Source organism: Mya arenaria, chromosome 9 (assembly GCF_026914265.1).
Source record: "Mya arenaria isolate MELC-2E11 chromosome 9, ASM2691426v1".
Lineage (NCBI taxonomy): Eukaryota > Metazoa > Mollusca > Bivalvia > Myida > Myidae > Mya > Mya arenaria.
The window spans coordinates 67,088,116-67,160,204 of record NC_069130.1 but is presented as its reverse complement, the minus strand read 5'-3'; the positions used below and the strand labels follow the sequence as shown (position 1 = coordinate 67,160,204).

The 72,089-nt window shown below is 33.2% G+C and overlaps 1 protein-coding gene and 1 long non-coding RNA gene across 4 annotated transcripts; one reads left to right on the top strand and one right to left on the bottom strand.

The window, feature by feature from the left end:
• Window positions 1–36,461: 36,461 nt before the first annotated feature.
• On the top strand, window positions 36,462–49,934 carry LOC128203647 (uncharacterized). Of its 3 annotated transcripts, none has more exons than XR_008255998.1 (7): window positions 36,462–36,714; window positions 41,425–41,511; window positions 42,253–42,396; window positions 44,541–44,651; window positions 45,671–45,748; window positions 46,751–46,853; window positions 47,652–49,934. It is a non-coding gene; the product is annotated as an uncharacterized LOC128203647 (long non-coding RNA). The 3 variants fall into 3 exon arrangements; XR_008255997.1 differs by having other exon boundaries at window positions 36,462–36,948; XR_008255999.1 differs by lacking the exon at window positions 36,462–36,714 and adding an exon at window positions 41,186–41,223.
• Window positions 49,935–63,197: 13,263 nt separating this feature from the next.
• On the bottom strand, window positions 63,198–69,369 carry LOC128203267 (uncharacterized). The gene is made up of 3 exons (XM_052904600.1): window positions 69,195–69,369; window positions 68,389–68,488; window positions 63,198–66,627 (listed from the first exon to the last, which is right to left on the bottom strand). Exon 3 carries the CDS (start codon window positions 66,609–66,611, stop codon window positions 63,699–63,701), a length of 2,913 nt encoding a protein of 970 aa, XP_052760560.1. The 5' UTR covers window positions 66,612–66,627; window positions 68,389–68,488; window positions 69,195–69,369; the 3' UTR covers window positions 63,198–63,698.
• Window positions 69,370–72,089: the final 2,720 nt, after the last annotated feature.

Genomic DNA, 72,089 nt, shown 5'->3' with positions numbered 1-72,089 from the left:
TTTTGCAGATATAGCTTGACAATCCAGAACAATCGGTTACAAAATAAAAAGGTGATATGATTGCAGCAATGTAAAAATGAAAGCAATCCAAAACTGTATAATGTTTTCGCGAACATATTTTTGAAGACTTTGAAGTGTACAAGATTGTACAATATTTAAAAATATAGTCAATTTAAATACTCACTCATTAGTCGCAGACATTTTATGCAAACGAATGAAGCTAGCCCGAGCAACCGATGTAATTCATCCAAAACATCCGTGATAACGATAAAGTAAGCATTTTTCAACGACAACTTTTCTTTAACTTGAAACTATATGGCGTTCAGTCAGTATCAAAGAAAAGGCTTGAATAACTTGAAATTTTATACCTTTAGCAAATGTTTACACAATTTAACTTTGCTTCTGTCATCGTGTTTGTATGAATCAAAATACCTTTGGAACATGTATATGACGATTAAAGCATACAATTCATACGTAAGGGGCTTTTTATGTGCTAATTTTTTAAATGTTTGTAAATTAATGAATTGGTATAAGTACAGCAGATTTGATAGTAAATCTGACACCATATCGGTATGTATCTGTAAACACAGATTTCTATATATCAAAAGCAAGGCTTAGTCTGTAGTTTATAAAGATGCATGTTGTAGTTGTGAATACCGTGGTACAACATTGCTTTCCAAGATGATGTCTAACATGGCCGCTAAAACTTATGCGAAGCTTTAACTATTGCCTACATTTTCATAATGACTATAAAATGCAATTAATACAGTCAGAACAACATAATAAGAATTTATGCATACAATTACGCTAATTGCATGAGTGCTCAAGTTCTGAATAAGACCAGACTATCAAGGGAGGTGGACTATATACAGGGCTTATTTACAGCAAAATTTTCGAGTGGCAAATTTAACGATATCTGGCTGGACTACACTCTGGAAGCTACAGAAAATAGTTTTAAAGGACACAGGCGGAATCATTGGTCTAAGATTTAAAGAAGGTGCTTTGGCACATTGGTTTCTCTCAGCACTATTCGCATCCAGATACTTAACTATGTGCCGCAATGATTTCTGTCATCAAATTGAAAAGAATAGACCACATCATGCAGACACCAAGGCGAAAAAAAACTAAAATAGAAACGTGAGCACAATTGTATCAGTGTTTGACAGTTAGTTTGTTTAAGATAAAACGTTTACTCGAAGCAGCGTGTTGTCGGAAATCAATAGCATATATGAACCCTAAGGCTTAATTGTTCTTGTAGTATTGCCAGGAAGACTCATTCTCAAAGAACTTATGCAAAAAACGATTGATTGGGATAAACCTCTCTCGGACACCAAAACGACGCAATAGGAAAACTTGAAAGTATATACCGAGAGTTTACAGAACATAGAAATACCTTGGATGTACTTACTTGTTTCTCTGAGTGTTACAAGGAGAAAGGAGCTGCTACATGTTAACTCTTATGCAGTGAAACTTATGCTGCAGCTGTCTACTTGTTAGCGATGTCAGATGACGGTACATGGTCTCATTATTTTGTTCTTGGAAAACCCAAGGTTGCTCCAAAAGGTGGACATAACAATTCCCTGATTGAAACTTTGTGCGGTAGTTTTGGCTGTAGTATTTGATATTGTTTCTGTAAATGTGTTCGTCCACTTTGATATTGTCTCATTTTTCACTGACAGCAAGGTTGTTCTCGGATACATTCAAAACAAGACTCGTTGACATATGTTGGCAATAGCGTTGACAGGATTCTGCGGAGTTGTTTTTATAGCAAAACTGATAGTAACCCAGTAGACTGTGCTACTACAAACTTTGAGACTTCAGGAATTATAGTTGATAGTTTATGGCTTCGTGGTCCAGTTAAAAACAATGCTAAACAGGAAGATGTACCGGAATGCTTTCCTTTGATAAATCTTGATGTTAACAAAGAGGTTCGTGCTAAAGGGAACACCTTCGTCACTACCACTTAGTTCTGGATGTAGCAGAATAGTCGTTGTTATTGCTCTCTTGAAAAATGTAGCTTGTTCTTATCCAAGTCGTATGTCACCTAGTGCTCAAACTCGTGACTTCAAGATAGACACAGAAACGTTCATTTAACAGCAAGTACAGAACAATGTAAATAAGGAAAGGTTATATTGCTTCATAAACATTTGACAAATTCAGAAGGATAGTTCTATTATTATGGTTTTTGAAGGTGGGTGTTAGGTTGAGAAAAAATAACCTGTCGAACCTTGAAAAACATCCAGTGATTCTTCCAATAAAATATCATATTTCAAAGTTAAAGTGTATTATTTTCATAATCAAGTCAATCATCAAGGGAGAAATATAACAGAAAGAGCGCTACGGTCTGCCAGTCTCAGGGTTGTAGGTTCCAAGAAGTTGGTTTCTTCCATAACATCTTGTTACCGTCAGATCGCCTTTCTCCCGGTCCACCCTGTCCTTATATTGTTGTAGATGCGTTCGGACCTTGGGAAGTTGTGATTCGTCGGACGAGAGGAGCCCATGTTTGTAGTAAACGTTGGGTTAATATGTTCACATACCTTGTGATGAGAAGTTGCATATAGAGGTTGTCGAGTCCATGAGTGCTTCTTCTTTCATAAATGCAATGCGTAGATTGATTGCAATCAGAGGTAGAGGAACATGTTTTGTTTATGGACAATAAATTAGTACGATTTTCCTAATTCCTTCTTCCTTCTTCCTTATTCAAAATAAATAATTCTTGATATTCATAAAAAAGATTTCTTTGTTATATGTTTCGTATTTTCATAACAATTAAACAACTTTGTGAATAAAATAATGCACAAAAAAAGAAATAAATCGAATAAGGAATAAGGAACTAGTTCCCTATTCCTAATTCAAACCCGAAGAAGGAATAAAAACTTTTCAAGTAATGCATTTTTGTCAAATAACTATGCATTGTCTATTTCAGAGAGTTTTAGTGCTTAAAGTGCTTTTAAAACGCTCCAAAATCCGAATAAGGAACGAAAAATACTCAATTTCAAAGTGCTCTTGTAAAGACAATGCATTTCTTTAAACTTTTTAATAGACCACTCCTGCACAGTTATTTTATCAAAAAGTGATAAAACGAGTAAGTGATTTTCTTTACGTTTTCAAGATTTATGTTCCTTATTTTGAGTTTGGTACGTTTTTAAAGCCTTTTAAGTACTAAAACTGTCTTAATAAGAAATTGTATTTCGTTAAACTTATTATGTAGACCACTTCTGCATATTTATTATTATTTATATAAAATATGTTTTACTTTAAAAGTTGAAAATTCACCGTTTTTGACCCTTATTTGAGTTTGAATAAGAAATAAGGAACTAGTTCCTAATTCCTTATTCGACTTAGTGTGCGTTATGAAGTACTTGGAACACTCCATCCCGATCAATAAGACAACGCATTTATTTAAATTATTTGATAAGATCAATGTGCAATTGATATTTCGTCAACAAATACCATATGAAGCACTTAGAAATTGAGTATTTATTCGTAAATCCTGTTCTTTATTCGTTTTTGAGCGTTTTTATAGCACTTTAAGTGCTAAAACTCTCTTGAATGGACAGTGCATTTCTTAAAAAAATATAAAGACATCTTCTGCAAAGTGTTATTGTCGAAAAGTGATAAAACGAGTAAGTTAACTTTTTGACGTTTTCAAAATTTCTGTTTCTTATTCGGAGGTTGATACATGATTAAAGCACTTTAAGTACTAACACTCTCTTGAATAGACACTGCATTTCTTTAAACTTTTTTATGAAGACCACTTCTGCATAGTTATTTGATCAAAAAATGTCTTTCTTAAAAAGTTGAAAATTCACCGTTTCTGTTTTTCATTCCTTATTCAACTGACTGTGCGGTTTAAGTACTTGAAACACTCTATCTCTTTAAATAAGTTAATGCATTTATTCAAATTGTTTAATAAGATCATTTTTAATATTTCGTCAAAAAACGAATAAATTTAAGCACATTGAAATCGGGTATTTTTCGTAAATTCTGTTACTTATTCGGATTTTGGAGCGTTTTCAAAGGGAACAAGTTCTATATTCCTTATTCGTTTTTTTTCGTGCATTATTTTATTTACAAAGCTGTTTAATTGTTATGAAAATACGAAACACATAACAAAGAAGTGATTTGATGCATATCTACAATTATTTATTTTGAATAAGGAATAAGAAACTAGTTACCTATTCCTTATTCGAAAAAGGAATAAGGAATAAGGTGTAAGGAACTAACTTATCGTCCATGTTTTGTTTGAGCAGTGGAGAGGTTGTCTTTATAAATTGATTATTTCTGTGTCGAAGATGTTATTTTCAAGAAGTTTCTTTCTGAAAAAGATTGTCTGCGGTTGTTCAATTTTTCACAACCGCCCCCCCCCCTCCACTTTCCACTTGGGAGGCGTCTGGGAATTGATGATAATAATTATCAGGACTATTTTAAATGCCATGTTTTTATGTGTTTCTGCTTAAAGCTGGTGACTTGTTATCTTGAAAGATAAAGACGTTCATAGAAACAATTGGCCTCTTTGTGTTGTTTTGAGGGTGTTTCCAAGTAGTGCTCACAAGGTAAGAAAGATAGAAGTTAAGACTTTCAAAGAAGGCAGGTGTCAGACATATCTACGCCCTATTGCTGACTTTATTAAGCTGGTCTCAGAGTAATGATTATACTGTGGCAACCCTTCAAGATATTTCTTTGAAAGAATCATGACATTTACACCTGTTTTAATATGAGACTGTATTGTGGAAATATTGATAAAAGACCATTGATCATATTTGTGCAAAGATCTTGAAAGGTTTGTAAAGACAATTTTTAATTAATATTTTAATACTTTCTTACTAATACTTTATTTTTATACTTTCAGCTAATTTATACAGTGCTATTTTAGTAAATATCAGATGGAGGGGGGTATTGTGGACCATAATCTCGGATACATTCAACAGATATTTTATGCTATAGACGTTTAAGAATTCCGTCTGGACTAGTTCCGAAATATAACCAATCGTGTGCTGAATTAGGGTAAGGTTTAAGGTTATTATGTATGCATATCCATACCAAACTTATCCAGTTTTGTGATATTTACCGATTTTATTTTACCCCATAATGTTTAAACTTCATAAAGTATATATATATTGATTTTCAAAAAATGAGGGACAATTTTGTTTTGTCTTCGAGGTGATACAAAAATAATCTATGTGACATTTTCCGACAAGTTTGTGATTTGTTACCTATTATAAGTATATTTGTTATTAAACCATCGCATGTTGTTGTCTTACACAATGTTTCGGACCATTAATGTTACTACACACGTGTCAATTTTTATATGGATATACATACAAAAACATATTTATTTGCGTGACATTTTTCGACTTTAATGCGCTTTCCTCTGCATATTACGACCAGAAATGGTTTTTGTTGTTTAGTCATCCATTTGATTGGTATTACTCCCTGTGATTGCAATTTGTTTGACAATCGAGTTATGTTTTGCTCGTGTCATTGAAGTTACTACTACCATCGTTCAAAATGAAACACGTACTATTCTAACCACCCTCTTTGTCAGTGTTGCCTCTGTCGTCTCTGTTACCACTACCAACGCCGCTGTTAAAGCTATCGTCATAATCGTTACCTCGTCTTCTCGCAGTTCATATCCGTCGGTTAAATAATTGAACAAGTAAACTATTTATTTCATAAATTGCATACATTAAAATTTCTGGTATAGTGTAATCAAGTCGCGCTGCTCTTTCTTTTTGTCAGTATTAAATATCATATTCTTTTATCTCATCCAAATCTTCATCTGTTTCAACATCTATCAAATGTTCATTTATGTCCGCCGCTTTATTAGTATTTAATAAAGTGCCTTACCAATTCTTTGGTCGATATGTTGTTATGGTTGTATAGGCATTGTGTTAAACCATCAAAGTCGATAACCTGACATCATTATAATATTTTAAAGTAAGAAATATCTAAAAAAAATCATATCCTAAAAGAAATGGATATCTTACAGCCTCAGGTGACAATAATGCGTGAACTCGTGTGTATAAAATGAATTGGGAAGACATAATATGTCAACTATCAAATTGTTATTTTAAAAGTGTTAAATATGTGGGTAAAATCACAAAACTCATAAAACAATATTGTTGAAAAAAAGGATAAATGCCGAAAGTTATCCGAGGACAAAAACATCACAAAGAGCTCGAAAAATGTCACAACGCTGCCTATATGTCGAACCTAAGTCGAAACTCAAATTTAACATTGGTCTGGAAATCATAACTTGAAAACAATCGATGTCAGAACAAAAGTTGCTTTAATTTAAGCAATAAAAAGGTTAAATCAATCACCAGCAAAACCAATTAGTCAACAGGATAATTTTAAAGACATTGAATCATGACGTCGAATCAGTTTTAAAAGCTATAATCAATTTTATAAACTTATCAATCAGTCCTTCACATTGTCTGTAAATGTACGAATTGAGCATAATCAACTGTTCTAATTTATCAAAACACGCTTGATAACCAGAAATCAAATATGGTTCACCGGTCCATAGCATGAAACTATATAGTGTACATTCAATAACAAAGAAAGAGATGTGCGCAGTACTCTTGATGACGATCAATTAAATATAATTCATAATAGTCCAGTGACCCTGTGGCTGAAAATGCAAATAAAGGAGAGAAAAATGCACTGAAATAATTCTTGCACATTTGTGTTGTTTGATATCTGCTGTGTGCGGAAAAAAGTGCAAAATACTATTAAGTCACTTCATAATAACTCTATTTAAAGGAGAAAAAAGTGCACTAAATTAATTTTGGCACATTTGTGTTGTTTGATATCTGCTGTGTGTGGACAAAAGTGAAAAATGCTATTTTTGGGGTAAAAAAGTTAAAAATTGTAAACATAAGTATGAATTTCTGGAATTTGTTTGTATCTAATGTGGATTTAGCAATAAAACCCCCAAAATACTCTATTTAATGGATATTAAACGGCATCGTAACATACCTAATATTTAGTCACATCATAATGTTGTTAAACGTGATTTTGCACGTTATTTTTTTTTGTTATTTGTCTTTATCAAAATATCATCTAGCAATAGAATCATCAGAATAACTATATTTGTTAGATAGTAAACAACACCATATCATATCTGATGTTTAGACTCATCATATTTTGTTAAATGGGATTTTTGTGGTAAAAAGTTAAAAAATGTAAACAAAAGTATGAATTTCTGGGATTTGTCTCTATCAAAATTGGATCTAGCGATAGAAATATCAGAATAACTATACTAATTAGATACTGCACAACACCATAACATATCTAATGTGTAGACTCAGCATAATTTATATTGTTAATTGTGATTTTGGGGTAAAATGGTAAAAAAGTAAAGTATGAATTTCAGGGATTTGTCTATATCAAAATTAGATATACATATATAGATAACAGACAAAAATATATGTATTAGATAGTTTACAGCAACATAATATATCTAATGTATAGATTCATCATCTGTTGTGAGAAAGGACGTAAAAAGTTAAAATATGTAAGCAAATGTATACATTTCTGGTAATTTTCTACATTGAAGTTCATTTTAGCAATAAACTGTATCTAATAAATAGTATACGCATCATAACATACCTTATATATTGACATTGATTAAATATGAGTTTGGGGAAAAATGTTTGAAAACAAAATAAAGTGGGAATTTCTTGAGTATGCCAAGAACTGGACGAAATTATACTGAAAGGGTACCTAAGTACTGTATACCACTGTATTAAACTGCTCTACAACAAACTTGAGTTGCAGATTATCATAATATGAGAAAGGTGATTATTTGGTTAAAGTGTCATATACTAACTATAAATTAGCGTGGAATTGTTTGAATTTGCCAAAAGTCATAATGGAATTTAGCGTTGACATATCAGGTCAGTTAAAATTATAAACAGAAGCTAAAATTTCTGGAATAATTATTATTATTGTTGTTGTTGTTGTTGTTGTTGTTGTTGGTGTTGTTATTATTATCATTATAGACTAATAAACTTTTATATGACATTTAATCACGAGGACTTAGTTATTGCGCAGATGCTCATGTGGAATGAGCATATATTAATGTGAAGTCTGAACATGTTGGAGGTTTGACAAGTGGTCGGGGTATGAATAAGACTTTAAATGCTGTTGGGATTCTGCCGTGACCTTCATGCTGTGACAAAACAAAGATAAGAGTTTGTTACACTGAACTTGCAAGAAACATAATGTGAAGCAGATACGTAGAGTATAGCCAGTGTAGTTGCATTATATCAGGGTAATGCTAATGAAGCAAAACAGATTTGTGAAAATGTGGTAGATAGAGTGGTTGGCAAAACTATGAAAGAACTCACGTTTAGAAAGAAAGACACCGTTGTGCTTATGAATGACAATGCTTGGGTCAAAAGGATGATGAAGTACTATGTGTTAAGTATAACAGTTTGGGGGTATTTCTACAATATGTATGCGTAAAGCTACAGAAACAAGCTCAGTAGTAAAAAGTTTAAACATTAACCTGGTTTAATGGCACTGGGTAAACGCCAAAGACATAGAACAAGTTCAAACGGGAAAGGAAACACTGTTTAGAACCCGTTCAAAAGGGTTTGGGAAGAAGTGAGTCACAAAGTACTATATCCAATGACAACTGAAACAGCACCAGTTCAGGCTCATATTATGAAAGTCGTACAGTGCGCTTGTCAAACTGTCTGCCATACAGTAGCATACAGCTGCAAGAGGGTTGGATTAGATTGTGTTAGGCCTGCTTCGCATGCAAATGTTGTGGGAATGCCATCGGCGTTTTAGGTTGTGCATAGCTTATGTTACAATAAGCCACTTACATTGCTACTCTAATAATTTAAACACAAAGATCAACAATGTGTGTAAAAATTAACCAATTATGTTACAAAATATTTACAAATTCACTTTTAGAATAAAACATAAATGTAAAAAATACATATCTGAGGCTTATATTCATTGTTTGTGATCAAATTACAGAAATCAACATTTTCGTTTTTGCTTTCATTACTTTTTATCTAATTACAACATGTCCTGTTTGATCTGATAACATACAGGTTTCCAATGTTATTTTCCACGAAATGCAGCTCATGTAAGTTTTGATAAAAAGTCATTTTTGTGATATAATTGTTCAGTCGTTGATCCAGGTCGTTACTAGGCAAATAACAGAACTTCGCAAATATATTTCTTCTTTTCTCATTTCTTATTTGGTTAATATTTCACATAATATTCAGCCATATGAGCTGTTTCTATAGTTTAAAGTAAATAATTTTTCCATACTTGGCAATTGAACATGTAATTAATAGATTTAAAATAGTCCATGTTTTGTTATGTTTCACCCTAAAAATCGCACTGCTTACAACACGATGATTTCATACTTTAGGTATGTTATACTTTAATATCATAATATAAAAATCAGTAATTCTGGTAATTTTGTTGAAAATTTTATCTAATGATTTAAACTTTCACACAATACGATCTTTCTATACTTAAGATTTACTATAATGTAATATTACACCATTTAAATAAGTGAACGCAATAGTTCTCGAAAAATGGAATGAACGAAGCTTGTAGTCGGTTGATGTGGTCAAGATTGATTAGATAAAATAGTTTTTTGTTATGTATAAATGCAATAAAGCTTTCTTCATAAGGTCATAGAATGGATAGCATTTGGTACTGTTTTCCTATACCTGAAACAACCGTGTAGGATGTCATCAATCCAACAAAAAGTTACTTATCCCAATGTGTTTTCATTATTGTCTGTTTCGTAGCTGATAAATAGTAATGTTCCGTATGCTCGAATATAACCATTTTTTTGAAGAGTGGTGTCCCCTTGACAAATACACACCTTTTTGTAAACAAATCTGTTTTGGTGATTTAAAAATGAAAAATAGAATGGAGTACTTTTCTTTTTTTAAAATAAAAAGGACACTTAGTAACAAGGTAACAATACAATTAAAATATTGCTTTGAAAACAGTAAAATAATGACTTTGTAAAGCATTTCGTTAGACCATTAGATCGAAGTCACTGATGCGAATCGATGTTGTAAAACAACTTACATAACAATTGGTTATCGATAAAGTTAGTTCAGTCTAGCAATATTATACTATAAGTATAAGAGAGGGTGAAAGCAGCGTGAGTGAATTCGATAATAGCACAAATAGTATCAAACATTGTCGACAAAACGACGCAAAAAGAAAGGAAAGAAATAAAGAAGCAGACACGGGAATACTGGTGAGATAGACGAAGCTTCAGAAATGACGGGAAAAAACCCCCCAAAAAAGTCCACAGAAACACAAGAAATAGAAACTGTTTTAGAAGACGACGATTATGGAAATCTTACGGATTCACAACCGATCTGTCTATTAATAAAAGTCAAGAAGAGCTGAAACATAAAACTGAAAGATTGAATGAAGTTGTATGGAAAAAAACAGGCGTTTAAAGATATTATTAAAGAGAGAGTGAGTGAGGAAAAATCGGAACTCACCAAAGCGTTCGACGACAAGATAGATAGATTAGAGTCCATATTATTTGATATCGAAAATGAAATGACAATCTTCGAAAACAACTTCAATCTGACAAGAAAAATCAAATAGTTGTTGGCTTATTGCTGGAATAAGAGTGAGGTTGTGCACACAAACTGCTTTAAACCACTAGTAAATTTACATCTTACCGTTCCAAGGCGGTACCTAACAATCCTTGATAAACATACCTGGATGGGTATCAAGTAGACAACACGCGTGAGGAAAAGTATTGGGAGACACTATCTGTGACGCTCAGTGTACTCATACAGAAACTGGAGGCTATCGATTGACTATCAAGAGCAGTATGCTTTTAAATTCATGTGATTTAAACTACTTTATATATTGAATACCTTTTGATGTTTTAATATAATGTTATTAATAATTTGATTTCATATTGGCCTAGTTATTTGTCCATGGTTAGCTGACCGAGGACAAATAACTGAGCCAATATAAAATCACTTAATTAATAAGTATTTTATTATTTAACTATTACTATTTTGGTTAAAGACATTCTCATAACTTACCTTAAGTCCACATTGAAGCCGTATTTATCCCTTATTCATTCATGGTGTCTGCACATACTTATGAATAAAGCATTGTACATTGTAAGGAAGCATGTCTTTTCGTCTTAATTTCGTTAATCGTTTGCCAAAACGTCAAATGTTTCACCTTAGTCGTCCAATTTGTCGCTGTACAAACTCATGATGCTATCAAAACAGTAGGAAAACTGAAACAAAATGGCTATCTTTAAAAATATTTTCCAGCATATTTCTCATATAAGGCGAGTTTCTACAGCCAATGAAAATGGCTAATTTTTCAAATTCTATATTAGGCAAGTTTTGTAGCCAATCTTATCAGAGGAAACTCATATTATCCGAGTTTCGTTGATATTGGCCGAGTTTGGTCGATATTGAGCGAGTTCTGGCATATATTGCCTTCAATTGCCTAGTATTGGTATCACACTTGTCTCGGTATCTCGTCAGAAAAGTGATACTTATATTTGATTAGTAATATACAATACAATGAATGTGCAAAAGAATTGTACGCGTACACTACTTAAACAGCGTATTCAAAAATGCATGTTAGCATGTAAATATATACAAGAATAGAAATTAAAAAATAACCTAACTGTTTAATATAAATATTTCGATACTTATGTTTCTACCCATTATTGCTTAACAAATATGTATTTTGCAATGTGACTAGCACAGCTTTAACTTTCCCTTTTGAAAGGTCATGCTTAACTTAAATGAATATATAATATGCTTATTTACTGACTGCAATTGGCTTTCCAAATATACCACATTACAAATGCATGTGGAGGAAAAGTGCACGAATAATTTGCTAACCTTGAGCAGAAACACGCTGAAGGAAAATCAATAAATAAAAGAATAAAAATGAGAGAATAACAGGTATAGAAAAAATCTTAAACGAGAAAGTGAGATGTGAAACACAAAAAATACGACATGAAACCCGTTAAAGAAGAGTTAAAGAAGATAAAAAAAACATGCATGTGAAGGCCTTTTGACAAGCAAAGAATGTGAACTAGCCCTAAAAGATATGCAAAACAATAAAAGTCCGGGTTCTGATGCATTAACTGAAGAATTTTATCAAATTTTTTGGAAAGATATACAACAATACCTTATTAAATTACTTAAGTCTTCATTCACTACAGGACAATTAACACAACTTCAGAAACAGGGGCTAAAAACATTCTTACCGAAACTGAATAAGGACCTTGATGAATTTACTAATTGGAGATCCATTACTTTACTAAAGGTAGATTATGAAATAGCAACTAAACCCATAAAAAGTCGACTATTAAAAGTTTTACCATCAATTATTAGTCATAAACAATCTGGGTTTGTTACGGAAAGATATATAGGAGAATAATACGATGGTAATTTTTGAAATCATAGAATATTAACAAGAAAACAAAAAAAACAGGACTCTTATTTTTGGCCGACTTTGCAAAAGCTTTTGACAGATTAAACCACAGTTTTATCATTGAATGCATAAAATCATTGAAGTTGGACCAGATATTTTAAAATGGGTAACCCTATTCTACAACAACATTCAGAGTCTGATAAATAATAATGGACATATATAGCAGTCATTTGTTACTAGAAAAAGGCGTTTGACAGGGCTGCCCATTGTCGGCGACATTGTTTATAATTTGCTTTCAAACATTATTTAACTATATTGTACTAAACTATGACATAAAAGGAATTCAAAGTAATGCCAAAATTATAAAGCAAACCTTTTTTGCCGATGAGTCAACATTTTTCAATAATGGTGACAAGAAATCCTTTGAAACACTTTTACAAACCTTAGAAATGTTCTCAAAATGCTCAGGCCTAAACCTGAACACCAATAAATCAATCATTATGAGATAGGGATCATTAAAAAGCTCAAATATACAGTTGTGTAATACCAAAAAAATTGTATGGACATTCGCTTATGCTACCACTTTAGGAATGACACTTACAAATGATAAAAATGCAAATATTTCAAGAAATATTGATAAAAATATTCAAGAATTTAGAAACCTATTAAAACAATGGCATCACAGAAAACTGTCACTGATCGGAAAAGTTACGGTAATTAAAACATTCGCTTTACCTAAGTTCATTTATCCATTTACTGTACTAGCTTATCCAACTAAACAAATGATAGATGATATAGAAAAATTCATATTTGATTTTATGTAGGCTGGGAAACTCGATTAAATAAAAAAAAAATACTTTACCAAGACTATGAACACAGTGTACTTAAGCATGTAAATATAGAATCATTTTTAAACTCAATTAAAGCATTATGGATGAAAAGATATATGGACCCTAATCGGATACTTGAAAATATTCTTCCATAGAAAACTAAAGAACTACGGTCATGAACACCCACTAGAATCAGATTTTGATCAAACAGTTATAAATTATATAACACCAGAAGGATCTTTACTTAATGATGTAATACAATCTTAGTTGAAAATAAAAACCACGTTTTATGAAGAGAAGAATTGAGAAGAGATAAAACAAAACGGTCATACACTGAATTCTAAAGAATGGTATCAAAAAGGCATACAATTCTTCGAACACATATACGACTACAGGGTAAATGAGTTTTACAGTTTTGAAGAAATAAAACGCTTATACAACATCAATAAAAATGATTTCTTTAATTATCCGACACTAGTTAATCGTATCCCTATTCATTTGAAAATAAGATTAAATCCGAAAATATCAGTCAAATCAGACCCCAAAAAATACAGATAGGATAAAAAAATGAAACAAACAAATAAATTTCTATATTCGATACAACGAAAAAAAAAATCAAGCCATCATCAGAAACTAAATAACAACTTAAATGGCCGCTCAATACCTACACCAGTATGAAAAAACCTGAAATACACCGCTCAAACCACTAGGATATTTGAAGATCTAACATTGAATGTTTTAACGCCCGCCTCTTGTTAGGATGAAAACAACGCCTTCTTGTGAAATATTTCAACATTGGCACCTTCAAGACTTGTAAGATTTTAACATATTTCTCTCAAAACAACAGGGTCTCAAAACTTGTCTGCAAAGTTGTCAAATTTCCACTGGTCGTAAAGTAAACATGACATTTTGGTTACTAGTATGTCATTGTTGCCCATAAAAGCCATCCAGTCCGTAGGAGTTCTTGTTTCGGGACCAGATATCAAGAATGTTAGCGCAGTTCTTTTTTTGCATTCAACTTACTTGAATAAATCAGGGTAATCGACGAGCTTTCCGAATGAATCAGGTTCTCATGGTAGGTTTTGAAGCGTTGCATTTCCGACAAATATATGTGAACATCTTCACATGGTTTTAAAAGGCATTCTATCAGCAGTTTCTAAGGACCATGAAACCATAGGAAAAGGGCAGTTTTGATCAAAATTAGATTCTAAATGAACTCTTCCATAGTTGTCTGGCCCGTTCAATGAGCTCAATTTTAAATCTAATTTATATTACAAAATTTAGTTCCCCCTTATTTATCAATTTATATTTATGTTTGTAAACTGCATTTAAATGAATTTTCACGCTGTATTGAGAAAGAATTAAAAATATATATTTGAGATACCTTTTTACAATATCTGTTGAACAAATACATATGTTTTTATATTATTGTGCTTTAACATTAAATTGATTGCAACTCTATTTGATCTTACCCATTGTATACCTGAAACTTAACAATAATATTCAAATCTTTGTCTATTAACGTAATTATGGTTACGTAGGTTTTATCACTGCTTCAAATTAGAAATGAAACCAGACTATAAGGTGTGTATAACTAACGTGATTTATTGTGTAAAGAGTATTCATAGTTTACCAGCATCAATCATTATTATGCAAAATATAGCTAAAAGTAACGTAAATTACACTCGCGTTATCTGCACAACCATAAGGAAGTTTAGGGATTTATTGATGAAATTGTCTAATACATATTTAAAATATAGAATACCTATTTCATCAAGCAAACTATAATGGCCTTATTTGTATAAGCACTCTGTGTAACATATCATTTCAAAAAAAACGTTGCTTTTTAACTGTAACGTAACTAACACCAATTCTCGCGGTATGAATTATTAGAAAACCTTCTTAGAACTTGAGAACGATGAATTACCAATTTTAATCTTATAAACGATCATAATACATGGAAATAGTGCAGATAAAACTTAAAAGTAAATCCTTAGGGTAACGCAGTCAAATAGTCCGTTACTCACTTATGCTCGCTCCCCCCAAAGCGTAAACATATCTCATTGTGTGGCGTTTTGCTTAAGCTTTAAGAAAATATCCCTGGGGGGAGCAGAATCAATTGGCAGCTTAGGGTCTTAATCTTTTTATGATTTATAATCAAACGAATTTACCAATTACAGAAAAATATAAACTGTTCAACACATTAGTCGCAACCATACTAAACCATGGCGCTGAAATAATTGGATATCACGAACGTAAAGACATCAAACTTATCCATAGCAAATACTACAAAAAACTATTATGTTTAAAAATAAACAAATATAGGCGCATTAAATGGAGATCTTGGGATATTTCCAATGGAAATACAAATGAAAATCATTCTGAATAAATACTCGTCTAAATGACTTAAAAGTGACTAAAATTCTTTATATTTCAATTCGTATAGTATGCTTATTAGTACAGTGGACAATTGATCGATAAATAAACCCAACTGTGCATTTCATTTAAAACGCATTCTACAAGAATGCGGAATGAATGACATATCGGTAAACCAATCGAGAACTTAAATTAACACTACAAAATTATTCAAAGAATAACATACATTTATAAACAATCATGGTACTCAAGAATAAACAACTCAAGAAAAACTTGAAACATACTGTCTATTTAAACACAATTTTGTTCTTGGAAATTATCTAGACCGAATTAAATGTAAAATATTCAGAAAAGCATTAACAAAATTTAGAGCCAGTTCTCACACACTACAAATAGAAACGGGGAGATATAACAATATACCAACACAGAGAATTTGTACAAACTGCAGTCAAAACCAAGTATAATCGGAATACCATTTTCTTTAAGTATTCCCAAAATTCCGGGATATACGTAAACAATTTTTTAAATCATACTATTGACACTAGCCTAAAAAACCATTGACACAATCATGAATATGGCAAAATATATATACCATGCAAATAACCTCAGAACTTATATGACAAGACAAGACAAGACAAGACATTTATTTTGTGATTAAGGCCTCCAGCCCCTGACACAGTTATGCACAATATTACAAATATAAACACAGTACAGTGTTTTAAGTGAACATTTACACAAACATATATATATATACATGAATGTACATGAACATGCATGACACACCTTTTAGGTTTTACACTAAGACAGGACATCAAGTATATACTGTCGTCTCTTAAATGCAAGATATAAATAAAGAGCAATATCTTGAATAATCCTCTCATTTCTAGATGCTAGTTAGATATGCATCTTATGGATATTTGTGTTGGTCCTGTATTTACTCGGTATAAGTGACACTCGCAAATCACCATACACCGGACACGAGAAGAGAAAGTGGTACTGATCTTCTACCTCCTGTTTATTACATAATATACATAGTCTCTGGTTTCGAGGGGTGCCAGAGTAACGTCCTCTTTCGGTTTCTAGCATATGGACACCACTACGAAATTGAGCATAAGCATGTCTGTATTTTCTTAGCAAAAGTATATCACAATAAGTCCCTCTTTCATAGTTGCATTTGATGTTTTTATACAATATAAGCTTTGGTGACATTTCTAGATTACTGAACCATCTCTGAAGATGGGTGTCTTTTAATCGTTCGGTGAACTGATGCAGGAACAACTTTTCATTTACAACATCTTGGTTTATCCATATAAAGTTGAAACCATTATTTTGCAAAAGCTGCCGCACACAGCTTACCCAATTTACATATCCTAAGTTATCTAATTGTAATAAAATATGATAGCATTTCTTTGGATATCTCTCATTTGGCATTCAAAGTAATCGGAGCCAGTATTTAACAGTCCTTTTCATACTCTCAATCCGCATTGGAAACCTACCACAATCCCCTAACACAGCTGCATTACATGACTTTATGTTAGTACAAAGAAACTTTTTACAGGTAAAAAGCAAAACATTTTCAATAGCATGTCGTTCACAAAATCCCCACAATTCCGAGCCATACAACATAATTGGGGAAATTTTTACATCAAATATTTTTAAAAAGGTACTACTGGAAAGCTGACCATACTTATACAAACTAGAAAGGATAGAATTGAGGGCACGTTTCCCCTTTATTGCCTGCTCTGAAGCCATACAGTCAAGTGAAAGTTTAGGTGTGAATAATGCACCCACATATGTAAATTTATTCACAACCTCAATGAAAGTTCCATGGTAAGTCCAGCTTTCTGCCCTTGAGAGATGCCCGCCATTTTAAAAAACATGTCTTTTGTCTTCTCTGTGTTAACACACATACTATACTTAATACAAACATTAGACAATATTTTCTAGTTTTCTAGTTTTCTGCAACTAATTCACTATATATTCACGGTTGAAATGTCATTTGAAAATTTATAAAACTTTTAATTCATAGCAAGTTGGCCAGTTGTAGTAATAAACACGAACATACATAAACACGAATTAGCTTATGATATTCACGATTGGATAAATACTACTCCTTCTAACATCTGTAAAACAAACATTCGGACTTTGGTGAATATTTTGTATAAATTTTTGTTCGAGCAAATTGCTAATGACAAAATGATTTATATAAGCATTCTATATTTACCTTCAATTGCAAAATAGTTCACTTCTACTGATTAACAATCATTTACCTTTTTGTCTACATTTTATTATTATGCTTTTGCTAATTTTACCTGTTTTCTCGTCAACTATTTTTATGCTTTAGGCATAATTGCCTGAATGCATTAAAAGTTGTTGTTGTTGTTGTTGATGTTGTTGTATATAAATAGTTCAATTCTTTGCATATTAACATCTTTAATAATTATGTGAAATAATAATTTATGAATTAGTTTCTTAATTAACATATATGATTATTTCAATTAGCCTTCAAGGGTACTAAGTATTTCCTTCAAACTGCTGGATCATACTTTGTCTTTATGAATCGTTCAAACACGTCAAGTTAAAAGATTAATATATGAACTGCACTTTATATTTTTCGTTTTGAAATACGGTATTTTTAAACCATGCTGTTATATTATACATGTTGTAAACTCAAAGTCGCCAACAAGTAGATAGCTGTATACGTTTTAGTGATTGTATATAAAGTTACTTTTTTGGCATTTTGGGAAAACACTCTATTTAATAGTTTTGGAGTTTGTTCGATTGGAAGGAATTCTTGTTGAGTCATAGGTTGGGAAAAGAACATACATATAATCTCCTCTTACAACAGTGAAAGTTATCAAACATAATATTAATATCGTACCCCGATATCACTTTCAGCAAATTCAACAAATTAAATATGTTTCCGGTGTGCCTCGCTATTTCAGAGATCGTTATGTACGTTATTAATTGCATTTGCGAAATATTTCCTATTTCTAAAAAGGACAGGAAATAAACATTTAGCATCGAAAGAGAGCTAAACTGTGTGGAAAAGGCAACATATCCTAAGGCATTGAATTATGATCAACCCATTACATTTTTTTTCACTCGGTTTTATCAATACCACATTACATTTAGCCCCAGTGTCCACTCACATTTTACGGTTTACCATAATGCTATGTACCAGGTTGTAATCTACGATGCCCTCTCTATATCTAAGATTGCGAATGCTTCTTCAGATTGATATTTTGCTTAATTCTGAGTGATGCACAATAGTTTATAGTTGTTATACTTTTAAATCAATCCAATACCTGCACTCTGAGAAAAGAATTCCATTTATATATCAGAGATATTACAATATATAAATATTTTCTGCTTGACTAGAAAATTGCTGTCGTTCGGACTGATGCAACATGGATTCCTTGCCAATTTGCGGCGCGGTGGTAATCTTTAAAGTGAGTGAATTGTTTTAGGACAAACGTGACATACCTTTTTCATTGTTAAAATCAAATGTGTTTGAGTTTTGAGAAATGTATGGTTGTCTTATGCCATAAAAATGCGTCATAACATTTCTTCAATTCTAAAGTGTTGCCTATTTGCCTATTTGCCTCTTTTCGTACAATATGCAGGCACGGGTTTACTCGAAGGTATTTTTATATTACCACTTTTGTAATTATCACTCGAATCTGATTCCACTGAATGTACTATACGTTTTCTGAGTTGTTTTGAGGTTCAAGGCCTAATCGTTTGTTCATTTCGTTGCAAAATGGTCGTTACGAAACGTTTCATGATACATTTTTCGTATGCCGGACACTTCATCAACTCGTGATTTGTCCCAATTGCTGGCATTTCATTATCGCCCTTTTCTCTCTTTTTGTTGACACACTTCAAATACATGTCTTACAAAGTTACTTTCATTGCTTTTACATTAATGTCAGATTATTCCGATACCCTTATATATCAATAACTTTCTCAAATGTGATATTTTTCTTAACACGTGCATGGTCACCTTTGACGCCGCAGACGATCCGATCTCTTATTGCTGAAGCTCTCACTTAACCAAATCCACTTGAACTGGCTAAAATCCGGTTTATCAGTTCGATTAAGACAATTCAACGGTCTATAAAATCATCACAAGCAGGTCGACAATGTAACATTATTTGACAGTTTTCGTATTTGAGTAAATATGAAAAGTTAATAATAGTTAAATAAGTTAACTTGGCAAATTCAGCTTGTAGAACCACAACAATCGGTGACAACACAACCAGGGCTTTTAATGCAGCACGAACAATGTGAAAAAAAAACAAACAGAATACAATTGTCACCAAAATCAACTAAAGAATATTAGTGTATGAAGTAAAAAATATTCGTATAATTTTTAAGTTAAAGTCAACTTCAAGAAGTAAACGAGGAGACATTTTTTATTGTTATTACAGAGCTTAAGTTACAAGGAATTTTATAATGTAGGCGAAATATTGTATACAATGTGACATATGGTTTTCTATCATTTTGTTATATAGGAACCAGCGAGACGAGAAATGTTTTGAATATCGAATCTTATTCAGCATTACGCTACATAAATATTTATGCTTATCAATAATATTACTTTTCAGTTATTTTTAGGCTTTTATGAAATAGAAGATACTTTTGTTGAATATAGTGTAAGATCGTATTTTGGGGGTTTGATGAATTTCACTTTAATGCATTGGATTGTCTTTGTTATTGTTTTATATTTCAACGTATCTTCAGGCACAAATTAGGCATATTCCATAAGTAAGTCAAGTATCATCAGATATGTCATTATGCTTTTTTTATTTATTAATGAGTTGTTAACCTTTGTGCAATATGTAAGAAAATTGTTAATATAATTACTACGTTTTAACTTTGGAGGCAATTATGTTGTTTGTTCTATAGATATAGAAGCCTTTGTCCAATCATCACCGTATTAAGTCAATAGTTTTATTGGCAGAATATCTCAGTCAGGTTCGATAAGCATCAACGTCTTCATAGTCACTACAGTAGACAAATTGGCAAAAAAATGTAATTACACTTCCCGTCTCTAAACTTGGCCGACATATAGCTTGGTGCCCTAGTATTTTGCGACAGTTGATGCTCTTGTTTATTTTATTTTTAAACTAATCTATGAAAGGTCTCGTTTTGAATTGACATATGTGTCATCACAACTAAAAGTGACCTTAAACACCATTATGTAACCGCAACAGCCATAAACAGCATGATATACAAGCTGATCTGGATGCGACATCCCATTTCTTATCGAATAGACTCCTTGAGTGTAAAGCATATATACACGAAAAACAAGTGTCCGATGCAATTGATAGGCAATAAAATCTTGACGCCAGTCAATAAAGTACCTTTTTCAGCGTCGTTCGGTATGACGCAGTCGGTATGACGCAGTCGGTATAACGGAGTCGGTATAACGGAGTCGGGTTTTTTTAATTCGGTACCTACCGGAACCAAGTGGGGGTCTAAGTCACATTTTAGCTGGATGAACTGCCGTATACAAATATGTAGTTTTCATATCTCCCTAATTAAACATATCAGTATTAGTAATGCGCATCGAATTAATACACAGCTGACAACAAGTGTCTGTTTTGATTTTTAAATAAAACTTAATTAAAGAGCTAGAATATAATGCACGAGCACCCCAACGAGCTATTGGTACTACATCACATTTGTATGCACCACAACTTGCCTAAAATCGAGTCTTGTGCAGAAGAAAAATTAGACTTATATTAACTATAAGCTTACAGTCCATGAGTAACATATAATATAAACATGTACATTATATTAACATTTCCAGTATTTATGCAAAAAGGTACAGAACCAAACTCAGTAGCAAAATATTTAAACATAAACCTGGTTTAGTGACACTGGGTAAACGCCAAAGACATATAACATAGAATCACAAACAAGAATCATGGAAAAACAGCGCAATACTCCACAAGCAGCACAGTGCATAATACTATATATAAAAAACTAGGTATGTTTATCAAGGATTGTTAGGTACCGCCTTGGAACGGTCAGTAAAATGTAAATTTACTGGGGATTTAAACCAGTTAATTGCACAAACCTCACTCTTATCTCAACAATCCTTATTGAAGATAAAACGCAAATGGTAAATCTTATTAAAGTTAACTTGAGGAAACTCAACAATAAAACAAATAATAATAAACTTATAGGTAAACCCAAAGTACTTCTATGATTAGAGATCCCAACTCTATCTGCAGACGGAGGAATACAATTCAGAGCCCCTGAAATAACTTTCAAAATGAATCACATTGTACGTTCGATGAAATTTTGAATAATTTATGAGTCCAAAATATAGCATATTGTATAAAAGTCTTAATTCATTGTATCATGGACATTCTTACAAACATTTGTATTGCACGAAAGTAAATGTTCGAACATTGAACTTCAATTTGCAGAGCACGTATGAAAAGAATGATTTATTTAAATATTAAATTATTATTTTGGGCAGCATTTTGGCAACATTTACTTGTCGAAAATGTATGAGTTTAGGTTTCATCAAGGAGAAAATAACTATCCTTGATTTAAACAATACTTTCTCAAGTCAAGGGTATTGGAAGATGAATTTTATTTTGTTTTGGAAGGCGATAGTTATAAAGATATCAGGAAAAAATGTATAAACAACTACATTTTGCGTAATCCTAGTTTCTTCAAATATATGCATTTGATTGATAGTCGAATTAAAAAATCTTGCCACAATTACTTTCAAGGCCTTTGAAATAAGACGCCACTAAGTATATATCTGACGTGCTTTTACCTATATGTTTTGAATCGAATACATGTTGTCTCTCCCGTGCGACATGAAAATCTACATTCAAGTACGTCTCATATTGCTATTTGAATATATTATGTAAACTTACTATGCCAGATGACATCTTGCTGTAGCAGTATATTATTATACTTGTTAATTAGTTAATTATGCTATGCTATGGATCTTGTCTTTGTTTGCATAATAAAATCTTCTTCATCTTCGTAAATTTATTTGTACTTTGGCCAACAAAATACCTGTGTTTCCGGTCACATGGCGAAAATAATATTGTCGATCGGTCGGATTATTTTTTCAGTTTCGATTTCAAATTACAGGATAGTGCAATATTCTGCTGCATCAGATCAACTATCTTATATGTAAGCGTTTCATAATTCACAAAATGTCAGACAAAAAAACAGCATTGTAAAATGTCTGAAATCATTACCTTTCCTTCGTCTATCAACCCGCCTATTTTTCCCATGGAATCTAGTGTTTTAGTATAGACTCGTTTATAAGACGGATCGAATTTTAAAGTTTGTCCAGCACTTCATTTACTCCAATTCTGTGATAATTTTCAAGCTAAACATTCAATTATCAACGAAATTTGTTAATTTCCTTGAAGAAAATCGCCGATTTTCTCGTCAACTGTGAGCTCTCTAATGTGGAGGTAGGTTAACAATAGAACGAGGTAATGTGGTTATGGATTTATTTTGCGTATCTAATTTTCGATCGTATGGTATTTTCTAACCAGCCTAGACGAAATCGGGAAAGTAGAATGGGATCATACAGTATCCGACAGACCGATTTAAATACAAACCATTTCCACGCGCCTTTGATCTAATCACCGCTCGTGCTCTGATGCTACAGATTGTACCGTTTGATCTTCAGCCGACTCATTCCAAAATATGAGTTAATAAGTTAAATTTCGCAGTTGTTTGTTTGGATTTCAGTTGATGGTACTTTAATCCGGCGAAATAAATAACAGTTGATAAATGCGGATAAATTAAAGTAACGATTATTGAAATTTATATTGGAGCCTAGCAGTAAGCCTGCATGGTATACGCAAATTCGTATCGTAAGAAAGAAGTAAGTTTTATTTCGGACATGGATTAATAACACCGCGAAAATATCCGAAATATTTTCATTATAAAGGCAGCAATTTGTTTCTCCTGTTAACAATTACGTGTTTGGACCGATTACAAGCGTTTGCCAATTACAAGATATCGGGCATGATGAAATGTTCGCCGAACTCGGCTTTTAAAAATCAATGCTGTTGAGAAAAGATCATTTCATGACGTCCACAGACAGTATTGACACCGTCATTTTGTTTTCCTGTTGACAAAGCGTCTTGGTCATACATATCAAGAATGAAATTTTATTCTCCAGATCGCATAGGATCCGGGCCTAGAGCCAGAGAAACAACCAACTAACGACGATATATCTATTATTTGAATTTTAACCTTTATCCTTTATGCCTGAATAAAGGTTAGGGTCGGCGAGGAAAAAATGGCATCAATCGAGTTACCGGAAACACAGGGGGCTTTTTGGCCTTAAGTAATATAATGGACTGTATCAAAATTTAGTCCATTTAATTGTTTCTAAAAAAGGTAAACAAAGGTTTCAGGAACATTTTAAACATAAATATATGTGCAAGATGGATGCAAACGGACAAATCACTTGATGATCATTTGAAAGTGTTTTTGATCCCAAAAGAAAATATTAACAATAACATATCTTAGATATATGTTGAATTTTAGTCTCAATAAGATTATTGAAGCAGTATGAGAAAGACGAGCTTCCCGACAAATTCTTTGTGTTGGCATGTCCCGGCAGTTGCCGCACACTTACCAGCGTGGAGTTCTATTCCCTTTCTCGGGCTCGTGTGCACCACCTCACGGGTGATTGCCTCAAAGGACTAGGGCTGCTAAAACAAGCAGCATGAACTCTGGCTCAACCTCAATTGCCCTCGTAATTGCTGCCTATAGTTGCGACTTTGTCTGCTTGCTTACTTGTTTCTAAAGATAATTTAATGATATTACAAGTACAAAATTGCAAATAAAATAAGCGACTGGTTGACTTGCATTATTGCTCAGCTGATTTACATTTATTCCAAAATAATACTAACATGTTCATATTTCAATCGCAAATTCGGACTGTGCTTGACCTATGTGTAAAAGAACAAACACTAAACAAATGCATTTTTGTTGAAATAAACATGAAGAATATGAATAATAACTATCAAGTATACATAACATACTGTCATCCCTTCTTTCAGTTTCGCTAGACATTTACCGCTGACCTTTCCAATCGCTAGTGTATTGGACCGGCGAGTACCAGTTGCTGGTTAATGATAAATAAATATGAAAAATCTGATCTTGTCTCAGCAGTTTGATTTCACTGGTTTTCAATTAATCTCATGTTTCATACATTTCGTCCGACATTGTCGTTCTTTTACATGTTTGGCAAATGAGCCTACTTTTTAAACCAGGGGTATCATTTACAGTGACATTAAAGAGTCAAAATCGAAATTGTGAAATCTCTACATCAGATTTCATTCATCAAAAACAACATTGATAACAATAAATTTTTACTGCAAACCATTCTGTAATATAAGGCGTATATTCATTATCAGAGAAAGAGATCTTCCTAAGAACTATTGTTAACGATCATTTATTACGATGCATCGGTGACACTTCGGAAACATGAAACTATGTGGCATAAATTCGATATTAAAGAAAGAGCTTGAATTACGTGTAAGTTGATACTTTAAGCAAATATTTATACTATACGATATTTTGCTTCTCTCACTAAGTTTATAAAAGTTAAAATGGTTTTGGAACATGTACATGGCGATTTAGGTTCTCGTTATTCTTTTTTTGAAAAATGACGTGTTGGTATCAGCTTTGAATAACACTCATACAAACACATCAATCAGTTACGGTACTTTGCCAGATTGAAAGTTAGAAATTGCTATCATTTACAAAAAGCAAGGATTTATTTTAAATGAATGTCGTTATTTAGATTGAATATAATTCGATACTATACAATAGAAAGTAGAAATGGAGGGAAACGTAATAGTTCTCGAGAGATAAAATGAACGAAGCTTGAAGTCGTATGATCAGGTACTGATAAGTTAGATTATAAAGATTAGTATAGTGGCTATTTGTAAATTATTAGTACAGTATAGTTTACTTCATAAGTAGCAATAACAGCATGACGTCGTATTTTACGCTTCCATATTCCGCACAATGCTAATACTATCTCTCACTTCAATGGATATAACTCCCGCAAACATGTATACTAACTGTGGAAAATGGTACCAAAGAAATATTGGGACGTTTTGCCTGACATTTTATACTTCCGTTTTCTGCTATCTTAATAATTGTTTTGATTGTGAATGACTTTACAAGGATAAATTGACATCTCCTGAGTCGGTGGGTATATTTTTATGAACTGGTTTTTCTGCATTTATTTTTACAAAAACTAAAACACGGGATCAAAACGGGATCAAACATGCTGATTAACATGTCGAAATATTTATGCAAAACGCTACAGAAACAAGCTCAGTAGCAAAATGTTTAAAAATAAACCCGGTTTAGTGGCACTGGGTGAACGCCAAAGACATATAACATAAAATCACAAACAAGAAACATAGAAGAACAGCACAAAACTCAACAAACTATATATTTAAAAAAAATAGGTATGTTTATCAAGAATTGTTAGGTACCGCCTTGGAACGGTCAGTAAAATGTAAATTTACTGGGGGGTTAAATCAGTTTGCGTACACAACCTCATTCTTATCCCAACAATCTTAAATAAAGTAATAACGTAAATGGTTGAACGAAAGGTATCAAAAGTAAGAAAAACCACTCCAAAAAAAATAACCATTCCATATATAAAACATATGCAACTATTTATAATTCATAATAATAGTTGATGAAAATAGTATACTATTCCATCAACACACTTTTAAGTGCATGGTATCGAAAGAGAACACCAATGCATCATCAACTTTCTTAAAATTCAATTATTTATCTTCAAAGTGATAGCATCCATTAATTTTGTAATGTATCGCATTTTCTGCAAGGGCTTTATATAAACTTTTCGTGTCTGAGAGTGGCTAAAAGCAAGAACAATTTGATGACTTATAAAACCTTTAAAGCCGAGAATACCCGAATTGACCAAGAAGTATATTTTTGCTTACTTAAACTGCCAACCTCAGAAGAAAGTAAATTATTTTGGGTAAACAATGAGGTAGGTTAATGCATATTATTGTTTTATTAAGTTTAGATTGATTTTTGTTAGGTGTTGTCAATTCGTTTGCATGAAATTTGGTCAAATGTTTTATAACTTAGATACATTAGTCAATTGCAATTGATTTTATTTTGGATATTGTGATCGGTTTTAAAGAAATTAACAGGCCGGGTTCTTTAGCTATCTGGTCACTTTCAGTTTTTAAACAAGTTCCTGCTTTAATTTCAAAGAATATCTGATGGTAATAAATCAGTTTTGCTTAACTTAAAATAAGGCATGTCATGGTGAATAGTGCACGGATATTATTACAAATTTGGTAAAACAATAAGGTGACTGTGCAAATGTTTCTTATGCTAGACAGGATGTGCGCTTGAATGCTTAAATACTAAATGGCAATTTGGCAAGTATTTTTATGTAAGCAATTCTAAAAAAGATGTAAAAAAACTTTTGTCCAGTTATTGTTAATTTGTTCAATTCCATGACCCCTCCAATGATCCCAATGCAAGGACTTGTGCTTGAACTGCTACAAAATAAACAAATGCCTGAATGGAGATATGGCGGTTATTTTTTATTAAACCCATTCCAAATAATCAATTAAAAATATGACAAGCTGAAGTTCTTTAGTGTTCATGAGCGTGCTTCTGCTAATGGGATTGCCCGACAAATCCATATTTAATGACTTAAAAGAGCTTGACAACCAAACTTCAATTAAGCAAATTACAACGCCAAGTTTCCATTAAGTTTTATATTGATAATATCAATTAAGAGGGTTTATAAGCAAAACGCAGGCTGGCTTATAATATAGGCAGTTTACATTTAAAACTTAGAAAGTAAGCATTTTTGAAGCTTCAAAACAGTTAATTGGATGCCTACCAATTTTAATTGTTTATAGATCAAAATTATCACTAAGTACTTTAGACATTGGTAATGATGGGAAAGTTTCAAATCTCAACACATCGAAGATTTAACATGTTACTTTCAGGAAACATTTTTATATTCTGTATACTTTCATTCTAAAATCGCTCTCTGTAAAATATATTCAATTTTTCAAACATAATTACTCTTTTCAAATTGATTGGAATTCCTGTTATGATATAAGTTTATTGCTGTTATTACTTTTCAACTCTGCTGTCATTACTTTTCAATCAATGTTGTGATTATTCATTTAAAATGATTTTAAACTTCACATTCCATGAATGGCTGTTCTAACTTTTTAGCTAAATACTGTGGGTATATACTCGAGTACTCGATCAATATGTAACATAATGATCTTATTAACTTTATTTGTATGATATAAATAGCTTTTAATTAAATGGATATTTGTCTTCAAACTGAATATTTAGTTATTATTGTAGGGCATATTTGATTGTTAATGAATGCGTAAGTGGTTGACAGCCGACTTGGTACAAATGAACAGAAATGCATAAATTGTTATGTTAATTACAAAAACGTGTGTGCTTCGTGATGTTAAGCTGTCACATTTGACTCATATACTTGGTATTTAAGTTGCATCATTTTCTCTGTGAAGTGGGAGAGTCCGGGGGTAGTCCCCTTGAAGACAAGAAGCTGAAATGGGCTCGCATGTAATTTAGTTAGTTTTTGTTAATGAGATTAGAACGTTATATTGTACTTAGAATTATATTATTATATTTAGAAAGAACATTTTTAATAAAGAATGAACATTGAAACAATTGTTGGTTAATAACTTAGAGTTCTATAAAGTTCTGAGAGTTCTGTGTCTGTTACGCTACAAATCATCCCATTACCTGAGTACCAAATCACTACTCTAGTACTCGAATAATATAAAAAGAAATAATATAAAATTCACGTTATACACGAATTACAGACGTTAGTATCAGATCTGGCGCGTTTGAAAAGGAAAATATACAGTCAAAACTTAATTATGGTTCAGAGATTTAGGGATTTCATTAATCGCCCGATATAGAACGTGTTCATCTTAAATTTAAAACATATCCTTTGTGTAAGACAACAAACTAGTGTCACTGTATACGGCGAATTAGCAAGATTTCCAATGAATGTTTTGCAAAACAAACGTATTGTGAAAGAGTAAATCTGACTATTTTGTATACATTATTTATTATATGAAAAATGACCGTGGTCAGTATATTAAAACATGGTCTTTATCTGTACAAAAAATGCTTAATGAACTCGAGTACTCATTCATTTTTTGCACTTGATGTTGTATCACAAGCCCACGTTGATAGCGTTGTAAGATAATATATGATGTATATTAACACGATCGGTGTGATATATTAATTCATCATCAAAGTTAGATAGCTACAGAATTATCAAATCAGAATTAGTATTAGAAAAGTATCTTTTATGTATTAAAAATGATAATATTAGAATTATTATGACGATGTTAAGGTGTTCAGCAAATGCTTTATTGACAAAAGAAGGTAAATGTAGAAATATTGAAATGGACAATAGAATTTGTACTAAATGAAATATAAACTATGTTGAAACTAAATACCACATCCTACTTATATGTCTATTTTATCGTGATCTAAAAACATATCACTTGCTTAAGTGTTATAAACGTTGGCCAAATTTGTAACATTATTGATAACAACAAATGTAAATATTATCAACAAAACCGCAACTTATTTATATCAAGCTTTTAAACGGCAAGGATAATACTATTTTAAGTTAATAAATGACTCAGATAATGATATGCTTAATTATGACGATGATTTTAGCAACCCACATAGTTGCATACCTTTCTCCATAATATTATACATACTTAAATTATGCTGATGTAAATTTCACCACCATGCATGTATATTGATTGTTATGGCAATATATTTAATGTATGTGCCAATAAAATATTGACTTGACTTGAGTCCCTCTTATCCCGCTGTGTACATAATTTACCCTAATAAATTATATGACAGTTGGATTGAGAGTTGCAAACTGACAACAAAGGGCCCTTATTTGCAAATAGCACAAGTGTCAATAAGCGAAGTTTTGATAGTGGTACAACCCTACACAATTTTATTGTTTACCAATAAGAGAGTTTTCACCAAACAATGGATGTTGACGCGCAAATAAGTGCCGACTGTTACGAGCAATGATTCTTGAATGGGCGTAGTATTTTACAACTTCAACTTCAAAGTTTATTGGCAAAATTTGGCATACAAATGCCTATGGCCACTAAACACATGGTCATAACATAAACAAATACAAACACACAAAGATTAAATAGTACAGTAAAGAGCACAATACAAAAAAGACACAAAAAACAACAACATGATAATCAGACAGGTAAGTTATAAATCATATATTCTCAATTATTACCAGTAAATTTTAGAAACAGTTAAAGTTCCAGGGTAGATTTTCTTACTTCCATTGCAATTTTGATAAATTTTACAGTATTTAGTATCTTAATAGTTGATTTGCTTAGTAATACGGATTTTAACATATTTAGGAAGCCAGGAGATGTTGCCTAAGTATTTTTTCTCTATCTTTTATATATAGTTCAACACAACATGAAATGGTACTCGTCTTCTATCATATTTGAAGAACAACATTTACATTTTCTGTCAGCTCTGGCAGTACAAAAATATCTACCAGTTTCAATTTCAAGATTATGTGCTGATATTCTAAAACAAGTCATATATTTTCTTAATCTATCATTTCTAATCTGTACAAGATAATCTTCAAAAGAAAAGTTTACAATATAGTGAAATTTTGGGCATATCATTTATAGATGCATTCCAATCTTGAATAAACTGGTCACGAATTCTACATTTAAGTAAAGAAAGATAATTTATATGCACATCAAAGTTTTGTCTTACATCCATAAAACCAAAATGACCAATAATAGAAATTATTATAGAATTATTTATATTAGCATTCAAAACATTAAATACAATATTTATTGGTAATTTTGCATTTTTCATAATTTTTAACCAAAATTTAACAGATCGTTTCTTGCATACAATGAATAAAGGAAATCTGCCAAGTTCACCATATACAGCAAAGTTAGGTGTTTGTTGCTTTACACCTAAAATATATTTCATAAATCTAATATGTAGCTTATCAACTTCCTTAAAGTTAAAAAAAACATACGTCTGAACCGTACAATGTAATTGGAACAACCATAGCGTTTAACAAAGACAAATTAGTTTTTATATCGAGATGAACTTTGTCAAACAAAGACAAGAGACAATAGTAGGCTTTAAGAGCTTGATCATTTAGCACCTAGATAATAAAAGTTATCGACTATACTCAACAATTCATTGTTAATATAAAATTGCACATTTCTAGCTTTCTTTCCGTTTTTCAAAAACACAAACTTTAGTTTTATTTACATTGATTTTTAATCTCCATTTAACAGAGTATAGGTGAATAGCATCCATCTGGGCTTGTAAACTTGCTGGATCTGTGGTGAATAATACAATATCATCAGCGAATAAAAGCATATACATTGATAAAAGGTCTAAATCCTTAGTAGTAAATGCTTGAATATTAAAATTCTCAAAGATGTCATTTATAAACAATATATGTAAAAGAGGAAAAAGTGGTTCTCCTTGTTTCAGACGGACGGTTACATCGAAAAATTGAGAAAATTCCAATTCACCAGCAGAGCATAGTTTAACACATGACTGTACGTCATTATAAATACATTTGATCATGTTGGTCATTTTACAGCTAATTCCTGTTTGTATTAACTTAATCCATTGCGCATCTCTATTTACCGTATCAAAGGCTCGCTGGTAATCAATAAATACACACCAAAGCTTTGACTTATTGTTTAATACATTTTGGATAATATCGTGTAGAAGAAAAATGGCATAAGCTGTAGAATGATTACCACGAAAACCAAACTGGCAATCACTAAACTTATTATTTAGTTCACACCTGCTATTTATTCTATTCCTCAAAATTAAAGAAAATATTTTAGAAGTAACATTAACTAATGTTATGCCTCTGAAATTATCAGGGTCAGATGTATCCTCTTCTTGAATATAGAGACAATAGCTCCCTTTGACCAAGATTTAGGGTAAACACAATTGTCATATATATAATTGAAGATAGTGTATAGATATGGTGAAATAAAATCATTCGCATCTAAGAAAACGTCCACTACATTATTATCAAAGTCACATGACAGTCGAGTTGGTCAATATTCAAAGTATCATTTCTAACAAAATCGTGATAATTCCTATTAATTTGCTCTTCGGTACAATTTGATATATTGGAAAAATGTTTTAAAAAATCATCAGCATCAACAGTTATTGCTGGTTGAGGTACTTCTGAATTTTTAATATATTTCCAAAATTTGCGTGGAGAAGATTTACTCATTTGAGACAATTTTAACTTTTCCTGGCTATAAAATAATCCTTTAGATTATCCTTTAGCTGCAGCAAAATTACGCCGTGCAGTAAGAAATGCAATCGTATTTATAGCACTGTTATTTATGGACAATAAACGCTTGGCTTTTAAAAATAAGTCCTTGTTCTTTTTACAATTTTCATCAAACCAAGGAGATTTTTATCGAGATTTTGAAGCCTTTGTGACATATGTTTTACCAAAACACTTGAGCGATATATCATACACAGTATTCGAAAATACTACATTCCCTACATTCATCAATAGACAAATTATCAAACAACAAATTGGTATTTATTTCATTAAATAACTGGGAATTGTTATGTAAAAATCTCATAAAATATGTCCCTATGTTCTGTATCTTTATTTTTTTGCAAAGAACTATTATCAAATATCGTATTATGAATATTTATACTAAACGTCATCGGGCAATGATCCGCTAACTCGGTCAGGTCTAAAGCATGCATATTAGTGACTGAGTTATAACAGTCATTACTACAAATTAGATAGTCAACCGTGCTTGCAACAAGGTTATTTCTATTAACACGATGGTACGTATATTTACCTTCCTCTAATCGCCCATTAAAAATGCACAAATTGTTCTCTTTACAGAGAGTTAATAATTTTAAACCAAAGGCATTGTATTGCTTATCGGAGTTTTTACGCACAGGTAAACTGTTAACTAATGAATCGAATTCTGGCATGTTGACATAACGGTCCAAGTGTATTTCTGGGATATAGTCCAGCTGATCACCAGATTTAGAGCACCGGTCAAGATAACATTCCCACGGTCACTGTATTTACGAATATCAGAGGACAATTGTTCGAAAAAGTCGAACTGAAATAAAATTAGGTTCGGATTTCTATAAACTTTGGAATCATGCGGAGGTAGGTATATAGCAGACACAATAATAAGAATCTTTTAAGGAATAAGTAAATTCCTTTTTTAACTTAAACCATACATATCCTTTATCATGATTCTCAATCAAGTGTATATGGTCTGACTAGCACTTTTTAAAATACACAATAATGCACCCGCTTGAACGTTGAGCTTTGCTATTAATGATTGGGCGCGGACAATTGAAATATTCATATCCATCAATGTTAGTATTGGATGTTTTACTATTATGACTCAGTTACAAACAAAATATCAAAATCAGATACAAAGTTTAAAAAATCAGGATCATCAAGTTTAGAGCGAATACCTTGACAATCCATACGTGAAAGGTTAACAATGATTATCACTATTGATTTGGTGGATATCTTAATTCAGGAACTATGCATATTAATGAGGTAAACAACAATATTTCAGTATGAAAAACTAATTTTGAATATTATTTCGTAGAGTAAACTACTAAACAAGTTTATAAAAAATGTTTTTCATTGTAATTCTGAAAGTTGTTCAATACTGAGTGCAGTCTCAATCATCTAGACGCTCAAATATGATCCGAGTTTTACTTTTCATTGATATTGTAGTACACATGTATGTACAAAAATGAAAATAAAAGGACCAATTAAAACATGAAAATCATTTGTTTTCTTTTTATTGATTTTTCTGTTAAAGTTTTCAGGCTGTCTTATTGAAATATTGAAATGGCCAAAATTACGACCAACGCACAAAGTACATGAACGATTTATGTATACACGAACTTGTCTTTCCCGAAAACCAATTCAAGCTATCCGAGTAATCGAGTACCCGAGTACTCGATTGTAGATTGTCCGAGTACTCGAGTACCAATTTTACTACTCGTTGCCATCCCTAATTTTAACAAATTAGTAACTCTGTCAAATCAAGGATGGTCAGTTTTGTCATTTATTGGTCTTTGTCACTCAAATTCAGCCACTCAGAGAGATGGGAAAGATTGCAGAGCTGAGGTAATAATGATGCATATTTATCATAGAGAATAACTCATGGACATGCTACTTGTTTAAGCTTCTTTGTGACATAAACCTTATTGTAAATTATTGAGAACTCTTCATAAACTTTGACATAAATTTTGTAAAATGACACTATTTTAATTTGAAAAAAAACATGCTTTTCATTTGACATTTTGTTCCGAGCTGTGAAGTTGAATTGATTCTTAAATTCATTCTGATAAGTAAATAACTGTGTATAGACGTGTATCAAACCTATATATTTATATATATATAGGCTTGGTGTAATTTGACAATATTCTTCAGAATTTGACGGTGGTTGTATCATGTAGCAGTCATACTATGAAGTGTCTCACATATTATCTCTCTAAATTCTGCAATATTGTAGTACAGTTTAGCGCAAAGAAGATTAATCTTCTGGCATTCAGAAGTAACTGTACTTCCAAATACAGCATGATCAGCTCCTGCATTTTTGAGTGATTATAGAGTGAATATGTTTCCTTATTAAATGTTGTCTTTTTATAATTAAACTTTAACATGTTATGAATGGTTACAAATACATGTATGCACTTTTTGAATCCAAATATATGCACTTTTTGATTCCAATAATTAAAAACTTATGTATTTTAAATTTGGTTTGAAACAAAAATGTTGTCCTGTTGTTTGTTTCTTAACAATGAGTAGTATGTACTCGTGTTTATAGTTACCATGTCAATTTAGAAAATGAGTCAATTTTTTAAACAGTTACCATGGTAGCCAGAGTCTAGTGTTGTAGGGAAAGCATCATTGTTTTCTCGATATCTTTGTTTTTTCAATGTGATACTTTTTGAACATGTTGTCTTAAGACAATAAAATGTTTCTGTTATTTTTTATTCATTTGGTCATACTGTGTATACATTTATGTTTATGATTTAATCTGATGATTTGCCGACAATGTCATACTTATATTAAAGTGTTTATAATTGCTTGATGGTGATAAGTTCACCTTTTTAACAATTGTCAGGCAATTTAATGCAAGATATACTTACATAATTTTTTTATCGTGAAATATTCTGCTTAAAAAATAGTTTTAGCTCTGATATTTAGAAATGTGTATTAAATTTATAGAAAATACACAAAATGTGTTGTTTTACATTATTTATTTCATTTAAATTTAGAGGTTTTGAATTTGACCTATTTTGGCAGAAAGATTTATAAAAATGTAAAATTAAAAGGGCCATAATTACGTAAAATAAAATATGGATTTTTAAAAGATATGCATATTTGAGTTTGTTATGATATAAACTTTAAAATGATAAATCATTTGACTATACCACATGAAATTATTGATTTAAGTTGTTATTGCTATCATCAGGTTATATAGTGAATAACATTTGGTATTGTTTTCCTGTACTTTGAACTAACGATGTAGAATGTCTTAAATGCAACAAACAGTTAACTTATCACAATGTGTTATTTGTGACTTTCTATAAATGCATTAATATAACCATGCTTAAGAATCTGTTAAATCAATTTCGTAATGGTTGAACTTTCAGACAGCCTAAAACGAATGTCTATTTGTTACAATAATACTTTAATAAAGTTCAAAAGACTAGAACGTAAGTTTATATACATATTTCCTTTTTCAGATATTTTGATTAACATGGGTTTTGAGTCATTGTTAGGGCTTTTAGTGTTAATTTGTTACTTGTAACACATTGCGTTTCAACCAAAACATAATGATGGAAAGAAGCACTAAATTGCAAAGCGGAATACGTGGAAAAATCACAAAAAGATGTAATTAAGAAGCAAAAAATCGATATCTTTTTTTTTATCGTATTTTCGTCAGTACCGATATTGAACACATTTGGAGTTACTTATTTGAAAAGACAGTGCCACACAATTTGATGAAACCTAACACATTTCTGTATTTAAATGCGAAACATATTGTAAATAGTCCCAACCATTGCACAGTAATGATAGAAAATTGGTTAATTGCCGTGTCTTGATCAAAACTAAAAAGTATCCCGTGCTTGATAAGATAACTAGCATACATAGTTTATAACAACTAAAGATTCAATGAAAGATATCTTTATCGAAACGTCGTTAAAGTTAATACAGGTATCCAAAGACTAAAGACTAAAAGTAAATACGTGTATTGTAAGTTTGATAGAACAGAACAGACAGTTTTTTCGACTGATACAAAAGTACATCGTCGTAATACACATAGTATATATATATATATATATATATATCTACTACAGATATTAAGGTGACCATATATATATTAATCTAGGCATTATGGGGACCGCTGGATTAAGGCGACAAAAATTGGTCTCCTTAATATTTTCAGTCCAGATTTGATGTATCAAATGTCAATAAAAATGTCCATTGACAGTAAGTTGATAAGCTTGAATGTTTATTTACGAGATCATTTCATTGTTTTAAATCTTATTATCTTTTAATATTAAAAAAAAATATTCTTAAACTTTTGTGTGTGTATATTTGTGTATCCATAAAAATAGCTATTAAGGCAACCAGGGAAAAAATAATAATTTTGGTCAAAAATAGCTATATACTAAGCATTTTTTATTTGTTTTACTTTATTTAAAGCCTATTGTATAATATCCCGAAGTTTCATTCCATAAAATACAGAAATAAGGAAATTCGATATTTCGTGTACCATCAACATCCAAATTTTCAAGTATACAGAAATTTAACTTTCCGGAATATAACGGAAATTTTCGGGTATCTCCGTGGTACCATCTCCGTGCAATTATGCAGTATGGCGTTCATCTCTTACGGAAAGAGAATGGTAACTTGGTAAGTGTTTAAAATACATATTCAACGTTTTTTCGTTTATTTTTATGACTTTTGTACAGTAGTATAAATCGTCCACCCTTTGGATGAAAAGCAAATGATTTATCCGGATTTTGTTCATCCGAAACTAAATCACTAGTATCAACATCCGGTGTAATTTTTGCTTGTATTTTGGAGAAACTCGATTGATTTCTAACAAACTTGGTTTACCACTACATCGTCGCTTATTATTATTTGGTATGTTCCAATCTAAAAAGGGATTTGCTCCCTTAACATCTCAGATTTTAATAAATAAAAGACGAAATGATACAAATGCCTTACATTTTGTTCGTCAATGTCATGTCATTAGTCATTCTCACCACCTTTAAATAGCAGAACAGAACGAACACTATCACCAATTCGTATTGTGGCTTTTTGCATGTGTCTTAAATTCTCATATTTGATAATAAATGCAACAATAAAATATTTCCCTTATTCTGCCACAGTTATGCACCAGTCAATTGTAACCATGGCCCCCAGGCAGGTCTTGTTTATACCAGGGATAGCAGGTGAAATGGGCCATGTTTTTACGTTCCAGGTGGACCGGCAGTGCTGAGTGAATGCGTGTTATTGTTTTTGCGCTGAAAACAGGGAATGGGCCTAACCTAGGATGTCCCCAGGGGCATTTGACGGGGATCTGGTCATTTCGTAACCTTACCATTTCGTAACTGCTGAATCTTGGTTATTTCGTAACCATTTTGTCAGTCAATTCGTAACCGTCAAGAAATCAATTGCTCATATGGTAACCACCATTTAACAAGGTGATAAATAGTACACTTAGCACCTCGTTAAGTGTATTGTTCGAACCTGGATGTATATGGCACAGCAACCAAGACACCAATTGGAAGACATTACTCAAATTCTCACTAGTAACAAGCCAATAATTTATGTTACTCAATAGTTATTAGATATATATATATCATGCTAAATTAGAAATGATTTGTCATTACGTCAAAATTCTTTCAGCAATCGTATAGTTTCAACTTGGAATAATTTGCCACATGAATTAGTGAACACCACATCTGTGAATGCCTTCAAGGCAGGTCTTGATAAACTTTGGAAAAACAAACGATTTGATACTTCTGAAGTATATTAAGTCATACCGAAGGCGGAGAACTTACAGACGAAGCAGTTTAAAGGGATTTACTAGCCTTTTAGGGCTAAAGAAGTTCCCTAGATGACAAAAGGTATACTACCAAAATATGTTAATTATTTTCTTACATTTTGCTTACTTGTAAACAATAATTTAAGACTGATCGCGATGTATTTTTGAGTAATATTACGTGTCAAAATAATTCTGTGTATTAGGAATTCGCGAATCACGTGTCATTTTGTTTTGACAGCCGGTACGTCATTAAATATTACACCTGTGATGTTATGTTAATACGATAATCGATAATGATGATTGCGCTGTGGATTGACTGTCGCGCGATAATCAAACGATAATCAAACTTGTGAAAAGAAAATTGATTAAAACATTTATTTGTTTGTTGCAGAAAATAAAGAACTATAGAAACGTTTTTTTAGTGATCATTTTGAAGGGTTGTTTTATCTTAAGACTTCTATGATTGAATCAAATTAGAGCGGTGCTTTAATTAAACTATCAAACATACTAAACAAGCATTAAATTACGAGAGTTGTTTTATTTCAAGACTTGGAAAAAAGATGGTTATAAAAACGCAGAAATGTTTAATTATGCTTATCACTTTTGCAAGTGCTTTAATCATGTCTCAACCTCCGTCTAAACGTCGGAGAATTGAACTGTCCCTAGAGGACAAAAGCCTTTAAAGGTTAACTCAGTTAATATATTGAGTAAACTTACTCTGTACATCGAATCCCCACTAAACCGGAATCCTCACTAAACCGGAAATTTTGCCCAGTCCGGACCTTGTCCGGTTTAGTGAGTTTCCAATGTATTAATTTCCAATAACAAGATACAAAATTAAACATATCGACACATTTTTAATACAATAAGCATATAAAAAGCGCATACTCTCATTCGGCAAACTCACTACATTTTACAATACTTCTATGCAATTTAAAAAAATGAAATTCTAAAGTTATATGGTCTATATATTTAAAAAATATTGGCTTAAGGTCACAATTCCTCTCAATGGTAGAACATCTATGAATTAAAAAATTATTACATTTAATATTCAGCCTACTTATAATATTTCCTTCGCAACATAAAAAAATAGCTAGTGTGAATGTTTCTATTTGTCATAGTTTCAGAGTTTATTGGCAAATCGCACTACACTATTAGGAATAAAGAAGGAATACATCTACTAGATTTAACTTTGTTTATGTTGTTATTTTTATGTTTTATACTTACAGTAAACTTATTTTGTAAATTCAAATGGTATTAAATTAATTCCTCATAATTATAGGAGTCAACGGTTAAGATATGACCATTCGATTTCTTAACGGTTACGAATTGACTAACACAATGGTTACGAAATGACCAACAGTGAGCGGTTACGAAATGACCATAATTCATTTGACAGGGCTTTTACCAGCTGTTTGTCTGTGCAGAGCGGGAATTTTACCTGGGATTGGCTGGACCGAAAGTCAAAGTCCCCGCTATAAGCAGGACCTTGGGGGCCCATGCTGCAATTGACTGTTGCATTATTTGGATTTTTTCTTAACTTTACGCCACGCCCCCCTACAGTATTTTATAGTCAAGTTTAGTAACATTTATTTACAGAAATTGGATAACTTAACAAGTAAAGAAAACTGTACTGAGCTTTTGAACAAACCTACATACTTATAAATCAAAATTGATATTTTAGGGTCTACACTGAATAAACCCAAAATGTTAGTTTTGAATTGCTAAATTCGAACAGTATTTAGTCTATCCACACAAAATTTACAGGATCATCAGATAACAAATTTTCTAAAAATTCTCTGTTTGCCAAATAGGGAAGACAGGTTTAAGTGGGGTTAAAAGGTTGCTATCAAAGTGTGACCAAAAAAAAACTGTTCAAAATTGTGAGTATTCATTTATCTTTCGTTCAGTAAAGAGCATGCAATGGCATAGTGGTTGGATTAGATAATCTGACAGCGGTGCTGGACGTCAGGAGTTCAAATATTGTTGTGAGTTCAATGTACCAAAAGAATACCTTTGGAATACACAATTATCTATAAAAATGGCAGAGCAAATTGCCCATATTGTAGTAATGTCTTAGATCCAGCTTGGATAACTTGGACACAGTAAACGGTTCACACCAAGGGAAATTCTCAGATAAAACAGCGCTTATGAACTTGAACATTACATTTTTCATTGAGACAAAGAAAAAACATTATTGCTGATCTTCTGAAAACAAATCTTGGATTTAAACTAATCACCAACAAAAATATATGCATTTTAATCACACAATGTAAACAACTGCGCCACAGATCTTATCTGTATGTTTAGGGTTTTTAAAATTTAGCATTTAAATATAGATTAGCATACTGGTAGGTCTGGTTGGTCTGTTGCTTTAGATGCTAAGTAAACATAATGTCAGTGATTTCATCACTATTTCTATTTAAATATCAGTTTTCTTCTTCAGAGCTTCTCACATTTGCACCATTTTTTACCATTTGAATCATAAAAAGATAACAAACAAACACGGATGGAACATTTGAAAATACAATTCAGTTGGTTTCTATTTTCTTGCTCATTTTTGCTTGAAATTATTCTGCTTGAATGTGATTTTTGTTGCTTAAATTTGAACTTAACTCTTTGTGAATATTTAAGGAATGTAAGGGGTCAGATTTCAGATTGCTCATTATTGCTGGAACACTAAATACTTTATTTGATTGTGTACACTGCACTTTCTTGTTAAGCATTCATCCAAATCATTTGGGTAAATATTGGCAGAAAAACTGCTTTTAGATTTATACTGGTCATCAAAACCGGCACTGACAAAACATAAGATGTGTTTAATTAATGTGCGGGAAAGAGGTTTAAAGGTGTCCGCCCACAACGAAATACTTGCGGGTCACAGTACCCCTTCAAGTAGTTCTTGAAAAAAAATTATTCTGTCAGGTAGCGTTTGATTATGTGTACATTGTATCCTTGTATGTATTTTCAAGTGTACACATGATTTATATAAGGTTTGTACAATTTTAGTTTTATTTAAATTTTAAAATTTTGACATTTTTTTTAAGATTTGCCTGCCCCTGTCTAAACACTTTAATTCTTGGTCTTTGGACTATTGTCTGCAACTTCAAAACACACTTTTTTGAACAGGACACATTTTTCTGATATTTTATCCAGTTTGATTGCAATATAAGTTGTATTTATCAATCAAGTAAAAAATGACATTTATATTTCCATAATAACCTGGTAGTTATTTGTTAATTTGTTTTAATTCATGGATAGGTTTATTGCGAGTGTCATGGAAAGCTGGAACTTTTCAGTACACAACATGCAAACTGAGAATGAACTGTGTGTGCCGGCTTTGTGAACAAAAACGCAAGGCGGCTATGGTAAGTTGCGTCAAGATATCCTTGGGACCCACCCCCCCTGGACACGCAATACAATTCGTGTTTCGCTGATCTGTTGGCTGGGATCAGATCATCCATTTGGGGATTTAGATATGTTACCCCAGCCAACAGGCTGCATGTTTAATTTTACTCAATACTAAGCTTTGTTTTAGTGCGAACATCAACATGTTTATCTAATTGCAGTTGCTGCTTGGGACAATAAAGTTAAGTCAGCAACCGTCTACCAGACTGCAAGATTCATCTCTTCCAAAGGATGTCGTACCTTTCCAGGTGGGTGTGCATTGATTGATTGATTGATCGATTGATTGATTGTGAGTTTGTGTAAATGAATAACTGTGAAACCATAACCAAATGTTGGGCTGTAAAGGTGTGTATGTGCATGTTTCACATATTCTCCGTCCTGGTTGGCATACTGGATACTCAGACACTCTGCCATGAATGTTAGAGAGTTTAAAGCTATTTCTTATTTTCCTGTGTAACTATATTGATGTTAGATTAAATTTACGCCGCCGTGTTACTGAGTAACAATTTGAAATTGGGCCAAAATCATCAAGCTAGAGCTTTGCATAATCTTTTTCAAACTTCTGCGAGATTTCTGCCCTTGACAATATTTGCTCGCAGCCCCCCTCAAAGTTGCACTTCGTTCAGTATTTCAAAGCTTACGGATACACTTTTTTGTTAATTTGAGATCTTAATGTGGCTACTTCTAACTAAATAGATGCTCAAAGTAACTAGATGCTCTGGGTGTTCACTGGGTGACAAAGGCTACCCAGTATTGGTTGTTTCTTTTTTCTGAAAAGATGTTTCTAGTGAATTGCCCAGTTGCAGTGGTTTTGACGCCACAGAACCAGCATAGCTCCATGACAGATATATATGTTTTCGTCAATGATGTCAGTACTGCTGTATTGGAGGCCTCACAATTTCTGTGTGGAAATGTCATCTGATACACTCATAACGGCGTATTTCTAGCATAGCTTTCATAAGTGCATGGCCATTCTCTGTCATTTTCAGATACACTGTGTTTTGTGTGGATAAGAAATGCAGAGTGGTACCACCAATCACCTAAGCCACCATTCCCCTAACAGACAATAGGCTCATGGGGACAGTTCCTGCAATTTACAGAAAAGCTCTCAATTGTAGCCCTACGAACATCAGGTAAGCGATAAATCTGGACTTCAAGATATCTCTGTACTCACTGTAAGTTTATACTTCATTTGAACAAAACATAGGGCCGAATTCAGAACAATCACTCTCACTCACACTCAATGAGTTAATCCTCTGTAATCACATAACGGTCGAGATATTTTCGAGTGAAAGGTATATCTGTATTCACAGGTGTGAGTGAGACTCAAGTGTTTTGCGTGAGTGGGACATTTGTGAGTGCTCGGCTAGGCCACTTGAACCGCCCTTGAGGATTGGTTGTGAATAGGAATTGAATGAGTGTATGTGAAAAAAGTACATGGCAAGTAGAAAAGATGAAATATATCAAATATTTGGAACAAATAAGGGACATGCTCGTTCCCAGACAATATTTAAGAGAATGGGATAATCCATTGAAGTACATGTTCATTCAATAACGTGGCCATCTATAAACAAAACAAATTCAAAAGGATGCGCCTATCATATATTTGTTTTGTTTCGCAATGATCTTGAACCCCCAGCAATGTTGATGTTTGCAATTCATCAATGGCTGCAAAGACAGGCAGCTAAAGGTACGTGAAGTTAGCATCCTAGCGGCATGAAGTTAGCGGCCTAGTGGCGTGAGATTGGCGGACTAGCGGCCTAAATTTGTTATCTATTTCAAGGTTCAATGGTTTAAATGGGAAATATGATAAATCAATGTTTTTAGTCGTACATTAGCGGCCTTAAATTGTTTTCTACTTCAGAGCATTTTTATATGAGTTTTCTTCTAAATCAATGCTAAAATAATTGTTTTCCTATGCAAAATACATCACGCTTGAGCGGTCTTGCGGCGTGAACTTGGCGGCCTGGTGGCCTGGCGGCCTAAAAATCCCCAAAACTCAATCCAGAAGCCCAGGAAAAGGGGGAAATGCTGATATTGGCTAAAGGATGTTGATTTATGAAAAGGACATTTAATTTATCATTGTTTTAGAAAAGAACGCATATAAAATGCTTTGGAATAGGAAACAATTTTAGGCCGCTAGTCACATGAGGCGGCTAGGCCGCCAGGCTGCTAACTTGACGCCGCTAGGGCCATTTCATAGCGTGGTAAGGGAATTGATATGTATTTTCCAGCCTACATTCAGCTGGATTATTATTACTATTATTATTATTATTATTATTATTATTATCATTTTCATTATCATCTGACATCATCAGCAGCACCACCACCAGCAGCAGCACCACCAACACCACCAAATCATCATCAACATCATCATTATTATTATTATTATTATTATTATTATTATTATTATTATTATTATTATCGTCATTTTCATCCATTTTCCCCTACATTTCTTGAGTTGTTTTTCACTCCGAGGTGTTATTTCCCCATAAGAAGTAGATTCATTCGCTAATTCTATCCATCTGCTATTTTTTCAACTTCCATTTTTCAACTTCCATATATTATTTTCAAACGCCCAAGACCGCTTTATGTAGAATACAAAAGCAAGATTATATATGAATACATATTTAAATTACGTGATACAATGGAAAACGGCTACATATTTAAAACAGCAACAACAACGACAACAAAAAACATGCATTTAAACGTATTTTGCAACAGTTATTTACAACCCAAAACGTTTATTTTTATTAACCAATTGTTAAATGTAAATTTCAGTTTCAGAATAACACTTATTATCATTTGTTTGTTGCTATAACTAACAATAAGGTACTCAAATCTCAAATAAACATATGTTTACAATGTATAATGTAAACATCACCATAGTCAAACAGATAATCCGATATGATCATGTAAACATACGTGTATAATTATATACTGTATTGCTCACTTGATGAAGTGGAGTGTTAGCGAGGCGTGTGAATACGAACAGATCACTTGAGTGTCACTCCCCATATTCCACTCAAGTGATCATTTGAGTGTCCCTTACGGGAATGTGGTTGGAGTGTGAGTGGGAGTGGATGTTCTGATTTCGGCCCTTACAATTTCAGCATCAAAATCCAGGTTAAGATCCCAGACCGAACTTTGTCTCCTTCATTAAACTTAATTTCAGATGTTCTATAAGCCACATACATGTTCACTACTTATGACGGATAAGAACTTTCGCAAATTGATTATAAATGCGTTTTCCCAGATTTACACCCTCCTCTTGCAGATACTGCCAATGGTGAAGCTTGGGTGCACCGGGCCGGTTTTCCAGCCGTGTGGAATCAACATCTCCAGCTGAACTGGGGCCGGGAATTATATAAGACTCCTTAGCAGCATGGTGAGCTTTTGCGTATTTATTTCCAGGCTCATATACCCGGCCAGGCTTCTGCGTTTAAGCTTTCCTTTCGTCATTTTTTTAAATAACGTATCTCAAGTCTTTCAATGAAATCACAACTGTGACACCTTTGGAGACTAGATTTAAATTAAGGAACCATTATGTGTAGAAAGCCTTTTGGGTGATTTAAAATCAAATTAGTAAACAGGATTCTCATGGTTCATGGTTTATAATTGGCCTTGTGGACCTTTCATTCTTTACTTTGGTAACAGCCGCTTAAGTATGTAAGAAGGGGGGGGGGGGTACAGATGTGATAGTAAACAGTGTTTAATATGGTATATTTGTTTTTATTTTATCACCATTTTGAAGGTAATGATTGTGTTAAATCAGGGATAAGTAACAAGTTTAACACAAACACTGTAACATGTTTTTTATTTCAAATAAATCTATAAATTATCTCTGGAGAATTTAGTCTGATCTCCATTTCTCAGAAAATGTAGCTGTCAAAGTGCCTATTCCATCAATGAGTATCACTGTCTTTAAATTGCTGTTGCGGTACAGTTTAAATAGCAAAAGTTTTATGGCCCTGCTTGTTTGCAACTCCTCATTCATTTTTGTACAGCGAGAAAAGTAAGGGAATTCTAGAGATTTACTAGAATTATGGATTGTTTTTCTTGAGTTACACAGTACATAAGGAGGAATAAGTGTGTACACAACTCCTCATTTTATTCCTGTTTATTATTTATATATGTAACATAGATGTGTACAAGACTTAGAAACATGACATAAAAGAGCTCACTTTGATAAATTTTCTCAGAGAAAGATATCTTTACTGTTAAAGTAAGAACTTTTACTGCATAGTAAGTAATGTCTTCTGCTCATCTTTATGACATCATTACATGGAATGGAAACTTCCCAAGATACATTTCCACATGGCGCAGCTCATTTATATATATTGCTGATGGATTGTTTAGAAAGGGACAGTTTTAATAGGACAAAATGTTTTAATCGCCATTTTACAGAGTGCCAGCCAGTCATTGCTGTTCTTTTCATTGCTGAGGAGGACAGTCCTGCCAACATAACAGTTTGTTCAATAACAGGTAAAAAACTGGTCTCACTTTACATTTTCAACCACTGCCAGATAATATAATCTTATATAATGATAACTCCTTCTTCACAACTGGTGTTAAATATATAATGATTAAACTAACAATAAAATGGAAATTATGCTCTTTAAACTCAGAACCATTATTGACTGTCTGATGCTACTGGTAAATGAACTGGTCTTGATGTCCTTTTCTTGAGATAATAACTATTTGCATATTACCCCGGTACTACTATTGTACATTCAATAGAAAATCGTCTTGTTTGTATCGTTAAATGGCTTTATAATGTTCCCCACTTCCTGATTCTTGAAAATTATGTGAACAAATGACAATCCTACTACCATTTAAAGTTTGATTAAATTTCGGACAAATGTGTGTGTTTAAATTTGCCTTCTGCTTAAAGTAAGGGTATATATACTGGGCAAGAAGTGCTGAATTTCATCGTGAATGACAGTGATTATCCAAAGTTTGAATTTGGTTCGGACATGTTTGACGGGAATTTAAAGACATTTTTTTGTCATCATTTTCGCATACATTGTTTCATTCCAAGATAAAAAATATAACCTTTTTCAAAATGTTCAATCTGTGAGAGTGCAGCTTTAATAGACCAGTAAAGACTTGTCGATGTGAAACTAAACTCTCAATCAAACTTTGGTAAAAGATCAAATGCGGGGCTCCGTGTGCGGCATAGACTGTGTTAATATTTATTTAATATGATGAAGAGCTAGTTAAGTTATTTTTGTTAAAAGTCTTCATTTGAAGCAAAATATGTTGCAATACCCTGTATGAATTTTCTTCACTGGATATTGATTCATAAAAAAACATTGCTCCAGGGTGCGGAGCTATTTTTTGCTATATGTCTATATGGAAAAAATCTTCTCCTCAGAAGTCAACTTTGTTCCCCAATGTGCAAGGCACAATCGGTGAAAATAATTTCAATAAAAGTCACTGATTATTATTATTGTTATTATTATTAATAAACTTTTACTATTTCAGGAGACAAACAGAAACACAGAGGTGCTATACATTCTGATTGAAAAACAAAAGCTTCTCCCATCATTTTGGCGTGGCTCAGATCAAGAGGAGAATTTTAAGAAAGGTAATAACTGAGCAACTAAGAACATGCAAGTTGCACTGGTTAGAGTGTAAGACCCATCTCCCTTCATAAGAATTGATAATCATCACTGTATTAAATCAAGAAATTGAAACGTAAGTGTCTTGTCTTTTGCAGTGTTTTTGAAATATAATATAATTTAAAAAAAACTAAATTATTTAATATGATTGTGAATGTGTGATGTTTTCTTCTGATCATTCACTCTCAAAAACCAGATACTAAAAACATATTTGTAGATTTTTTTGTTTTACTTGTAAATATAGTTTTAAGGTTGTATTTTAGGCAAAGCCTTTTATTCTGCTCAATACAAACTTAAATATTGTAAGAGTTATGGCCCTTTGTAATTTTTAAACAAATACATTTTTTTCATGTTTTTGTAAGCCCATTATTAAGGGACTTTTAATATTTTCACCAGCTGCATTATAAAGTCAGACCAAAAGTGTTCAGTAAGTGTCCAAACAATAAGTTAGAACAAATATTGTTGTAGAATGTTTTGTGAAGACATACAATTGGATTACTTTTGTGTCAATAGGATTAAGGTTTCTGCACATAAAAATTATTTAGAATTGCATTTGGGTCAGTCGGTTCACGTTCAATATTACTTGCAGTATAAGTGGAAGCAGTGACTTAAAATTAATTACCAAACAGTTTCTGCTCAATTGCTTTGAGTTAACATACAAGTTATGAAACTTGGAATACTAGTTCTTGGTGGCATAAATGAAAGACCTTGTTTTGTCACATTGACTTGTTAGCAAGCACTAACTTCCTCTAAATTCTCTTCAGGTGATGATTGGGCACACACAAGAAGACATAGATCACAGGTGTCTAGCCATATGAGTAGATAGGAGTGTCACACTCTGCCAAACTTACTTCATCAGACGAGCAGAAAGCTTCTCAAGATCCCGCACTGCACACTAAGACATAGTCTTTGACTACAACAAGGTGATGAAAGTACAGAGAGGTCCAATTGAAATCAATTCTGTGCTGCGTCATTTCTTCATTCTGGAAGTCGATGGACGTGATTTATCATGGCATAAAGTGTGCAGTTTGCCGACTATCAGCAGTCTTGTTCACCAGCTGTGCAACTTGAGCTGGTAGCTTTATTGCTTGAAGCCACTGCACAAGAGGGGGAAGGTGCAGGCTCATCAAAAAGTCTCAAAAGTTGAAACTAGGAAAAGAAGTTTATCAAGAGTGTGAATCTATTTTGAAAACAATCGTTACAATGATTTGGTTTCCTTTGAAACTTGATACATACTATGAATTGAGATGCTTAAATAAAAAACCGCTATTCAAATATCAGGAAACTGCCTTTTTCATACTAAAGGGTAAATGATGTCGCCATTTCCTGTATGTATTTAAATAAGATATGTCTCCACAATTAATATTTTTAGGGAATTTTTCTCAACCTAATGAATGAGATTAAATTGTACAGCGTTATATGAGCTTAATATGTGTTTTCTCATTCTTTAAAATTGGTGAAAAATTGTCAGAAGATAATTAGACCAGTATCCATTACTGCAATCATACAATCAAATATACAGGGACAAGCCCACTGGGCATATAATATAATTAAACCCTGTTTAGGGGCACGAGGCAAACAGAGTTACTTTCAAACGTTAAAGCTGCACTCTCACACTTTAGATGTTTTGACAACCTTTTTCATTTTATGTCTTGGATTGGAACCATCCAATTTTTGCGAAAAATTAAATCCCAGATTTTTCTATTTAAGTTAAAACATTGATGTTTTTCATGCACTTTTCTTAAACCGTTAGTAACATTAATTTTCGAACGGAAATATGAAATCTGCGATCTGATCTTTTGTCAGCAATCTTTTATCATTGGTTTGCAGATAATTACGCAAAAACTTGCTCATTCCAAGACAAAAAAAGTTGTGGAAACGGTATATCTGTGAGAGTGCAGCTCTAAATGTTTAATTGCTTGATTTTACTACTGTATTAGAAATTACAGGGATTGGGGTATATTTTTAGTGTTTTTATTGCTTGTTTTTGATTCATACAGTCATACTTTATTCTTCAGGGCACAACTTACAAATAGACAAAACTGGAAAATGGTCATATCAAAAGGTCAAAGATAATGCAAGTTGAACAATCATATTGTTCATGGCTTGTATTTTTGGTATATTTTGTTGCATATGCTATAGAAAAGTTGAAAGTTAAAAATAAATTCATAGTTGAAATGATGGCTTTGAATGGTATTGTCAGATGAGAAACGGCACTATTAAGAAATAGGTATAATGGTACTTTATTTATTTTAATCAATTTTAGATATTATGAAAATTATTATCTTATTTAGTACATGAGACCTTTTAAACAGTTATTGACAATATAACAATGTGTATATGAAGCTTTAGATCAACACTTAAAGCTGCACTCTTACAGATTGTCAGTTTAGACACAAAATTGTCTCAAAATCGGCTGATTTGGTTATCATTCCTTTAATTCAGTCATATTAGATTATTCACAATAGAACCAATCAAAAATGTTTGGTAAAACTGCCGAAAAGTTCATTTACATTAAATTGTTCGTAATGCTTTTAGTCATTGTTCGTAATGCTTTTAGTCATAAAACATCATTTTTTTAAACATAAATATGATGAACTGCAATCTGATCTTTTTTCAGCAGTCTTATATCACTTAAAATTGGGTCTAGACATTTCTGCAAAAAATACTCCATTAATAGACGATCAATAAAAGAGTACCGGTAGTCAAAACGATCAATCGGTGAGATTGCAGCTTTAAATACACCTTTTAAGACCGCTGTAAAATTCCAATGGTTTGCCTAAATCTTTAAAGCTAGCATACTGTTTAATTGACAACCATACTTATTGTTTAAAAGTGTCATGATATCTTTGTACAATGTTTTTATATAATTCATTAAAGAAGTCAAAACAAATTTGTTTATCTTGTAATTTGTTATCTATTATTTAAATGACTCAGACAAAAATGGGAACGTCAGTGCTAGTTCTTTTACTATTAACATCCCATGAAGTTTCTATTGGTGTAGCAGCAAGGAGGTGTTACATTAAGGATGCATCATTTAAACCAAATTATACATTCATATGCACATCATACAGGCGTGTAGCCGCCTATACGTGAATACGCCACTGAATCCACATGATTCTGACAAAAAAATCAACCAAAGTTGCAGTATGCGAACTTGACTACATGAATCTAAAATAGGTTATTTTCCAGTACTAAATAATGCACATCGGAACGTCCAGAATGCACTAGATTGCACCATGGTTTTCAAAATTTTCTGAGGGGGCACGCCCCTGAACCCCCCAGCACATTTATGAATTCACATGAATAGAGGGGTAGCTACGCCCCTGACATAATTGAAACCACAGTGTGGCTAAACAACACTTGTATGTTTATCATACGCAGTGATCTCCCATGGAAATGCAATCGTCAAAGAATCTGAAGGGGCTGTTTATATGGACTAGATTTGAAATGCACCAAGTGTTTAAAAAGTTGATTTCAGTCACGAAGAGAATCAACCATACCCCACACTTGTTGGAGTAAGATGAAATGTCCACTTTCCGCGAGAAAGAAAGTACATTGAAAATGTTCATTTGATTCAATTGACTTTATCTTTTTATAAATATGTTGCAATACATAAAATACGTTATTTGTTATAATTGTTTACCCATGTTGAATTTTATTTGGCAAATTTATAAGAGATTTATATATTAAGAAACTCAGCCGCTAAAGAGGATATGATTATGACATACTTTTTTTTTTATATCTTTCGAACATGAGTTTTTGAGTGAATATAAGCGAATGTTTTGAAAATGCATCTTTTACTTGGATTTTATAGATTGTTATTACGAAATAAAGTATGGCGAATCAAACGAAGTGTTAAAGCCAAGCTATTGATGGCTGAAACCCTTCAATAAATGTTGATATGTGCTAAAATATAGTCTTTGAAGTCCAAAATTTTGAAATGCGTTACTAACCCGATTCAACAAAAGGCTGTTGCACAATCAGTTGATTGACATAATCACGTGATAAATCAATAACTTCCATTAAGGTTAAAATATTCAACACCTTAGTATGAGTCCCTGTGGGCGAGTGGATAAGCGTTCCGTTTTTTATTCTATGTGTTATCTGCACCCCCATGTGCTTGCTCCCAACTTGAACAAGATTAATTTTTAATACTTTACTGTAAAATGCAATTGAAGTATAAAAGAAAATCAACCTGGTTACTATTATTTCTGCAATTTCAGTACCAAGGAGTAAAATAAATATACATGTAAGTGTTTTCAGATGCATTACGAGGAAAAATATGTTTGGTGCCAAAACATGAGAGAGTCTTTTTAAACGGAAAAGTTTTGGCAGTTACTCAGTCAGTCAGATGGTGATAAATATAATGCATAGCATCATCGCTCTGGAGTACGAGAACGTTGTATACAGAGAATGTGTTTACTGAACATGCGTCTGTTTATTTTGATGCCATAAAAGGTTTAAACTGTTTAAAGGAACTATAACATTATGAAACAACAAATCTGATTACAGATATCAGTGGCAGATCCAGGAATTGACTTAAGAAGGGGTACGTGAAACTCATGGGCTTAATCTTTCCACATCCGCCCCTCCCTCAGAACAGAAATTGAATGGCTTAAAATGTTGGACCGGGGTGGGGGTTAGACTCCCCTAATTTATAGTCCGAAATAGTGCATTTTTATCTTAATATTGTATTTTTTCCCGATATTGACTGAGAACGTATTATAAACGGACGATTCAAAGGGGTGGGGGACGGCGCGCGCGCTGGGACCGACCCCCCCCCCCCCCCCTGAATCTGCAATTGAGTACATGCATTAAAACCGTCTCCGTAGCCTATTGGTTAAGGCGTTCTATACCCTTCATCTAATTGACTTAAAACACTTCACACAATTGTTCAGGACCATCAGCCAATGAGGTTACATAACTCCATAATACAAGTTATGGCCCCTGATTGACTTCGGTTAAAGTTTTAGGCAAGTAAAATTTAAGGGGAAGTTGGAATTTAATAAATAAAACTTCCATGGGTCACAATGAACCCAATGAACAATGTTCTTTTATCATGAGCTAACTGTTCAAGCGTTAACAGACACATTTCTGTGCAGACGAAACTTTTATTGTTTTTACAAGCACAGAACTTGTATTTAGCATTTACAGTTTCTATATAATTCAACTGAAAGTTCTATTTAACCATAATATATCAAATATTAAGTCACCATTCACTAGCGGATTGAGAAGGGGGCGCAATTGTCTTTAAAATCGTCCAAGTTTACTTTTTGTGTCAATATATGAGAAGAAAATAAATACGCACATAATGCATCATTTCCGACTACAAATTGTTAAAAATTTCTTGATTGAGTAACCCTCAATCCTCCTGCAAACGCCCCTTAGTAACGCCCCCTTCTAACGACAATTCCTGGATCCGCCCCTGGCCATTATATTTTTTGTTTATCAAACGGTACACATACCAAGTGACTGAAGCTGAATTTCATTTAATGAATGAGATGGTCTGTAAAAGATTTCCGATGAATATCCTATGAAATTTGCAGTCCTCCCGTTTCGACCGGTCATTGTTTGTGGATTTATTACACACAATTATATAAAAATACTATTACAAAGTTGTCTCTTAAGGTTACGGGAGCCTTCACTGTCAAAAGTAAGATATATATAATTTGTCCCCCTAATGCCATAAAATATGGATGGTCCCCTTAATGCCTCAAAAATAATATAATATATACACTGGTCTCCATAAACCCTTCGACATATATACCTGTCCCCTTAAAACCTGCAACATACTTACAAATTATTAAGGAGACCGCAAATTACGTATATTTTTTGTTAATTAATTTAAGAAGCCTAAATCTTGTACACATAATAAATGATCATTTCAATACTAAATTATCAACAAAAAAGCAAAATAAAGTATAAAACAAAAAATATACAAATTGTCTCCTTAATGCCGTAAAATACATACGGTCTCCTTAATGCCCTAAGTAGATATATATATATATATATATATATATATATATATATATAAATATATATATATATAAACATGTAACGTATATAAACTTAAAAACAATTTATAAAATAAAATGTAATGAAGGTAAAAAGTTAATGTAAATTGAATACAAAATAATTATTATGTTAACTTTGGCAGTTAGGGAAAATTTCATAACTACTATATTAAGTTATATTATTTATAAGAGAGTTGCGTTTAACAAATGCTTCTTTTATATATTTACAAACATTCATAACTTCCTTTTTATCATATGATACCAATAATTAATGGAATTTGAATACAGATGGATTAACATAATATAATCGTTTTATATAAGTTTTACGTGACTGGCGATAACATGGACAAATACATATGAAGGGATATTCATCTTCTATGTCCCTACAATTACAACATAAACAATATCGTTCGTTACGAGGTATATTATTCTGTGCATAACGTCCTGTTTGTATTATTAACGGATGTGCAGAAACTCTAAATCTAACAAAGAATAAACGTAAATTCTTTGGAACTAAATCTAAATATATTGCATAATCAAAGGAAGTTTTAAAAATTCTTTACATATCCAAAACAGAACTGTTACTAATATTACCATCCGTTCTTGTTTCAATGTATCCATAATTATACATTTAAATTCCTTTATAAATACATTAACATATACAATATTTGGGTTATTAAGTACATACGCAAAACCATAATCATTTAACAGTTTTTTAACCTTAGAAATCCAGTTAATACAACCCTTATTACAGTCATCAATTGCCTGTTTATACACGGACTTTATCATAATGTTATTACTGTTGTAAATCTTAAACCAGTATCTAATAATTCTAACATATCTATCAATGTATAGAGGGTATCTACCTAGTTCCCCATACACTGTAGCATTACATGTGTTTATTTTAACATGTAACAATCGCTTACAAAAAAATAAATGTATACATTCTATTACTTTTAACTTACTAAAACCCCAAATTTCACAGGCATAATTCAATATTTAGCCAACAAAAGAATCAAATAATTGACAAAATATTTTAGGTTTAAGGTCGTATTGTTTGCATTTATATAATAAAGTATTCATAGCCTTGAGGGCTTTTCCGACCAAGTGCTCTTGATTCAATGTAAAACTTCCAGTGTAAGTTATCACAGTACCTAAATAATTAAAATTATCAACAACATCGATAGTATAGCCATTATATGCCTAATGCTCATTACGACGTATTCCACCCCGCTTACGAAAAAACATTATTTTTGTTTTTGATGTATTTACATTTAATCCCAATGCTTTGAATTACGAGTAAACAGTGTTTAAATGGTTTTGGACTTCCTCGGGCGATTTCCCTAAAATGGCCATATCATCAGCAAATAACAACATAATCAACACAATATCATCAATACTTAAACCGGAAGTGATGCTATCTTGCATATAATTCTAAGTCCTCTACAAACAGGGAAAAAGAATCGGGGACATAACCTCACCCTGGCGCAGGCCAACGGAATAACTAAAGTATTCAGAGTAAGATGTACATGATTTCACACAAGATTTAACATTTTCATACATATCTTTCACGATTCTAAGTAATTTACCTTTTATACCAGATTTATACAATTTAAGCCACAAAGCATTGCGATAGATCAAAACACTTCAGCATGTCGACATAAATAACATATAATCTTTTATTATCATTAATATATTTTTGCACAATAGACATTAAAATATAAATTGCGTCAACCGTTCAGCAACCTTTTCGAAATCCGAATTATGAATCTGAAATAGTGGCATTAGCTTCACAAAATGACTCGATGTGCTTATTTAAAATTGTTTTGAAAAACAACTAACAAGTGTAATTCCACTGTAATTATTGCCATCATTTACAGAACCTTTTTTATGGAGAAGAATAATGACACCTTCTGTCCACTTGCCTGGAAAAAAAAAACAGACACTGAAATGCTATTAAATATATCACAAAAGTGGCTAGTTAATATGTCAACGCATTCAATAAAGTACTCATTTAATATACAGTCGCTACCACCCGATTTATTACGACGTTTAAAATGCTTTATTGCGCTACGTACAATAATTGAAATGGGTTGGTAGAGTTATTTTCATTAAAATCATGACTTGAACAAAACTGTTCAGCCTCATCGTTATTGCAATCAAACGTATTGTTGCTAAGAATTAAAAAAACTGTTTTAAAATCTTCCAAAGGAGTATTACAATTGTTAACTTTATTTTTTTGATTTAAAATATTTCCAAAATTCTCTAGGTTTATTTTTCGTTAAATTTCTCAATATCCTTCATTTGTTTACGATAAGCAAAGTTTTTCCTTTTTCGAAGTAGACCTTAATAAGGCTTCTTTTGTGCACACAGAGTAGCTCTATTAGTATTAATTTTATTCGAATTAGAAATATGTAAAGCTTCTTGGTATAATCGACGTGCATTAACACATTCATTATCAAACCAATAACCTTTTTTCGTACAACTATCAATATCAAACAATGGTTTGTTACTGTAACTATAACGTTTAGAAATTAACGGGTCAGCGACACTGCGGATTGTAGCCGTAAATCTATCTAAAACATCATTAATTGACAATTTTTTTGAACAGTTTATATTGTCAACAATATCATCGAAAACAGGTTATTTTGTAATAATCCCAGAGCGAAATTGTTCACGTAGAGTGTTATCACATTTAAATTTAACATCAGTGTATTTCTCGTAACTCGTCGAAAAATTATTACAATATAATAAAAAATATATTGGGGCGTGATCGCTCCATTCATTGAAATCGTCAATTGTAAAGTTGGATATCATTGAAAAGTTACATTCATTGGTCAGTAAGTATTCAATAACGGAAAATCCGTTATGAGAATAAAAAGTATGTTTACAACTGTCGCTTATTCTACCATTTATAATGCGAATACATGTTTATTTACAAACGTCAAGCAATTTAATCCCATGGCTATTATGTAAATTTTCAACAGAGGCCCTAACAGAGGCATAATCAGGGACATAGTCTAAATCAACAACAGTATTAACATAATCATGTGTTATAAAATCACATTCGTTGCCGACACGGCTATTTAGATCACCAAAAATATGTGATGTCATTTTCTATGGTTTCAAAAAGGTCTACATTAAATGTATTATAGACTGGCGAACCTTCGCCCCATAGCTAAGATGCACAAATATACACATCCTCCTCAGTTTTAAAGAAATTACGATCTAATTTTTACCAAATAATGCTATCATAATGATTTTTAACGATTTGAATGCAGTTAACTAGATGTTCTTTAAAGTAAATAACAATACCACCGCTATTTCTATGTGCGTTTTTGTATTGAAATTTTCTGTTAAAGTTATACGAAATATATCCGCTTAAATTAACGTTACTACACGAATTGGTCCAAGTTTCATATAAAAACAAATATCAAATGAACTAATCAAATCAGTGAAATCAGTACTGCTCTTTTTACAATCAGATAAACCATGAATGTTCCACGACAGAATGGACACCTCACCGCCGTCGTGTCCCCATGCCCTCACAGCAGTTCCGTCGATGTAGAGGGTGTCGTAGGCTAGGTAAGCCCTATTACCAAGCCGCCTCTCCTCTTTAATCTGGGGAACAAACTTGCGCCTTTTCTGGATGACATCCGGAGTTAATTGTTCAAATACTCGAAACTGAGTCGCATCTAGCTGTTCCCATGATTTTCGAACCATTTCTCGATCTTTTAAAAAAAGTTAATTTTGCGATTATATTCCTGGTCTTGCCCGCAACTGTGGAACCTGGTGACCGATGGACCCTCTCGAACCGAATACTGTCGGCTATCTCACGGGCGATCTTGAAGGCGTCCTTGAGGTGCTGACGCAGCTTATGCTCCGTTAAGTCATTCCTGTCGGTATGATCCCCGGACACCCCGGTGAAAACTAAATTATTTCGCATAGATTGAGATTGAATGTATGATACATCGTCAGGCAGGGTATCCCTCTCCTTTTCCAGTTCCTGCATACTCTCTGCCAGGACTGCCGCGTGCACATCGGTCCCTTCTGCCTTGTCCTCGAAACGTAATACTCTCGCATCAACTTTCTTCACCCGGTCATCGAGCGCCACCCACAACTGTTTGATGTCCACCTCAAAAGAAGTCATTCTATAGATTCTATGGCCCCTAATTTGTTCTCCACAGTTTCAAGCCAACTACTGACGGCATTTAAAATGTTCATTTGGTCCCGGTTTATAGGCTCACTACTGCTTTCCGTCATGGCTGTACTGACCTCTGAAAATCCACTAACTGTGCTCATAAATACACTACCGTCCAAATTTTCATCACCATAAAGCACAGAATTAGTCTTGTTAAGAATGTCACTTACAGATGAATTTCAAGTGTCCGAATCTCCGGACGGGCTTCTTTGTTTATATATTTTCCGGTTATTAGTTTCATTGTCACTATTATTTCTATCTTTTCTCTTTTTGTTTTTAGATTTAGTCAATATATTTCATTGTAAATGTATTCCAAGCACTAATATACATTAAATCCACTTTTCAATTATAGTTTTAAAGCTTTATTATTTTTAATAAATTCCAAAATATCTTTTAACATTCAAAAATCCAGTTTAATTTGACAGATATAGTGTGTAACATCAAATCATTCGATGTCAAATGGCCAATGTCGTTTTGTTTTCGCAATGCTTGTGCCTAAGGCAAGACCTATAGTTGACTCGTGTGTAATAAATTAATTAATCGTGTACAAAACAAACTCATATAAGGGAAGAATGAAGGTTCTAATTGTAGCTCGAACATTGTGACACGCAGCCACAAACAAATCGAGTTAAGTTAATTAGTCGTATATAATATGCAAAAGATAGCCTTTTTTCAGAACCTAAAAATTTGCGAAAGGAACTTTAGAAGCATATCGAAATATGTTACTTACACACTTTTTGTATTTATGTCAAAACCAAAAGTCAACATTTGTTAAATATGTGTATTGGGCAGGTATAACTTGCAATATGACAACACTCAGTGATAAAAGAGCAATACTTTTAATTGCAGCAATAACACAATATCAAACCGAATAAAATTGTCAACATAATCGAATTAAAACATTTAAAGTATAAAGAGTTACGCCCTAAACACGTTAGATAAACTTTAAATATTCAACGACCAGTAACATTAATCTTCTGTAAATTAATAAATTGAGCCTGGACTCATTCAAAACACGCTTGTTAACAACGATGAACTGTATATGTTAAAATAAACAATTAGTGTTGTTCTGTTCTGCTGTGTTCTTTTCTGATAAAGATATTTAAAATAGCATGAGCAGAAATGGCATGTAAAATACATTAAGCAAAAATGTCTTTTACAGTCTTTTTTTTTCTTTCTACCTTTTTGTAGTATATAAATGTTTTTTTTTAATATTTTAGGTTTAAGCATTATTTATTGTTTGTCTTGTTTTTTTTTCATTTTTTTAATCTGTTTCTTTATCAATATAAAAATCTCTTTGTTTTATGTATGGCCACCACTCCCACTTCTTAAATAAGCATTACATGATAACACCATATGTTTTATTTAGTGTGTATATGATTTATTCTTTGTGTAATGTGGAATATTTAATAATAATAAAAAAAGGTATTTAAAATAGTTTTCATCGTTGACCCTTCTGTAACCTTAAACTATATGGCAGCATCCATTTAATATCAATGGAACTCGTTAAACACGTGAAATTTGACATCTTAGGCAAATGTTTGAAAACCATGATGTCTGTTTGTTTATCATAAAGTTTTTTTTTTTATTTTTAGCAGAAAGTTTTGTAAAGATTTAAAGAGTATAGGTTCGTATTTATTAGGCCCATATTATTTAAGTATGGTGATTTAATTCAATGTTGAAGGCTGTGATTTCACTTTCTAAAATTGAGTTTATGTGTGTATGCCTACATTAGATTTAAGATTTATAAGAATTGAAACTCCTTTACTGTTTTTACTAATTCAACTGAAAACAACGGTTGAAATAGATAATTTTGAACGATGTTTTTCTTGTAACATTATCATCATTCTTATTGCTAATAGTCCTTTTGAGTACTTTTTTCCGTTTGTCCGTTTTTTGTTTCCTGAAATTTAATTTAGAAATATGTTTTTTTGGCATTTAAAGTCAACTTTTCCAATGGGAATCCCATTGGAAAATGGCCTTCCCATTGGAAAATGGCTTTTTCAAGCGTTTCCAATTGGAAAACTGGCTCTATTAAAATTGTGGGGGAATTTGGAACACAATTTTTGGAATTGAAATTGACTGTTTAATTAAGAATATTTTACACTAACTGCATGAAAAATAATGTATTCATTAAAAATGAAGAACCGATAGATTCATTTAAGGCATTTGTTTGCGAATCCTTCCCATGAGTGAATCTTTCCAATTGGAGGATTCCCACATTCAAAGTGGGAAAGTATGAACATTGGAAAATTCCAATTGGAATATTTGGTGAATGGGAAAATTCCAATTGGAGAATAAAGTTCAGTTTTAAAATGGGAACTTTCCAATTGGAAGGACAGGTAAGATTGTGTAATGGGAACATGTAGGAAATGGGAATGAAGAAAAATATTGTCATATTTAAAGCATTAATTAGCAAAATGACACTTCTTACAATTAGCTAAAGAACTTCAGCGAACACGTTATATATTACCTTTTTGGACGTGTTAGCTGAAGAGAACGCCGTATCCAAACCCTACCAGAATTCGTGACATTTTTATGTCACGATGTTGTTTCACTTGTATGCATTGTACAGACAAAATAACTATATCCTCAGGTAAATGAAGTAAAATGTAGTTCACAAACACATTTTCAAAACCAAAAAAATGCTTTATAGATAGTTAATTTATCATTTTAATAAATCCGATTATAAGCATTCCTTAACTAGGTCATAGTTGTGTTCAAATATAATCACGTGACACCAAGATTTTCAGAAAATACCCATGTGACCTACATTTGACCTCACAAATGTAGTGTTTATTTTACTGTCATTTTTTCTATTTTGAATAATTAGTAAATTACTAATTACAAATGTGGAATAAATCAATTGTTTTTACTTATTAAAAGGTATTTTCAGCCTTACTGCAATTGGATTCTACTAAATGAACAAGGTGAATCCGATACTATAAATAGAATCCATCGACGTCATCATGGTCATGTGGTTGCATTGCATCATCACACTCAATTGATTCTGGTTGACTTTACTATTGGGGTTACGCCATAACTTTAATGTGTTGTAAACATCAAAAAAATAAATATCAACATTAAAGTTATGGAAGCCAGAACTACTTACAATGTCCTTACCTGTCAACTGTCGACTTATCCATATTCCTCATCGCTGTTATACTGGTTGAGAAGCAGTTTCCGACGGAAAGCAATTTCCGACACATCGCTTTTTCGCGTACTCTCTTTTTATCTTCATGAAGAAGGTATTGCAATTCAATTATATGGATACTAGGCAATCAAAAGTTGAAGTTTTTACCGAGACACGTAAATAACCTTTATTATTATTTAATGTTTAATGTTTATTTTTCAATTTGTATACAAACTTGCACGTGGGGGATCGTCACGCGCAACGCATTGCGCATGCGTGTGAACCTAACTTGCATATCTATGAATAGCTACAAGGTTGTCCTTAATTGACTTATACAAACGATGATCATTGTGTACATATTTGCGAACACTGTTGTCATGCTAGTTTTACACCCACATTCACTAAAATGATTACAAACACAAGTTATAAACCCTAACCCTAACCCAAACCCTAACCCTATTGCGTCCTCATTCTGAAGTCGCAAAGGCCACCGTTAAGCAAATTGCCCCTGTTTCGCAAAGGCCACCATTGAACAGAATGCCCCTGTTTCGCAAAGGCCACCGTTAAGCAAATTGCCCCTGTTTCGCAAAAGCCACCATTGAACAAATGCCGCTATTCATCAAATGCCATTGTAGAGCAAATTGACAAACACTGAGCCTTGTCCTATCACAGCTTTGCAGACAGCCTGACAGACAACCTGACAGACAGCCTGACAGACAGACAGACAGACAGACAGACAGACAGACAGACAGACAGACAGACAGACAGACAGACAGACAGACAGACAGACAGACAGACAGAATAAACCACAGGAGGCAAGCATGTTAAAAAAAAATCGTTTTTTTTTTTTTTTTTTTTTTTTTTTAAGTGTTTTGCCAAACATGAGTTAAGTATACTATACAAATATGTTCACTTAATGTCCTACGATGATTTTGGAAATGTACGCTGGATGCACTTTTTTTTTTTATAAAATCTATGTCCGTAACCCTAGCCTAACCCTAGGTGTATTTTGCTTTTAAAATAAATTGCCTGCCTGCCAACTGTTAGCTGGCTGTCAATTGCCAGCTGGCTGCCAACTGTTAGCTGTTAACAGGCTGCCAGCTGGCTTCCAACTGTTAGCTGGCTGTCCAATTGCCAGCTGGCAGCCGTACACAAGGCGGCTGCCAAAGGTCGAGGCTAGGCCTATTCATGGCTAAGTATAAAGTGGCTGCCAACTGTTAGCTGGCTGTCAATTGCCAGCTGGATGCCAACTGTTAGCTGTTAACAGGCTGCCAGCTGGCTGCCTAACTGTTAGCTGGCTGCCAATTGCCAGCTGGCAGCCGTACACAAGGCGGCTGCCAAAGGTCGAGCTAGGCTCTTCATGGCTAAGTTATAAAGTGGCTGCCAACTGTTAGCTGGCTGTCAATTGCCAGCTGGCTGCCAACTGTTAGCTGTTAACAGGCTGCCAGCTGGCTGCCAACTGTTAGCTGGCTGTCCAATTGCCAGCTGGCAGCCGTACACAAGGCGGCTGCCAAAGGTCGAGCTAGGCCTATTCATGGCTAAGTTATAAAGTGGCTGCCAACTGTTAGCTGGCTGTCGAATTGCCAGCTGGATGCCAACTGTTAGCTGTTAACAGGCTGCCAGCTGGCTGCCAACTGTTAGCTGGCTGCCAATTGCCAGCTGGCAGCCGTACACAAGGCGGCTGCCAAAGGTCGAGCTAGGCTCTTCATGGCTAAGTATAAAGTGGCTGCCAACTGTTAGCTGGCTGTCAATTGCCAGCTGGATGCCAACTGTTAGCTGTTAACAGGCTGCCAGCTGGCTGCCAACTGTTAGCTGGCTGTCAATTGTCAGCCGTACATAAGGCCTATCCACAGCCCTATCCCTATAGCGTCCTCATCAAGCAAATTGCCCCTGTTTCGCAAAGGCCACCATCGAAGCAGAATGCCCCTGTTTTCGCAAAGGGCACCGTTAAGCAAATTGACCCTGTTTCGCAAAGGCCACCATTGAACAAATGCCGCTATTCATCAAATGCCATTGTAGAGCAAATTGACAAACACTGAGCCATGTCCTATCACAGCTTTGCAGACAGCCTGACAGACAGCCTGACAGACAGACAGACAGACAGACAGACAGACAGACAGACAGACAGACAGACAGACAGACAGACAGACAGACAGACAGAATAAACCACAGGAGGCAAGCATGTTAAAAAAAAAATCGTTTTTTTTTTTTTTTTTTTTTTTTTTTAAGTGTTTTGCCAAACATGAGTTAAGTATACTATACAAATATGTTCACTTATGTCCTACGATGATTTTGGAAAGTACGCTGGATGCACTTTTTTTTTTTATAAAATCTATGTCCGTAACCCTAGCCTAACCCTAGGTGTATTTTGCTTTTAAAATAAATTGCCTGCCTGCCAACTGTTAGCTGGCTGTCAATTGCCAGCTGGCTGCCAACTGTTAGCTGTTAACAGGCTGCCAGCTGGCTGCCAACTGTTAGCTGGCTGTCAATTGCCAGCTGGCAGCCGTACACAAGGCGGCTGCCAAAGGTCGAGCTAGCCTATTCATGGCTAAGTTTAAAGTGGCTGCCAACTGTTAGCTGGCTGTCGATTGCCAGCTGGATGCCAACTGTTAGCTGTTAACAGGCTGCCAGCTGGCTGCCAACTGTTAGCTGGCTGCCAATTGCCAGCTGGCAGCCGCACACAAGGCGGCTGCCAAAGGTCGAGCTAGGCTCTTCATGGCTAAGTATAAAGTGGCTGCCAACTGTTAGCTGGCTGTCAATTGCCAGCTGGCTGCCAACTGTTAGCTGTTAACAGGCTGCCAGCTGGCTGCCAACTGTTAGCTGGCTGCCAATTGCCAGCCGTACATAAGGCCTTACCACAGCCCTAACCCTAACCCTAACCCTAACCCTAACGGTATGTTTTTCTCGTCGTATTGACAAATAATGACCCAAACATTTATACACGGCTGTTCGGAAATCATTTAATAACCTTTCGCAATAATCCGTTGTTTTTCTCATCCTTCACAAAGAGTAAATAAATACATCTTGAACATATCTGGTGTACTGAACATGAAAAGTTTATCGATGATAAAGATTTATACCTGAAATAAAAAACAACAAACGAAACTGGATATCAGAATGGACTACAATTAAAACTGCAGTTACAAAATGTTGCAATTCAAAATAACACACAGTAAAATGAATTATTCGGACGGTTTATGTCAAATCTGAAACAGTGAACAAGAAAATGTAACTCATCTGTTCTGGGAATTTAAGCACGCGCAAAACTTTTGGCAAGAAATAATTCCAATTGTTGAAAGTATATCCTCAAACACATTACAAATATAAATTCCAAATCAACCATCTACTGCTTTGCTTGGACTTCTTCTACTCGAGTACATTCTACTTTAAATCATGAAACGGTTTGTTATGAAAGGCAATTTTGTGTTAAACAACAAAGGGTATTTTGTATATTTTTATGTTAATGTCTAATGCTAGAAATAATTGAGCACCATTGACTTAGAACTAAATGCTTTCTTATATCATTTTCCGTTCTCATCAAATTGCTCACAGTTCGAAAGTCGACTGTGTTCAGTTTTGTATCTAGATCTTCAATACTGTCAAAATACAGAATATGTGGCCAGTCAAAAAAGTCACTGAACTGTAACCAGTACATCTCTGCTTCAGCGTCATCATTGAATTCAGCATTAGGATTGTAAGAATGGTGCGATGCAGGGTGCTTGCTCACTTTCAAATGTAAATCTGTGTCCATATTGCAATAAGGAGGTGTGGTGCTCGTTTTATCTGCTCCAAGTCCGCCTCGACTTCTTAAGAATTTTGCACTTGGCATAAATAATGGAATATTTATGGAATAAAAGTCTGTTAATTTATATGACATCACAGAATAAGGAACATAGATTATTGCTTTATGTCTAAGTAAATCATTCGATGTGTAGTGTTTATATTTTTCATGAATGTCAATAAGTTTAAAAGACTTCACTTTCCCGAACATCGCTTTGTCATAGCCAGCGACAAGAATTTCAGCCTCTGAAGGTTTAAATTCACCACCTTTTGTATACATGCCACCAAAGCTGCTTATCAATTTTATTGCATCACCAAGACCAGTATAGTATTTCAGATATTCATAATCATATCTACTAGCACCGCCAATTATGTGTTTTGCTCCTGTTAGACTTTGAACGTTTCTTAATACAAGATCTATTAGTTGATCTGTTAACTTATTCCATGAATCTACAGTGCACCTTCCAAGGTTGTATCGATGAGCTGTGATAAATAGTATCGACTTAGTGTTGTTGAGTGGCATCCACAACTGGCACATTGACGAATAAAATCCACAAAAGAATGCATCAACACTTTGAAACAATTCATCATTTGTATAAAACTGCATAACTTTGTTAATTAAATCCTGCGTAACCTGAGTCCCTATCCTGTAATCTTCTATTTCTTTAGAAATTGATTTTGGAACTATGATGTTAGACATATTAAACACTTCAGGGTATGGCGTTTGTCTATACTTGTAGCCAGCAACCACAGATCGCTGTCCAAGAGACGAGAGAATGGTCGGATAGTCTATTCTGCAACCGTCGTGCAAATCGGAGGTCCAAAATGTCATTTCGGTATGTTTCTTTTCAACCACTTCACAATTCTTGGGAAAAGATTTTGGTTGGTAAAAAACCGATAATCCAACGTTAAAATTTGACTTGTTCTCACTTATAATCCAATCAGAAGCCGAATCAGCAAGTGTGTCAATAGATCGCGTCGTAAACCTAACACCGAAAAGAGCCAAAATCCACCGCTGAATAGCAAATACATCATCAATCTCTATAAAGCCGCGTTCGTAGATTCCAATATACAAGTCCTCATAAAGATCTTCCAATGAGCGTGATTTATGTTCGCCTTTGGCTATCTTGTCTTTTCTCCAGTGATCTAGAAATGATACGAAAACCTCAACTCTTGTGTACAAAGGTATTTCTGACTGAAGGTCTGCAAGGTGAGAATGGACGTTACGGTCCTGGTCAACAAGAGGTCGTGGCATGAACCCGACCAGTATATCTTTTAAAGAAAGAACGGCCTGTGCAATGTAGCTTCGCAATATATCTGAAACACGACCGTGAACAGTGGTAGGAAGGTACATTGCAATGAAAGCTGAGTAAAAATGTAACGTCGCTTGGGCATTTAGTGGGGAATAAACTCCTGGTGACAAGAGCACGGCTGACTTTTTGTCATTTTCCGACTTCGGTCGTTTAAAATAGAACGGAGTACCATGAATAAGACGATACAAAGCATCCACGTCAGGTTCGTGATCGGCCAAAGCCTGGAGAACACCAACGTTTTTAGCAGCTGATTTGACATTACTGACATTTTTAAATATTAAATGATCCATTCCCTCAGATGATCTGATCAAAGTCAATGGATAACCTCTCGGCCAACAACTTGGATTTGGCGCTCCTAGATATGGATACGGGTTAAAGAAATTGGCTAAGTCATTTTTGTACTTTTCTTTTACGTCAACCAAAGTAAAAGGCTTAAGAGTTTCTTCAATGTTTGTATACGTTTCTATCAATAAATTGTCGTCCGGAGAAGCTCCTTCCATCCAGAACTTAAACATGTTATCATCATCACAGTCCCATATAATCTTTGCCCCATGCGCAATCGCATACAAAAATCCCACATTCTTTCTGCCAAAACTTTTCCATGGCAAACCGTCAATAAAATCAGAATGTATCCTGTTTTGATCCTCCTTGCTTAAGAAAACGATTGTCTGATTAGGCACAGAGGAGGGGAGAAGGTATTTCTTTGGTAATCCAGCATCACCAGCTATAACCACACACCAGTTCCTCATGTACTTGAACCGTCGTACAGCTTCCGACGGGGGCTCAAATATCGTTGTAAGCACCGCCCACATTTTACAGCTTTTATGCATAAATTCACTTCCGGTATCATCAGCATTATCCGATGTTTTATGAGCGTTCACCCTTGTAAAGTGGAATTTGATTTTATTTGAGGAAAATTTTCGGATAATTCTACCCGAGTATTGTTTACCAGACACATCCGGACTGTTTATCAGCTCTTTGAGAAAGTTCGCTTTGTCCAAGTCTTTGAGTGTTCTAAGCATTCGTTCAGCCTCGCCCATAATATAAGGGAATCGTTTGAAGTCATTTTTGTCAACGCCGAAAGGCTCGATTCTGCCGTTACTTAATGGCTTAAACTTAAATGTGTCGTTATAATCCACAACCTGAGTAGTGTCTGCCTTTTTGCGTTTGTCTTTTACGACATATGGTAATGCTATAAATACAAGTAAGCACATCACGGCAACCGTTTTAAGGACGACCCGTCGACGGAAAAAAATGCATCTGTCTCCTGCGTGGACCATGGCTATGATCAGTAAGCTGAAAATAAAACATGTTTTGACAGATTCCATTAAGAGTAGTACATGGCTACATTTACGCTGCCTGGCGGGGTGCCCGTTATTGTCAGACCTAATAAAATACCAATTATAATTAAAATTGTTATTACTATCTTGATTTTTTCCTTTGAACATCTGATTTGAAAAAATAAAGGGGTCATAATCATTGTCATAAATAATAAATTATAAAAAGGACTGAACGATCATAAGTTCTGGACATTAGCGGATAACCATGCATCGAGTAAAGGTCACTTCGACCTTGAATGTCGACCTTGCAATTAAAAGAAAAAGGGATCATTTGTTAGTCAGTGTCAATAAACATATTAAGATTGAAGTGTTTGATTAATTAAGTAGAAGACGTTTTTCGATTAAAGATCACCACGTCTTTTATCTTTGACGAACGTACATCAAAATACATAGGGGTTATCTATTGATCATAACCTATGTGCGTACAACAATTCCCAATACCCATCGGAAACAGCTTTTATGGCCAAGGTATCCTCGATATTGACTTTTGTCCTACTGACATAAACTCACCCTTGTGACGTTACACGAATAAAAAGAGAAACATCATAAATAGTTTGTTCGAAATAAGTTGGGACAAATCACAATCACACGACTTAGAAATACCTAATAGAAACAATGAAAAAAAAGACAAAATCCCTGCTTTTATAGATTGAACAAAGAATAAACTACACCTCCGAAATGTGATAGAATACAGTATGCAAAGTATATTGCATTGGATATTACAGCAGTAGATGCACTGTACATATATTTATAAATGTTTATAACTTGATTTTCCTCGTTTCTGGAGATGCACATGGTAAAGGAATATTCATACATGAGCATGGATATTTACAAACACAGTTTTGACAGTACATTGTAATTAAACGTGATGATAAGAAGTCATTGTTACAGTAAAACATTGTACACATAACGTAAGTTACCTTTGTATTTTAAGCTGCATAGAAGTATGATAATGAAACGATTTAGTAAAAACTATTAAAAACAAAGTAAATTTGTGTGATACCATCAATATACATCAACACTAAATCCTCAAAAGTAATACAATTGAATGTCACTGCTTTTTCTTTTGGGAATTTAATCCATTTAAACCCGCTGCTCTGACATACGTGCACGGTGCAGAATTTAAAGATCGTGTAATTTCATACTCGCTACCATATCTTGTGTGATGGACTGTAATTGACGGTGTCTGAAAAAGTGTCGCGTAGGCCTCCATTTTGCAGGGCTTTTTTCATACAAGGGAAGTAAAAAGTGAATAGTTATCGCAAGGATAAAAACTGCCTTCATATAAGACAATTCGTATTGCCATTCAAATCTGCTTCGTAGAGTTTGTGCTTTGTAGGTTTCATATATAAACATAATGACGATATCAGAAAAATCAAACGTTTTCGTGAAATTGAAGCAATGCATTACGGTAAAATTGTTCAATAAATTGTGGCATTCGCTGAGCATGCGCACTTTAAAAAGGCGCGGCAACAAAGTGTCCTATCGTTTCAAGTGATAACATTTTCAAGAACAGAGGCCAGATTCCAAAAATTTGGTAGCGGGTAGAAACGAAATCGGCACTTGGTTGTTCCCTTTAAACGCGTTTAGTAGGAACAAGGGTTAACGTTTAGAACTAAAAATATGATCAAATTGTCCTTTAAGCACTTTGAAAAGTAGATATATCCCATAAGGTAGGAAAGTTTGTACTTAACTAAATTGACACACTTATTCTTACCTTTTCTAGGCATTTTACAGCGGACCTGTCCAAAAAGTCACAGCTCAAGTGTCAACATCTAGCTATAGTGACAACTATTGATGTAAGTCCTAACCAACACCTGTTCAATAACAATTGTAACATAAGGACGTGGTCTGTAGAAACCCGGTTCATAATTTGCCTGCGTAATTGTATCATATTTTTAATAGCTTTTAACAACATTTAAATTTAAAGAACGATCATTGGTATGCACTGAACATCAATTGAAACAACACATAACTGACCTTCCTTCACATGCATTGTTATCCGTTTTAATCACTAAGTAGACACTACAATATTTTGCATTTTCATTTCCGACAATCAGACAAAACAGATTTATAAAGTCACTGGTCACTAGATCGATATCTATTGTTAACATTTATGTCTAACTTAAACAATATTTCCGAAATACGCTACTAGAAAGATGCTTGACACAAAAACGCTGTCGTAAATTGTTAATTTTTTGTAAAACCCCTTATTTATTTGTAATGGCATTTCAGTTTTTTTCACCATATTCCACAACTAAGCAAATACCTTTGGAAACACGATAGATATGTGTACACGGGACAATTAATTTAAGGTGGAGGGTTAATACCTATGATAAGTAACTTAGATATAACATAACTGGATGGTTTATTTTCTGATGTCCATTGCATACCGATTTAAATAAAAACAATAACAGACATACAAATGGCGATAAGTCGTCTTTCACAAAACTCAGATAGAGGAATACTAACATTTTGCCAACAATATAAATACATCCATTTAAAACAAAATACAAAACCTACCCAATATTACTAAAATCCGAAGTTAATTATCTCTCCATGCACACCTAAAGACACAGTTTATAACTTCATTTCAGTGGGAAAGTTTCTTTCAACTTTTAACTTTTATTCCATAAGTGCTAAGTCCCGCTTTACACAGGAAAAAAAAGGCAGACAATATATACAATAACAATACAATCTATGAAACGCATTGAAAAGTGTATCATTCACAGAAGTCCATATATTGTCATCCGAAACGATACGATAAGGTTATTGCGTAACATAGTATAACATATCAAAGGTAGGACACATACATGATTCCCTTGAGCAATTAAACATGGATGATATAAAATTATGTTGTTGATTTAGTGTAATAGCAATATTGATATTGGTTTCATTTTAATTATTTAATTGCTAATTATTCACCATGAATACTTTTACCATCTTGGCACATCTTACATTTATTTGTAGACATTTGTTTCAGCCGTCTTTGAAAACGGATGAAAAAACAGCAAACGTTTTTCTTGTTATATCTGTGCTTCATTGAGTTACATCTTTTAATTCTAAATTATTTTGCAAAAGTGTATTCACCATTGCTTGAGTTGAATTTGGTATGTTGCGACTTGGTAAGCAATGTTTTACATGTCATAGTTCAACAATATTGACTTTTGGTTCTTTAACTTATGCTTTATTATTGCAGATATTGCCATTGATTATGTATGAACTACGGATTTTTACTTTATATAGAATATTTGTTAAATAAAATACTATTATTCTATTCCTAATATATACGTCCAATCGAAGACGCTTTTTTGAACCACGTGAATATATTTCTGTATTGGGACACACGCTCGTACAATAATCCCATATTTTGTCCGTATTGTATGATTAACAGGTGCTCCCATGTTTAACCTATGAAAAAGACCGAAACTCGTGAAATGGTTCCGAATGAAAATCCGAATCAATAGGCGCTCTAGATAGAGCTCTACGATAAAGCTTCTGCTATTATATGATCAATATTGTCGTTTGTAAACACGGAAGCGATCATCGTAAACACGGAAGTATTAGTAAATAAATAATAAAATTGTCAGACTCAGAAATAAACGACTTCGTTATTAAACAAAAACCAACAACCACTGACTGTATTGTACAGAACAATTTTAAATGACCATTTTATTCTATACCTTATAATATCCCAAAAATATTCTGTATTGTACAGAAAATGTTAAATTAATTTTTTTGTAAGGGACCTTCACCTTTTCGTCATTTAACATACATAACTAGGAAAGTCATATTGACCTCGCCTAGCAGATTGTCCAATATGACTTTCTAAGCTGTACTCGTCCAAATATATATCCGTATTTTACAGAACAATGTCAAATAACATTAATTATTTCTAGTTATCGGTTTGACACAATTTAAATGCTATACATTTTAGCAGGCAGTTTATATGCGTCCCATCAAAACAATTTGTTTCGAAGGAACATGCTAATAACCCTTTACCATTACTTAAAGCTATATTTTACTACAAGAGAGTAATAAATATTTTGAATACATTAGTATCATATATTTTTACATTATTGTTATTATTACACGCTATCGGATGGGCGTTTAGGGTTCAGAGAAGATAGAATGTATGTCATACAACTGTACAAGCTGAACTATGTTGTTATAGATATGCAATGGAATGGTATTTATTCAAAACACGAATTTTAAAAACATAAAACGTTCTTTTTTCTTAAAAATAGGGAAGTGTACCATGTATATGCATTTTTAATTCTTAACTTCATTGATTACCTATCAAAACTTATTGTAAGATTAATTGAGGTAAAGTATCAAATTCCTCTTAAACATATTAAGAACGTATTGATCAGGATTTGTTACAAATGATCTAGTATTTTCTATTTTTTACACGTTAAGTATAAAAAAAATCCGTATGAGAGAAAGTTCTTGAGTATTTTGAAGTAGTTTTGGAACATTCTTTTTTGTTAATTCTTCTCTGGTCATTGTTCTTAGGGTAAACACTAAAGTTTCTTTGAGACGTTGTCTTCTTAAACGTTTTAGACAGTTATAATAGAGCATCTAAAGAGACTCACCAAAACACCAATATCAGTGTACAATTTGATGCAGAGCCCATAGGCTGCGCGGATGAAATCTTTGCAAAGATAAAAGAAAATATTTTTCGAAGTTAAATGTATCAAAAGGACACTAGAAGGTCAAAATGGCGGATTATTCAAAGAACGAATGACCACATTCCTCACAGAACACGGATTTTACGCCTTCAAACGAATTCCATTCGTACGGATCAATTCTGGGGCCATGTTTAAAGCAATAAAAAGGTAATGCTACGATTACAAGAAATATTAATTAAAAGTTTTGTTGACGACATTACTGTATTCAGGGAAATGGGAAGATTGGATACATCCATTGGAAAAAAACTTTTCAGGAACCTGCGGGAAGGTGAATGACAGCTTAACTTTTAAAATGTACCATTATATACCAAAGCCTTACATTTTCGGACATTATTATAAGAAATTGATACCAACTTTTGCGGAGATTGCGATATCTTTGACAGAGCTAACAATGAAAAACCATGGGAGCAATGAAAACAACCAGTATAAAGTTAAAATATCTACGATGTGAAAAAAATAAAAATGTTGCAAATATTTGTCAAGAAGTACATGAGAATATCTAGTTATCATACACATATTAACATTTAGTAACATAAATACTTCTAACGGATGTTATGCACATGTATCTTACTTTGAACCGTTTACTGGTATAACATATGTGATATTTGACTAGGTATGAACATTAAACAGTCTAGAAGTAAAAACATACAATATCAATTAGCATCTGCACACAGGCTGTGCATTAGCTGCAACTTCATTATATGGTTTTGCAGTTTATTGATTATTA

Excerpts from the sequence above, each read along its gene's own strand:
- LOC128203267 (XM_052904600.1), bottom strand. The coding sequence starts at position 66,611 with ATGGTCCACGCAGGAGACAGATGCATTTTTTTCCGTCGACGGGTCGTC.